Source organism: Theropithecus gelada, chromosome 8 (assembly GCF_003255815.1).
Source record: "Theropithecus gelada isolate Dixy chromosome 8, Tgel_1.0, whole genome shotgun sequence".
Taxonomy (NCBI): Eukaryota; Metazoa; Chordata; class Mammalia; order Primates; family Cercopithecidae; genus Theropithecus; species Theropithecus gelada.
Window position 1 is genome coordinate 22,108,281 of NC_037676.1, and position 72,089 is coordinate 22,180,369.

The 72,089-nt window shown below is 44.9% G+C and overlaps 1 protein-coding gene and 1 pseudogene across 2 annotated transcripts; both read right to left on the reverse strand.

Moving 5' to 3' along the window:
* Nucleotides 1-12,243: 12,243 nt before the first annotated feature.
* ENTPD4 (ectonucleoside triphosphate diphosphohydrolase 4) lies at nucleotides 12,244-41,260 on the reverse strand. 2 transcript variants are annotated; one of them, XM_025393267.1, is made up of 13 exons: nucleotides 41,086-41,260; nucleotides 33,025-33,129; nucleotides 31,872-32,069; nucleotides 30,819-31,024; nucleotides 27,574-27,724; nucleotides 26,961-27,064; nucleotides 25,086-25,145; nucleotides 24,672-24,802; nucleotides 22,825-22,991; nucleotides 20,013-20,337; nucleotides 18,462-18,547; nucleotides 17,394-17,555; nucleotides 12,244-16,085 (listed from the first exon to the last, which is right to left on the reverse strand). In XM_025393267.1, the coding sequence occupies exons 2-13, from the start codon at nucleotides 33,030-33,032 to the stop codon at nucleotides 15,857-15,859; spliced, it is 1,827 nt and encodes a 608-aa protein (XP_025249052.1). In that variant the 5' UTR covers nucleotides 33,033-33,129; nucleotides 41,086-41,260; the 3' UTR covers nucleotides 12,244-15,856. The 2 variants fall into 2 exon arrangements, with proteins under 2 accessions (XP_025249052.1, XP_025249050.1); XM_025393265.1 differs by having other exon boundaries at nucleotides 24,648-24,802.
* A 25,315-nt stretch (nucleotides 41,261-66,575) lies between these two features.
* LOC112630629 lies at nucleotides 66,576-67,036 on the reverse strand (annotated as a pseudogene).
* Nucleotides 67,037-72,089: the final 5,053 nt, after the last annotated feature.

Sequence of the window (72,089 nt, forward strand, 5' to 3'; positions counted from 1 at the left end):
CTCCAGAACTGTGAGAGAATCAGTTTCTGTTGTTTTAAGCCATCCATGTTTGTGGTACCTTTTTATGGCAGCCACAGGAAATGAACAGCCCTGCCATCCCAAACCACTGACTTGAAGTGAATTCCTCTCCAGTCTGTCATTCACGCCTCACCAGCATGGGCTAAAACCTGCTTGTGTGAGAGTGAGGGACCCTGGGATCTGCCCGCCCACAGATCTTAAGCCAGCCTCTGCTCTGGCAGGGTGTAAACACCCAGAGTAGACAAACACCAGAGGAAGAGCCCTGGATGTAGACAACCAGGGGAACTACTATCCAGGGGAACGAATTGGTTCCATTACCCCATCCCCGTGGTCCCTCCAACAGTGGAGCTGCAGTGAGAGGTGGTAGAAAGCTTCACATTTTTGTCTCTTCCACTTCGTAGAGTTTACCCGGTATCTCTGGATTTCTGCTATAAAATGACTACTTTTGGCAGTGATTATGCTGCAAAGGTCACATTGTCTTTTCAGAAGGGCAGTTCAGGTTGGAACTGAACTGGGTTGGGCAGCCACTGGGTGGTGACATTGTTTCTCCACCGGCAGCAGGCGACCTCCAACTCCAATCAGGGGATGCCCAGGCCTGCCCAGACCTTGGCTGGGCTCTGAGGCAAACCTTCCAGATGGGATGACGGAGGCTGCAGTTGAGGCCTGAGTCAGGAAAGATGGAGCAGGAGATAAAGTCCTGGGCTGGAAAAGAATGAATGTCACAACTCTATCTATTTTATAGACAGTGGCTCCGAAGGGCTTTCATCACACGCATCATCTTGGAGCCCCTTGACCTCTCTGTGAGGGAGGCATGACAGGAGTTTTTACTCACATTTTATAGGATTGGAAACTGAAGTCCAGAGAAGTGACACGGCTTGCCGAAGGCCACATTCGAAGTGACAGAGGCAGGGCTTGGCTGGGCCTTCCGACTGCAGGCCACAGCCAGGGCTTTCTGAGTGCAAGCTCCTTTCATCAGACACTTACTACAAATGAGTCAGGGCGCTGGGCCATGGGGATGCAGAAATAAAGTTGACATGGGGGTCCCTGTTCCTAAAAAACTCAGAGGGCTGGGCACGGTGGCTCACTCCTGTAATCTCTGTGCTTTGAGAGGCCAAGGTGGGAGAACTGCTTGAGCCCAGGAGTTAGAGACCAGCCTGGGCAACATAGTGAGACCCTGTCTTTATAAAAACTGAAAAAATTAGCTGGGTGTGGTGGCATGCACCTGTAGTCCCAGCCACTTGAGAGGCCTAGGCGGGAGAATTGATTGAGCCGGGAGTTTGAGGCTGCAGTGAGCTATGATCGCATCACTGCACTCCAGCCTAGGTGACAGAGCAAGACTCTGCCTCTAAAGAAAAGAAAGGAAAGCTCATAGTCTTGGAGGTGGGACAGAGGGCAGGGTGACAAGTATACAAACGGACACTTCCAATGACAAATTTGGTAAAAAGATGCCATGTGAGCAGAGAGAAGGACCTGAACTCAGTCAAGCAAGACTTCCGGTTGGGGGTTGATGTGTGTTCCCCCAAAAGATATGTTGAAGTCCTAACTCTGGGAGCTCTGAATGTGACCTTGTTTGAAACTCTGAATGTGACCTTGTTGAATGTGACCTCTTTGCAAATGCAGTCAAGTTAAGATGAAGTCATCAGGGCAAGTCCCAATCCAATATGACAGGTGTCCTTATAAGAAGAGGAAAATGCCACGTGAAGACTGAGACAGAGATGAAAGTGACACAGCTGCAGGCCAAGGACCATTGAGGATTGCTGGTCACAGCCAGAAACCAGCAAGGGGCAAGGAAGGATTCTACAGGGTCTGAGAGGGAGCGTGGCCCTGCAGACTCCTCAACTTGACTTCCAGCCTGAACAACTGTGTCTGTGTTTTTCCACATTGTGGGCCCTGCCTTCGTGATGTTACTTCTGCCCACCACATTTTCCTGCACAGTCCCCTCTGAAAGCTCCACAGCCTTCCCTATTGAGCTCAAGTGTCCTCTGCTCTTAGGAAGTATATTCACCTCCTAGGGCCCTCATGACAGAGCACCACGAACTGGGTGGCCTCAACAGCAGACACTTATGCTCTCACAGTTGTGCCTCTAACACAGGGGAAGCTAGATGCCTCCGGTGTTTCAGCTCAATGCTCAGAGCTGATTGCAGTCATTCAGGTTTTACAGGTCACAGCCTCAGATTCTGGCAACATTGTCTGATTCAGCTTATGTTGTAAATGTAGCCAGTCGCATAGAAACTGCTACAATTAAAAGTACACTAGACCCAGAACTGTTTAATTAATTAATTTATTTTTGAGATGGAGTCTTGCTCTGTCAGTGCAGTGGCGTGATCTTGGCTCACTGCAAGCTCCGCCTCCTGGGTTCATGCCAGCCTTCTGCCTCAGCCTCCCGAGTAGCTGGGACTACAGGCACCTGCCACCATGCCTGGCTAATTTTTTGTATTTTCAGTAAGACGGGGTTTCACCATGTTAGCCAGGATGGTCTCGATCTCCTGACCGCATGATCCGCCTGCCTCGGCCTCCCAAAGTGCTGGGATTACAGGCGTTAGCCACCGTGCCTGGCTGCTTAATTTATTTTTAAGACTTCAACAAGTTATTCGTTCTCATGCAGCTCCTTTTCATATTTCTCATATTCGCTCCCACACACAACTTCCTGGGCCCCTATCTCTAGGTAATGAGAAAGCAGACAAACTGATTGGTTCTGTGTTTCAGCAAGCTCAAGCATCTCATGCACTTCTGCACCAAAATACTTCCACCCTTACTTGCATGTTCCATTTATCTCATAGCCAACCTAGGGCTATAATACAAGCCTGTCCTTGTCCTACTTGCCACCATGTCCCTTGAACCACACCTGTAGAAGGCTGTAACTCATGAGGTTTGGCTCCAAATGAAATCTGGCAAATGGATGTTACACACGTAGCAACCTTTGGTAAGCTTAGCTATGTTTATGTGACCATAGACACTTATATGCTGCATGCTACATGCCAAACAGGTGAGACAGCTGGTCATGTATGGTGACATTGTCTGTCATCATTTGCTCATATGGGGATACCTAAACAATTAAAAACTGACAATGGACCTGCTGATACTAGTCATGCTTTTCAAAATTTCTTACAGCTTTGGGCTATAACCCGTAAGACAGGAATTCTTTATAATCCTAGAGGACAAGGCATTATAGAGCGGGCACATCAAACATTACAATGCATGTTGAAAAAACAAAAAGGGGGTATAGGAGGCCAACTACCACCTCAATCAAAACTACATTTAGTCTTATTTACTTTAAATTTTCTGACTCCTGGTACGGAAGGTAAGACTCCAGCAGAAAGACATTGGTAAGTGTTAGAGGAAAAGAAGAAGGTTTATCCAAAAGTGTTATGGAAATTCCTGGAAGAAGGACAATGGAAAGGTCTGGTGGATTTACTAACATAGGGACGAGGGTATGCTTGTGTTTTTGCATGAGATGGACAAACCGTGTGGGTGCCCTCAAGGTGCGTGCGACCACGGAATGGGAAACTGGAGGAACTCAGGGTGGCCAACCATGGACCTGGTCCCTCTGGTATGAGCCCGTGAGTCAGCTGGAGCCTCAGTGCAAAGGTGGAGAGAAGGCCAACTGGAGTCACGACACACTTCTAAGATTACATTTGTAAAGATTATCATCACTCAATTTACAGTTTGTGTTTTTAATCCTTATGTCGTTTTGGCAGCTAAGAAGGACCAGCTCCAGGTAAACAATACCCAATTAACCTGTAAGTCTTGCCAGTTATATCGCTGCATTGATCATAGCACATTGCCAACACATAATATCTCTACTTTGATTATTTTAGGTCTCATCCCTGGGCTATGGATTCCCATTAATCTGTCCAAGTCTTGGGCTGCCACACCTGCTTTGCATTTTGTGAAACTTCTAACTCAGCTTACTCATTGTGTCCACAGAACCTTAAGCATGATCATTTTTGCTACTGTTTCCTTGGTCACGCTATTAACTTCTGTTGTGATATCTCCTGTAGCTTTTCTTTTCTTTTTTTTTTTTTTTTGAGACGGAGTCTCGTTCTGTCACCCAGGCTGGAGTGTGGTGGCCGGATCTCAGCTCACTGCAAGCTCCGCCTCCCGGGGTCACACCATTCTCCTGCCTCAGCCTCCCGAGTAGCTGGGACTACAGGCACCCGCCACCTCGCCCGGCTAGTTTGTTTTTGTATTTTTTTTTTTTTTAGTAGAGACAGGGTTTCACTGTGTTAGCCAGGATGGTCTCGATCTCCTGACCTCGTGATCCACCCGTCTCGGCCTCCCAAAGTGCTGGGATTACAGGCTTGAGCCACCGCGCCCGGCCTCCTGTAGCTTTTCATAATTCTATCCAAACAGCTCAGTACGTGGAGAACTGGACAGGCATAGCCAACCAAGCGTGGCTAATTCAGAATAAAATTAACACTGAGTTACAAACTGAAGTGGCAATATTAAAATCCACGGTTCTATGGTTAGGGGAACAAGTACAAAGCTTGCAGTTGCACAGCAATTGCGTTGTCATTTTAATCACACTCATATTTGTGTAACCAACTTGGAATATAACCAAAGTGAGTATCCATGGGGCCTTGGGGCCTTGTGAAAGCCCATTTGCAGGGAGCTTTCACATCCAACATCACCTTTGATATTGGTGAATTACAAAATTCTTGATTTAAATAGGTAAACTCAAGAATTTCTGCCTTCTTTTGAAGACTGGACCGAATTCCAGCAAGGCCTGGAGAGCCTCAACCCTTGGACCTACCTAAGGCACCACATTTACATCTTATATGTGGTTCTTGGAATAATGTTGCTTTGTCTTTGTCATCTGTTTATAGTCTGTAAAATCGGATGGACTGCCAATCAGAGAATGAGAGCTGCCCAGCCTGGTCTTACATTCTTTCAATTAATTCATAAACAGAAAGGGGGATATGCAGGTAGCCGAAGGCCCATGGGATGTGACCAACCAGCATTCCACCGGAAGCTATATGATCAAACAGCAAACTGTTTATCATGAATGCAGGATGTGAGCAAAACTCACGACTGTTCCTGCCGACAGAAGGTTTGCTGGAATCACTCCCTGGCGCCGAGGCTGTCTACTGCGACATTTAGCCTGTTGTTTGAGGAAAGCAGTCTTGCAAGCCTACTCTGGACTGAGCAGCTGACCCCTTCTTCCACCCCCACTTCTCACTATCTCTTTTGCCGAATAAATAAGGAGGGCTGTGTAAAGCTCAGGGCCCTTGTCCACTAGAGGCAAGGTACCCCCTGACCCCTGCTTCAAAATATACTCTTTTGTCTCGTCTTTTATTCCCGCGTTCGCCTTGCTTTGTTCAGTCCCCCTAGGTCCGTGCAGGTTACAGTGGAATTGGTATTCACGTGCGTATTCTAGCTCATTTCATACTACAGAAGCAGTGGCCTGCAAAGCTAAAATATTTATTATCTGGTCCTTTAGAGAAAAAAATTGCTGGCTTGGTCTGCAGTGGCATTTTTCAAATGTGAGCATGCATTATGAGTGACCTGGAGGGCTGGCAAAATGAAGAATTTGATTCAAGAGGCCTGAGACCAAGCCTGAGATACAACACTTCTGTCAGGCTTCAGTGATGTTGATGCTGCTGATGCAAGGACCACACTTTGAGAAGCAAGGACCGAGAGCAGCTCCATCTGATAGAAATATACTGGGAGCCACACAGGCAATTTAGAGTTGTGTAGTGTACACATTAAAAAGGTAGAAAGAAACAGGTGATGTTAATCCAACATTTTATTTAACTCAATATACCTAAAATACTGTCATGTCTCATGTACCCAATGTAAAGAAACAGATATTTCTTATTTCTTGTTTTATACGAAGTCTTTGCATAAAACTTTTTTTTTTTTTTTTTTGAGACAGAGTCTTACTCTGCTGCCAGGCTGGAGTGCAGTGGCACAATCTCAGCTCACTGCAACCTCCGCCTCCTGGGTTCAAGCGATTCTCCAGCCTCAGCCTCCCGAGTAGCTGGGACTACAGGCGTGCACCACCACACCTGGCTATTTTTTGTATTTTTAGTAGAGACAGGGTTTCACCATGTTGGCCAGGATAGTCTCAATCTCCTGACCTCATGATCTGCCCACCTCGGCCTCCCAAAGTGCTGGTATTACACGCATGAGCCGCCATGCCCGGCCTGAAATCCGGTGTGTATTTTATACTTAGAGCTCCTCTCAGTTTGGATTGGCCTGTTTCATGTGGCCGGAGGCCGTCATGCTGACAGTGCAGCTCTAGAGTACAGACTGGAGCCAGGCTGCCTGCGTTCAAATCCCAGCCCCGCCACTGGCTAGTTGGGTACCTTGGACAAGTTATGTGCCCTTTCCACATCTGTTTCTCCACCTGTAAAGTGAAGGTAATCAAAGCACCTCCTCGTGTCATTTTGGGGATTGACACGGTTAGGCTTTGTGTCCCCACCCAAATCTCATCTTGAATTGTAATCCCCACAATCCCTGGGAGAGACCAGGTGGGGGTAATTGAATCATGAGACTGGTTTCCTCCCGTGCTGTTCTCGTGATAGTGTTCTCACGAGATCTGATGATTTTATTAGTGTTTGGTAGTTCCTTCTGCGTTCATTCTCTCCTGCCACCTGCCAAGGTGTCTTGGTTCCCTCTTCACCTTCCGCCATGATTGTAAGTTTCCTGACACCTCCCCAGCCATGCTGATCTGTGAGTCAATTAAACCTCTTTCCTTTATCAATTACCACATCTTGGGAAGTTCTTTATAGCAGTGTGAAAACGGACTAATACAGGGGTTATGTAAGCTAACAAAGAGCTAGAACAGTGCCTGGCGTGCAATAAGCTATCATTCTGTTATGATGACGGTTCTGCACAAGCAGCACTTTCTTTCCCTCCAATAATCAAGCAGGTGGTGCCATGTTTCCTGCCCCCATCCCTGGGGCCAGACTGTAGAGTTTAGTATGCTCTCTCCTCAGTTCTCAGCCTGGTCATTCCCCCTCGCTTTAAGGATCCTGCCTTGTTCATTCATTCCACAGATATTTATTGAATGTCTACCGCGTATCAGATCCTGTGCCTGGCGATACAACATGAAAACAGACAAAAACCCCCTGCCTCCTGGATCACGTTCTAGTAGGTTAGTAGGGAGAGTCTTTTTTTTTTTTTTTTTTTTTTGAGGCAGAGTCTCGCTCTGTCACCCAGGCTGGAGTGCAGTGGCCAGATCTCGGCTCACTGCAAGCTCCGCCTCCCGGGTTCACGCCATTCTCCTGCCTCAGCCTCCCGAGTAGCTGGGACTACAGGCGCCCGCCACCTCGCCCGGCTAGTTTTTTGTAATTTTTAGTAGAGACGGGGTTTCACCGTGTTAGCCAGGATGGTCTCGATCTCCTGACCTCGTGATCCGCCCGTCTCGGCCTCCCAAAGTGCTGGGATTACAGGCTTGAGCCACCGCGCCCGGCGTGTAGGGAGAGTCTTACATGGAATGTAATGAACACAGAGTGTGCTACATCTAAGGTCATAAGCATCATGGGGGGAAAGTGAAGCAGGGTGAGGGGGATGGAAAGTCCTCAGAGGGCCCTGAGGCCAGGTGGCTGGAGTGGAGAGTCGCAGAGAAATGAGGACTGCGGTCAGAGAGGTGTGGAGTGGGAGGCCACAGTGCAGGGCTGTCTAGGCCATTATAAATACTTCGGTTCTTCCTGAGTCAAATACAGAGCGGAGTGGAGGGCTTTTGCCTAACAACTTCAAGGTCTGAATCACACCTTATCAGGCTGCCGTGCTGAAAACAGTCTGGTTTGGGTTGGGGTGGGGTAATCAATCATCCTCCCTGGTCCTGAACTGAGGGGCTCACTGGGATGTGAGGTACTCTAAAGCAAGATCAGTTTTATCTTTTGTCCTCCTTTCATAATGTGTCCCATAATGTCCATTTTAATGTATTTGAGTCAAAAATATGCACATCCTCATAGGACACAGTGTCATGTGCCCCACAATAACATAATGGCATTATGCAACAATTCTCATGTCTTGCTTTCAGTATTCAGCACTATTTTTAAAAGTCACCTGCTTGCTATCCATAGGTCTAGGTCTGTCTCTCAGGACTATAGAGTATTCCAGGGCACTCACCTGCCGCCTTTGACTTGTCCAAGACCTTGCTTGCCTCCAACAACGCAGTCACTCAAAATCATTGCAAGGGCATCCTTCCGTAAGTCCATTTATGGACCCAGGTAGAAATCTCTCCGGAGAGCCACTTGCGAGTGGCTCTCTGAATCACAGGGCGCACACGCTGCTAACTTTTAAACTGCCAGCTCCCCTTCTGGGGTATGCATTGCAGTTTGCACCACCACCAGCAATATTGAAGTCCGGGCCCCGCATCACTGCCAGCACTTGAAGTCTGGCAATTCTGAGGGGCATAAGGTAGTGGCTCTTAATTTACATTTGCATTTCTTCAGCTCTCTTAGTTTATCTCTTGCTCACCATTTGGGCTTCCCCTGCTGTGAATCACCTATTAATATCCATGGCCGGTTTTTTCTTTTGGATTTCCTTTTTCTTGTTGTTTTGCAAGAAACTTTGTACATTTTAATCCCTTTTCAATTTTAGTGACTGCAAATACCTTCTTAGTCTGCCATCTGTTAGCTTTGATGATGAACAGAAAGCCTTACTTTAGATGTAGTCAAATCCATCCTTTCCCCCTTACATTTGGTGCTTCTTGTGAGGTTTAAAAAGTGACTTTTAAGGACAACTTAGAATGAAAAACAATCTGAAGCTATGTTTAGAATAAAATAAATATGCAGGAATTATTTTCTGTAAGCAGGGCTTCAGAAAATATCAATCTTACTTTGCCTCTATTATTACTACCTAATTCTGGGCTTTCTTTTTCCTTTCTGTCAAGCCTGAACAGGTTACGAAGAAAGGAAACCACCTGAGGTAAATTTGGTTTTCCTAAGTTTTTCTAAATACAGCTTTAAAATGCAACACTCCCTTAATAAACTTTGGTGGAGGGAAGAAGTGAACGGAGGACTGAGACTCAGAGGCCTGGGTTTCATCCCGCCCTTCCCGGCACATTGCATATGGTTTTAAAACCACACAACTCCACACATCTGGAAAGAACAGCAAAGATCAAGAAAAATATATATACATATATATATATACACACACACACACATTTTTTTTTTTTTTTTTTGAGACAGTCTCGCTCTGTTGCTTAGGCTGGAGTGCAGTGGCACAATCTCGGCTCACTGCAACCTCCACCTCCCGGGCTCAAGCGATTCTCCTGCCTCAGCCTCCTGAGTAGCTGGGACTACAGGCGCCCACCACCTTGCCCAGCTAATTTTTGTATTTTTAGTAGAGACAGGGTTTCACTATGTTGGCCAGGCTGGTCTCAAACTCCTGACCTTGTGATCCGCCTGCCTTGGCCTCCTAAAGGGCAGGGATTACAGGCGTTAGCCACCATCCCCGGCCTAGAATAAAATATTTTTAAAATATTTGTTTCACAAATTTTAGAAACCTAAAGAGGTGATTTGTGAAAGAAACCAGATTTTCATTAGTTTACAAATATTTATGAAATACTATGTACTACTCGGTGTCTTCTTTATTGGGTTACAAATGTAGAAACACAGAAAGTAAACACAGGACCTGTCATGGTCCATGTTCAAGAACATTTGGGGCAGAAACAGATACACCGATGGACAACAGGGCCACGGGAGGTGGGAGAGAATTTAAACGTGTAATTTGAACTTTACAGAAAACAGCCAGGAAATTCCGGAAAACTCTCTTGTGCTGCCATGACCAGCATCAGAGAACTTTACCAGGCTGAGGAGAGCCTGCTAAATGTCTAAGTGTTTTGAGTCTAAAATCTGGGTATTAAAGCTTGGGCCAAGGGGGAGAAGCAGCAATCTTAGGAGAAGAAAATGCTAAGTCTGGTCCCTGGAGTTTAAGTCTTGTATAATCACAGGCAAGAATAAGATGATTAGGCCCGGCGTGGTGGCTCACGCCTGTAATCCCAGCACTTTGGGAGGCTGAGGCAGGTGGATCACGAGGTCAGGAGATCGAGACCATCGTGGCTAACACAGTGAAACCCGTCTCTACTAAAAATACAAAAAATTAGCCAGGCGAGGTGGCGGGCGCCTGTAGTCCCAGCTACTCAGGAGGCTGAGGCAGAATGGTGTGAACCTGGGAGGCGGAGCTTGCAGGGAGCTGAGATCACGCCACTGCACTCCAGCCTGGGCGACAGAGTGAGACTCTGTCTTAAAAAAAAAAAAAAAAAAAGAATAAGATGATTAATATTTTCAGAACTGTCCACTTCAAACTCTGATTCTCATGAAGGCAAAAAGGGTGAAAGGTGGTATTCACACTCCCAATCAGAAGCCTGAGAGAACAGCAAGAACAGCCGGCACAGGGACCTTGTAGAAATAACACAAGGAAAGACCCACACTGGGGATTCTAAAGCCGCTCCTTTGTGTTTCAATGGCCTTGCCACAGACCAGCTTTTCCCCTTCCAGTCACACAGGGGCCACTGGAATCCCAATCCCTTGACAAAACACCAGATGCCTGAGATGTTTATTTGATGACTGGATGAACAGGAGGAAAAAAACTCCTTTTCCCTCCGTCTTTGGAGTTCACATATTTAAACAAGAAGCCTGTCTTTTGTGCCTGTCACCATTGTGTTCTGTGAGGAGCTTTCAGTTCTTTACTCAGGGCAGAAATCCTTCTTAAGGCTTGGTTTTCTTGTTTGGGCCTCTTACATGAAACAGACACAGGCTGCTGACAGAAATGTTGAAGTGGTCATGAAGTCTGGAGCCCGGATGTCGTTCACCTGCCAAACAGTGTCAAGGGTGAAAGGCAAAGATCGAAGGCCAAAGTGCCCCTCGTGTCCCCTGCAGCAGGTCTCAGTCAACCTTAATGGATCTATTAATAGAAAGAGGCAGGACTGCGCAGAGGAAGGGGGACTAGCCTGGCTAAAAGCAAAATAAAACACATCAACAGACATTGTTAGGAGGAGGTGGGATCACAGGCCCAGAGGCCCACAGGCTCCCAGACTAGGCGGGGCCGGGAAGACCCACAGGATTGCTTTTCATGCTGCCACTGATGGATGCTCCAGGCAGATCCACTCTGCCAAGGTGCGCTTTGGGATTAGCCGGGCAATCCTTTGTCTTTTCATGACGTTTCCAAAAGACACTGTGACTCTGACAGAGGTGACCGGCACTTCACGAACCCTCTGTGCAAACCATTAGCGTTTCAGGATCTCAGAAAAACCAAAAAACACCACGGGCACATGCCAATTCACAGGACAAATGGAAACAGACTGAAAACACACACACACAGAACCATGGCTTTTCAGACCTGTCAATATGGTTAGTGTTGGAAACGGGCATTGACTTCTCTTCCACCAAGTGGAATAAAAATTTAGATGCCTTTTGACATCTTAGATATTTTAATGTATTTATACTCAGGCGAAAAGCCCTATAATTATTGCACTGCCTCAAAAATTATTTACGACAGTTCTATCTGAATGCTGTGTCCTGTTTTCCTAGTGGTCAACGGCTTGAGCACCCCCCTTGAGCTCACTTTGCTGGCTCTGTTCTCTCATTTTGTTTGCGCTTCCCTCTCCTCTCCAGCATGTCTCAGGCCTTTATTTTTGTTGGTCCTAACGGCTGGTCCCCTTCCCTTCCCATCTGTTTCTGTCATCTATTTTCAGGTTATGGCTCAGGCCCACCTTCCTCCTCCAGGAGAACATCTATGTATTCTCCAACGGCTGAGAAACATGCTGCGTGTCTAATTTCATCTTCCATATATGTAACGTGTAACATTAATAAAGACAGTCATACTTTTCTGGAAATAAGCCAAAGGTTCTAAGCTTAGATTGAACTGCAAAACGGTGTAACACAAAGTCAGCATTTGCTGTTACTATTAAATATATAAGCGTTGGTTCATTTTATTTCTTTTCCTTGTCTACACACAAGTAGGTCCTTAAAATGATGACCTTATAAACAATCATCTCAGTGGCAATGATTGTTGGTAAATGGCTTAACGTCGTGGGTTGGTCACTACTTATGAAATATCTGGTTTCTGAGCTGCAGAGTGTGTGGATGCCCTCTCCACAACCCCACACAATTGTGATTCACTGTATGCACACCCAACACAACACATGCAAAGCGTGTGTGTCACTCAGACAACGTATTTCACTGAATCTGGACTGAAGTTCAACTCATCGTTCTAATGAGTAAGAAGATTCAAAGATGACAAGGAAGCAAGCCCACACAGTCTACGGGCCATGGGATGATCAACTTTCATTTTATTGATTTTTCAATACGTAAGTGTGGCAATGTAAGGCTGCCACATACAGCAAGTGACATGACACCACGAGGACCTTCTGAGAGAATTATTCTTACTTTGGATGGAAGACATCACTTAAACAAAAAACATTTAAAGATGCTCCCTTGCTTTTTATAATTCCTAACTGTAAAACAATTTTAGTACAGAACAAAAAAATTCTCCTTGGTTGGTCACATCATTAATTATTGAAAGGGAAACAGTATCAAAAGAAACAAAACACTGAAATAAATAACTAAGTAATTTACTGAAAGGTAGTTTTGCTGCATTGCACACAACCGACCGCACAGAATTCTAAAACTGATTTTTTTCCTTAAAGGATGGAAAACTCATTTGCCATTTTTAGTTTCTTGCTAAGTGATACATGCTCCTCCTAAGGAAAACTACTCTGTATAGGCCTGAGTTTAAAATGGAAATATCTGTTTATCCAGAGTTAATCTAGAGTACACAGGTGTGGAAAACTGATGGTGGAAACAGGGACCTATCCAGCCTTCAGGGCAGCTGGGCAGGGGCCCCATGTCACTGGCCTCAGCCACCAGCAGTGCCTTCACTCTGCCCAGGTCAGAAAGCACTGCCTAAAGCCAGAGCTTAGGATGAACATGGGCAAAAAGCACTGGTACAATTCCATGTATTTCTCTTCTACTGTAATGTCCCCAGAGGGATTGTGAAATCTCTGAGAACATCTCCTGGAGGAGGTTTAAAAATGAGAAGCCTATGATATGGCTATGGAACATAAGCACTTATTGCTGGCATGTTTCTACCAAGATTGAACACGATGCTTTTCCTTGATAAAGCTTTGGGCAAGTTCCTAGTCCAATTTCTTCTGTTACAAGTACACAGAGTTTACTGCCTTCTTGGTCAGCTCTTGATATGAATTCTTCTCTAGAATGAAGCTCCTCCCTGGCTTGTCTCTCACCCACCCCGTATCTCTTAGAGAAAGCACCTGGCTGTCTTCACCTACGCGAGACCTTCTCTGGAATGTGATTTGCTGCGACTGCAGACATCTCCACACAGCATAATGAACTCCCTTGAGTGGTCTCTTTTTAAACAATTTTGGGGGAGGGGCAGGTCTCTTGGTTTGTTTGAAAACTCATCTTGAAAATAATCTAGACAGAAAAATGCTAAGTGAAATTCTGGTGCATAAACAAATATTTTAAGATTGAAGTTTGGTTACTTCTCTTGTCCACCTTTTTGTTCCCACAAATGGAAACTACATTCCTGATTTAAGAGGATGCTGCTGTCTGTATCCTTTTTTGAACTGCATTGTTCTCAAAAGGACCAGCAAATTTTTCTGCAAATATTTTAGTAAATATTCTAGGCTTTACAGGCCACACATAGTGTCTGTTGCATATTCTTCAATGTTTTTTTCTCAGGTAACTGTTTAAAAATGGCAAATCCACTGCTGCCTCTCAGCTGGAGCAGCGAGGTTTTCTCAGCCCTTGTTTCAGGACCCTCAGGTATGTGACTTTTATGTCCAGAGCTGGAAGGCGGGGGTCCCCTAACTCCCTGGGTGCCCATCTGCCCACTTCGCCCATTTGTGGCCCCTTCCTTTCCTTCCTTCTGTCTCTGCTGTTGACCCCTAGTGGCTCCATCGCCAGCTCCCTGCAGCTCCACCAATAATCCATGGCTCCTATAGGAGGAGTCACAGGCGGGTGGCCAAGACCAATTTATTAGGTGGCCAGGACCAACTTATTAGGTAGCCAGAAGCTCACCCACTTTCTTAGCAACTTTGACCATGAAGCACAAATACGATGCAGGCAAATCTAGACAGGCAGAGTCTCCTCCAGGAGCCCGATAACCTGGACAACTACGAGACCCTGCGGCTGTACAAGGCACTGCTGGAGATGAACCGGCTCCAGCCTCTGCCCTGTGACAAGCCTCTGCCTGGGTGCCTAGGCTGCTAGTAACATGCTTTGAAATCTAGGTGGAGGGAGCCATGCCCCCACAGCTCCTGCCTCAAGGATTAGATGCATTTTACCTTCCAGAGAGGCAGGTTAAGCCACACCTGAGGCAGTTTGAGCCACAATTGGGACAGAATTCCCTTAGTCTTCTCTTCTGACCCTTCAGCAGAACTGCCTGTAATGCTCAGTTCACGGCAATACAGGTCTTTTCTCTCCTGTTTCTCCAAGCTCGTCCAGCCTCTGCCCAGTACCTAGTTCCAAAGCCACTTCCATATTCTCAGCTATCTGTTATAGCAACAACCCCACTAATCTGCTACCAAGTACATGAATGTAACTGTTCTGGAGTTAGGGAACAGCACATACAGACACTTGCACAAAACAAACTCCACCTAAAAAAACTGTATGAGAATTCCCCAAACTTCTCAACTAAATAAATAGGTGAAAAAACACGATCTCACATATGCCAATCCAATTGTCCTTTTTAGATTTTGGCTTAAATTGTCATTTTTTTTTCCTTCACATGTGAATTTATTTTCTGTATTGGATGCAGACTCTTCCCTTCTGGATTTACAGTGGCACTGACAATGACAGCCTCAGCCAAAGCAGTGACGAAGAACACTCGGCAGGCTGTGCGTGGGGTCTCCCAGTATGATTAAAAGCTGAGATGACTTTTAATTAAGGAGGGTGGGGGAAGTGGAAACACCAATTGGAAGCTGGAAGAAACTGAGGCACATTAAGCAGAAACACTGAGAAATACCGAAGAGCAAGAAGTGGGCATGTGCTCTAGTTCCAATAAAACCGAAACTGGTGAAACTAGGATTTTTCCAATTCTTTCAAAACCAAAGTGTTCTAACGCCACTGAAATATGGAATAAGGAGAGTAATTACCTGCGGTCAGGAAAAGATAATAGTAACAAGGATTTTTCCAAATAAAATGAACCAGTAAATTCTGAAGTGTGTGTTTTTGAAGAACCAGCATTGCCTCCGCTCACTCTGGTTCCTGGAGATTTTTCACACACTCACACAAAGCTCTAGTCGATAGTTCACTATCACTTTTATAAATGGTTATCCCCTGGTGCCTATATTTCTCTGTTTTAGATATACATGGTTTAAAAAATTTAAATTTGCAAAGAACACAATACAGTAACAGACCTGAACAATAAATAAAAAATAAACATCACCCTCTTCAGGTTAGAGCTTTCAAGACAGAGAAAAAAGAGGATTATCATTTCAGGCAGTAAGTTTTTTGGTTCTATAAAAGCATCACTATTCAGTCCCCTCTCCACTGACAGAATGTGTCTTTCCACCTCCCTCCGGTATCAAAGTGCATTTGTTTAAATCTAACATTCCTTAAGGAAACCCCAGAAATCTCATTTATTTTTGGCAGATACCCTGTGCAGCAAAAATCAAGTGAATTTCCCTTTTCCCCACTCCTCAATTTAAAGCTGTACTCAAAAGGGCTAAATGCAATACTTCTAGACAGCAGGGCTTACAAACAATGAATTTTTTGTTTTTGTTTGGAGGAACAAAAAAGGGAAATAAAAAACAAAACCACAGGAAAATAAAGAGGAGAAACCCTGAGGCAAAAATGGCTTTTCCTTTCGAGTCTTTGAGTCTTCGTGGAGCTATGAGCCGGATCACAAGATCACAGGATCACAAGGTCCCCGCGGCGTTCTGGGTGGGAAGGCCCTCCTCCATCCAGAGGGCGGCGGCCGAGCCGTTCCGCAGAGTGCGCCGGTGGATGCGCCGCAGCCGCAGCAGGTACAGCAGGATGGCCAGCAGCACCACCAGGAAGCAGCCAGAGAACAGGTAGTGGTTGTAGACAAAGGAGACGCCCCGCCAGTGGGTGTGACTGGCCCGGAAGGCTTCCTGCTGGATGTCTCTGCCCATGTGAACACCAAACAACAAACAGGACAGTAAGCAAGGAAAGGGGTGGACACGGTGCACGGGGGATGGTGGGGCCCAGGCCCCAGAGCTGTACTTCAGGAACTGCAACCCTACCTCTGAAATGGAGAACAGAACAGCCCAATGCAGGGAATTTCTAAGTGTCAATGAGATAACACCTGAAAGTATACTCTGAAGTCTGTCATTATAATTTGGGTAACCAAAATCAGAGGAATTTAGAAGAGTCGTGAGGGATTTGCTGACACAAAGTAGTCAACGTGTAAACAAACTGCATGCTTGTGATCAGTAACACCCATGACTCACTATTTTTACAGTTAACCCAGTTAAAAGGGTCACTGAGAAATGCTCAATTAAATGAAGGGGGTGGGAGGAAGAGCAAATATCTCATCTATCTGGTAACTCGGGTTCATACCACAGGTCAACTGACAGCAGATCTGCAAACGTGAATGGGGAAAAATGCACATCTTTGTTATACCCAAGCGCTGACTGAATGTAGCATTTCTTTGACCAGAAATGCAGACAACAAACTATCATTAGCGTTGGCAGCACCTGCAACTTTGTTACTAATGAAAATCACAGATCTTTCACATCACATTATGGTACCACTAATGCCTAAAAATGTCACTGACGCTCATTGCCTAAACAAATTACAGAAAGTGCTAATTCTGCTGCCAGATCCTGTTATTTAATATGTTAATAAAGAAGAACACATATCACAGTATCACAAACTTGTTTTCTGTAATATTTTGATGAATATTATTTCAATATGATGGTTTCTTCTATAATCCTATGTATTTACACATGCATTTAAAAACAGTATTTGGAAAAGAGGCCTAAGTCATAATCACGCCTGTAATCCCAGCTCTCAGGGAGGCAGAGGCGGGAGGATAGCTTGAGCTCAGGAGTTCGAGACCTGCCTGGGTAATATAGCGAGACCCTGTTCTCCACAAAAAGGAAAAAAAAAAAAAAAAAAAAAAAAAAAGAAAAAAAAAAAAAGAACTCCAGAACTGACCTTTTACCAGGGTTGGGGAACAGACAGTTGAGAATAACCAAACACAGGGCAGTAGGACAGGAGGGCTGTGTATTACAGGATGGTAGGGTGGGAAAGGAGGAAGTACTTGTGGGGAGGGGGCAAGACCAAAAGCAAGCATCACTGTCCCCACAATTCTGCTGTGGCTGGCTCTAATAGCAATGCCCCAAACAGGCACAGGCCATAGCTGCCATGAGGCACTGTAACTGCAGAAAAGCATCTTTTTGATTCTTGCTACCAAATTCACAGCCCTACCTTAATGGTAGAAAGCGGGTCCTGTAGAGGATGGCTCCAAGGGTCCACTGAACCTCCTTGTCATAAACTTGCAAGGCAGTCTTTAAGCTTTTATAGTTGACAGGAAATGAGAAGCCCCTATGAAACACCTCAAACATCCAGGCCGATTTGAAGCACTGATACCTACAAACGGCAAGCACAAAGGCAAGTCAGACTGACTTGCTCTGTCAAGACAGCAGGCACACAGACAATCCTTCCCTCTCCGGGCAGCCGTGGGGCAGGGGCTTCCTCAGGCCGGCTCTCCCAAACCCACTGCGTGCGTTTCAAGGTTGATGTACTTGGTTCACATCCCTAGTCCCACAACATGGAGCAGTCCACCTGTCAAATCAGTTAGTGCATGAACCCGGTCTCGGCGTAATGTCATATGTCCCTGAGACAGATTTCTTTTCCCTCTGGCATTTCACCATTCATTCCCCGAATGAATACTGAACAGGTTCCAACCTCTTTGTACCTCAGTTGATTATAAAATGAGATGGTAGGAAGGTTCTTTTCAGCTCTGATATTCTATGACTCTAAATATTTATTAGAGGTTTACTTTTGGCCACTGTGCTAAGCAAGTAGTAAGATAGAATAATTAGTAAGATGCAGTGTCTGCACTGAAGTGACTTACGATGAAAGGAGATTTTTAAAAAGCAACAGAAAAACAAAGCAGAACATGATAAAATGCATTAACGAAGTAGGATGAATTCCTGAGACTCAGAGAAAGGGATGAAGTCTGATTGAGGGGACACAGCAAGACTGGAAAGGGACAGCCTCTGACTGGACTCTGATGTCTGGGCAGGACTTGAACAAGCAAAGGTATGAACATGGGAATTTCAGACGGAAGAGACAGTAAAAGTGACTAAAACAAAAAAGATATGGAATATGTCTGGGCACAAGTATTTGTCCCGTTTGAAAGGGGTCCAGGGTAGATGGGAAGACCAGTGAGTGAGGAGAAGCTGGATTGAGGCCAGGGTGTGGCCAGCCAGTGGGGCCAACACTGAATTATGGTTCTTAAGAGTGCCCTGGGCTTGATCTTCTAGTACTTACTTAAGCCTGTGGAGGTCAGCATGAGAGGCGTACAGTCCTCGGTCAAAGCGTTCCCGCAAAATGGACCACTTTGTTGCACAATAATCCTGAAAACAAATTTACCAAAATAAATCACTACTAAAGGCTTATTAAAATTCTCACTTTAAAAATGGTTTACCAAATTTATATTTGTAACAAGCATATCCTTCCCATTAGGAAACACACAAGCTTAACATACAATAAATGCAAGATATACGCAAACACTCAGGGAATACTTACTGATTCGCAAACACAATGCTTTGCCTTAAAATTTTGTCCAGGTATTGTTAAAGAGAGCTTTGCTGTACACAACCAACCTCTCCAAAACTGTTTAGTTTCTCCCTCCATGACTGCATGGTACAGACATACATTTTTGGAAAAGTGAAGCAGTATTTTAGCTACTTCAAACTAAATCCTGTACCTGCGGAGGACACAGTACAAGCTACTGGGAAAATCAAAACAAAAGGCTTTTGTCTTTAACAGAAGGGAAAGAGATCCCACTATTTCCTGAAGTTATTTGTTATAATATTAGTAACTTTTATTGAGCATTGTGTAAGTGCATCTTCTCAGTGTAATACTTAACTCCTCGAGGTGGCTACCATCCCGACCTCTCTTTAAAGGATGAAGACACTGCTGAGAGATGTGGGAGATGGGCCTGGGTGACAGGGAGCTCAAGGAAAAAGCACTTGGCCTTGAGAAAGGGCTCAGCATAGGCGCTTCAGGAACATGAACATGGACACAGAGGAGAAGTCGTGGAGAGCACGAGGGAAGCCAGCTGTTTGACATGATTACAGCATACAGTGCTCTGTGCTTCAAGATGGGTTTGAGGAACACTTGGGAGATAAAATATTACATTTGTGACTGATTACACTGGGGTGTATAGAGACATGAATTGGTTAGAGGGAGAAGTCCATGACTCCTAGGCTGCAGGGAGGGGGACTGGATGGTTGGTGATGCCATTAACTAAGAGAGAACAACAGGAACAGAATGGAGAGAAAATGGTGGGTTTGTCTGGAGCTATGGAATCTAGCAGGCAACTGGGCAGGGGTCAGGATTGGAGCCTCTTCTTGAGAGGCAGCAGCAAACCCTGAGCATGGATGAGACCATCCAAGAACCTGAAGGTGAGGGGCTAAGTGTGGAAGTCTGGCATCACCTAAGTTTAAGGTGTGTCAGGAAGGCAGAGAGAACACAAGAACAGGAGTGTCCTGGCAGGTCAGGGAGCGGGAAGGCTAGTAGGAGAATTGTCAGATGGCAGCAAAGCATAAAAATGACATAAAACACTGTAATTTGGAGGTAACTGATGACCAGGGTAGCTAATGGAGTGGTGGGCAGAAGTCAGCTTACAGTACATTTTTTACTTCTGCTGTGACTATTCAACCTCCCTCCAAGCAGAGAGAACAGGATTCCAACATGCTGCAGTGCAGCCTTCCACACTCCATCCTTCCCTGCCAGTGTGAAGTGAGGACACAACCCGTCACCGTCCACGCTGGTCTCTCAAAAGCATGCGGAGCAGATGGCGTCTCTCAAGGGTACCTTTGCAGCTTTAGTAAATTTAGCAGCATTGTAGTCTCCCCCCATTCGTAACACATCCTCGGTGCAGTAGTAGAATTCGGAAAAGCCATAGAATTCACTGTTCTGGAAGTGAATTGGGGGCTGGTAGACCCCATTGAGGGAAGTCTGGGTCTCGTTTGTTTTATTCATGAAAGGCTGGATAGTCTCTCGACACAGGTCAAAGTCTCCAGTCCCTCGTAGGTATATGGTTTGTCCATTTTGCTGGATTTCATCTTTAATATCTAGGGGGAGGCAGGGGTCCAGGTACGGCATATCAGGAGTCAGACCAGTCTGTTTACCCAGGAGCCTATGGCAAAACAAGAAACTTTATTGTGAGTCCTACAGAAAACTGTGTTTTCAAGAAGTGGCTGCAAACCAGTGTTTCTCAAAATACGCTCTGTGGGACATGAGACCTGCAGGACGGTGTCTGTGGAACAGAAAAGGGTTCCGAGATAATTAGTTAGGAAAATACACACTTAAGACTTTCTTGGAGAGTCAGGATACAAATTTGTCTGCAGCAGACAGGCTACCAGAGGCCAGTTAGATGACCTATCCGATTACCTGATGATCCTGGCAACTGGGCCTGACGTTCCCAGTTGCTGGGCACAAGGCAACTGTGCTGTTGCCAGCCCCATTTTTGCCACTAGTGCTTGTGATTTTACCTAATACAGATGGAAGGAACGTGACTGTGACAAGATCTGGTCCTGGGCATAGCAGGTTAGATGCTTTAGAAAACTAAGGTCAAGTTACTAGAAAATTATCAAACCAGGTGTGGGCAGGATTTTTAAAACTGGGAAAAATTAGCAAACGTCTAAAAGGATTTGGTATCAAATTGCTTTGCAAATCTCTTTAAGAACTCAGTGTTCTTTAAACAAAGACAAACTGGTATCTCAATGAGGGGTGCAGTGCAAGCCGAAGAAAGGATGGAGTCTAAAAACAGACCTTGGTTCAGAGTAAAGGATTAGCAAATGAATACAGAAGTTAAGACAGAATGTTTAAGGCCTGGCTCTATTTTTATGATTCTGTTTCAACTTATTTTTTTTCTTGATCAGCTATGGGTCCCAAATGCAGCAGACAGCAGTTTCCATTGCATGATGGGCTCTGAGAAGCCCTGTAGAAAATAAACATTAGTTTTGTTAACTGAAAGGCACTAGGTTTATTACTTGCTAATGAAATTTCTGGGAGTGAACATCTGTCATCCTATTGTGTGTGCACGCCTTAAAGCAGTAAGAAACAGAGAGGAGCTCACGAAATGTCAAGTGATGTTGGTGTTGGATACTGTGAAATCACAGGGGCCTGACAGGTATTGAACTGGTAGAGTTAAGCATGGTCAGAATTCAGTATTCATCACCAACAGTCAAGTTTTCACTTTTCACTTCACTCACAAGTTGTGCATTCCTCAGATCAGGGTTACTCATCATGCAGTTGAATGTAATAAATTAAGGTCTTTGCCATAAAAATGTTCACTTAATTAAAAAAAAGTAATCACCACTACAAATGGTAAACAGATAAATGTGTATTTCAATACTCACTTCATGATATATGAAACATTTGTAATTATTATAAAAGTCAAAGAGTAGCCAAATATATATTTCATGCTATTATTTTTAGTTTTCCTATATCTAAATTAAGAAGTATTACTAAACTATCCATTATATAAAGCTTTCTGACATTAAAACCAATGAGTAAAAATTAAGGTTTCGGAAAAAATATATTTCAAATGTTGTTTATAAAATATTTCTAGTTTAAGACTACTATAAAAATGATTATACCAAGATATGCTAAATGCCAATTAAAAATACAAATCCATGGGACTATCAATTTTATAATTAAAACTATTCAGACATAGGAAAAGGTTTTTATTGCTTTTCCTATTTACACACATGACTTTGTGGTAAATGTACTGAACAGCTCCAACTTGGTCTTTTTTCAAGTTCAGGCCTTCACAGGTTTACTAAGATTAATCAATGAAGTATACAATCTCTTAGCTCAATGAATCAGGATTTTTTCCCCTCAAAATTGTTTCATCAAAATAAACAAACAAATAAAACACAGTAATAAATGGGATAGCTTACATAACCCCAGAGTCAGATTTTTTGTATTCATCCAAATAGCTTTTCTGTTCTTACAAATTTCAAATAAATAATTGCTATATACTTACACTTATAAAGTCAATTTAAACCAATAGAGTGCTGTTTTGTTTTATATATTTTCTATACCACAATTCTACATACACTCATTTTTTAAAGCTTCATTGCTAAATTTAAAAGCCACTAACTCTGACTCTTCTAGATAATTTATTTCTCTTGACTAATTCCCTTCACGATGGTTTTTATCCACTAACTAGCTGCACAGGCTGGTTCATCCATACAGTCTCCAGAACATCACATATTTCAATCTCCTCAGCAACAACAAGACAACACACTACCTGAGGCCTCCAGGACACCAGGAGTGCTCCAGATACTGGGTTTTCCAAGGACTCTGCATCATGAGTAGCATCACTCAGGGCTCCAAACTATTCTATAGTCTGATAGTGAAATTTCTAATCCATCAGTTGAGATGCGGGTGAGAGAGAGCACGCACGCACCTCCTTCAGGGCACGTGGGACACAGGGCCGAAGGCAGGACCCTGGTGTGCTTTCATCTCTTCTCCCTGCTCAGCTAGTGGGGGAATAAAAAGCTAACAGTGCAACACACTTTTGCTAATTGAGTTCTTCCTGCTTTGCCTGGGTCTGTTTTTTAGGAGGGGAGACCTCGGTTTGCAAGTGACTGCCAAGGAGTGAAAGGTGCTTTACCTGTTCTTTTGAATGGTGTTGGCAAATATTCTGTCTTCGTATCTCTGTCGAGCAGCATTGCCACCAAACCCAAGAAACGTGGCCACATAGACTCGATACACATGCTCAGTTTGGTGAACATCACATCCCAAGTTAAATTCAGCTAACAAGTTTTTAGCTACTTCTTCCTGCAAACATAAGCATAACAAACTTTAATAGCTTAAGCTACTTTAACCTCCTACTAAAAACAAGGGTCTAAAAACAGTCTCATCTAAGAGGGACAAAAACATCTGCTTCTGCACTTCCCAAAGACCCTTCTAAGCATCCTTCATAATTCAGTATGAGAATTCTGATTCAGGAAATTTCAGATGGGCTGCAAATTTGTGATACTGTTACAACTTTTTGAAAGAGGAAGTGAGCCAAACAGTTCATACCCTCTGACATTATTTATTTATGTAATCCTATGCTGTGGAAATAAACCTAAACATGGAAATGTTTCTATATGCAAATATGTCCTTTGTCATTCTATGGCAGAAAAAACTAGATGTCATCTAAATATATACTAGCAAGGGAAGGTTAATTACAGTAATCAATAGCTTACGGAGGAACATGCTCATGCAGTGTTAAATAAAGGACAAAAATCACATAAATTAAGACGATCACAACCATATTTTTTAAAACTATGAGTAGAAAAAAAAAAGAAAAGCAATTCATTAAAAGGCTAACAAGGGCTTTTTTAGATGATGAATCCATGGGAAATTCTTAATCTTGATTTTTCAGTATTTGTTCCAAACATTATTTCTATGTATTTTTTTTACTTTATATTGAGAAGGGAAAACATGATTTTTTACAAAGAGCATAACAGTCTCTAGAGGCATGTCTGGAATGGGAGGTAGGAAACACAAATTCTAATACTTGAATTTACAAAGTATGTTTCCAAGAAGCTTAATAAAGATGTCAGTAACATTTATTGAGAACATACTAGCTGCCTGGCAGTGCACAGATACACTGGATGCATTATCTCATTTAAACCTTCTTACAACACCATGTTGTAGGTACTTTCATTCACATTTACAGATGAAGAAACCAGCTTAAAGGTACATGACTCGCATAAGGTCCCACAACTAGTGAGGAGGAGGATAATGAAGAAACCCAGGCCTGTCTAGCTCCACCGTCTCACTTTGAACCCTCCCCTCCGCGCCACACTATGCTGCCTCCCACCTTTGAGGGGAAAATGCAGGAAGCTAGGCTTTGGTGTTAATCTACAGCTGAACACAAATGGAGTAATAAAGACGTGTAGCAATTCAGAAATACATCCGGAAACTGTGCCGGGTTCTCCACACAAGGTTGCCCAGGCAGCAACTGAGAGGCCACAGAACAGGGTGGAGAACAGTTCGGGGAAACCCCCAGTTGAAAGATGTGGAAGCAGTGGATACAAACCTCAATCCTCCCCAAGGAAGCTCAAAGTCTGAACCATTAAAAAAAAAAGAATTTCCCCAAATTCTAACTTAAAAAATCAGATATTATTATGTGACATTTTATAAAATCTGTTGAGAAAAGACGTGACTGAAGAGAAAACATAAACAGAAACTCAAGCATGCGACTGTGTATATACCAAAGAAAAACTACGGTCAGAAAACAAACCAGCTGATTTCAATGAACACACACAAGCGGCTCAGCTGAGGTCTGCCTTGTTCCTCCTGTCTCCTTTCTCCTGGGTTGAGAGGCGGCACCTCAGCAAGCACAGTAAAGATGTGTTCAGACTCAGAAAACAAAACAAGAACGATGGACACATGTTAAATGAAAACCAAACCAAACAGAAGGAAATTTGTACAGATAATGACCTGCTGTGAGGACGCAAAGCTTACAGTTTTGGGGACTTCGTACGCTATCTGAGTCGACACGCCGCCCATGTCGAGAATGCCCGCTGTCCTTTTACGGACAATGGCTTCACTGCTTTCACTTCCAGGAATGTTAACTTCCACAACTGCCTCATCATCTGGAAAGAACAGAAAGTGTTCATTGGAACAGAACTAATCCAGAGAACTGGGCTCTTCTGAAGAGTCACCTTCTTTTCATGGTCTATTTCAAGCATATTCAGACAAACCCAGTCTACTCCCCCCAACTAAAATCAAGTTGAATTATGTTCAACTGCAGCTCCTCTCATTCTACTCCTACACGCTTAGACGTGTCACAAAGCTTAGCTCTTTTTTCAGCCTTTGGATTAAACAGAAAAGCACCAATTTCCAACTAGATACATTTGCTGGCAACACGACACTTACCATCTTCAATATGCTCAAATCGTCCAAGGACAAAATTAATGCCAATCCAAGCATACACACCTACAGACATTTACAGGGTGAAGAGAAGAAAAAGTTTTAAAACATTTTGTGTAACTCTTATCAGCGCAGTCTGTACAAACGTCTCATTTATTTCATTCCCTGATAACCTGTAAAATCATCTGAAATAACACCTTGCTACTGATGTTTTTATTACTCCAAATGGCTTTCCAAGAACTCTCAACTTTAATGCTTATAGTTATACCATCTACATAGGTTGAAAATACAATACGCTAGGTGCTAGTTTTCTTTAGAAACTTATGAGTTGTTTCAAAATACTGGAATTTTCACTTTTATGATGTTAAACTTGTCAAGTTTTACATCAAGGTATTGGCTGGGCATGGTGGCTCATGCCTGTAATCCCAGCACTTTGGGAGGCCGAGGCAGGTGGATCATGAGTTCAAGAGATTGAGACTATCCTGGCCAACAAGGTGAAACCCCATCTCTACTGAAAACATAAAAATTAGCTGGGCGTGGTGGCGGGCACCTGTAGTCCCAGCTACTTGGGAGGCTGAGGCAGGACAATCGCTTGAACCTGGGAGGTGGAGGTTGCGGTAAGTCAAGATCGCGCCACTGCACTCTAGCCTGGCGAAAGAGCGAAACTCCATCTCAAAAAAACAAAACAAAACAAAACAAAAAAACGAAAAAAAATTTCAAGGTATCTTCTACTTTTTCCTTTATCCCTCCATTCACTCAGCTGACAAATCTGATTCTAGTTTCACATTCCCTACACCTGGTTTTCATTGCCACCTTGATTTGAACCATTACAGATGGGGGGTAGCCAATCTAATCCATCTCTGCCCCTATTCCTGTTGCCACCTGCTCTACTCTCTGCATTGGACTCCTCTACAGAAAGAAGTCCAAATTCCTGGACTGATAATTCAAGAGCCAGCCAATCGCTAACATTCCCGCCACTCCTTCCAGAAGGCCCACCACCCACACTAAAACATTTTTGTTTCTTTGTCTACAGTGCCCTCTTTCCAACCTGTCCTGAGTCAAGTCCTTTCTTCTGCCTGGCCTGTGCTTCCTGCCCCTCCCTCAGAGCCCCACCCTTCCCATGCTCTGGCACGTTCTATTAAGAACTATCCCCTCCCTTGAGGTGCAGTTCAGATGTCACTTTCTCCAACATGGCCCTAGCTGGAAAAAAAAATGCCTCCCTCTTAAGAACGCCTGTGGTATTTTTTCCTATCTTTTTTCTGGTACCTAAAACCCTCATAGAACAGCTAATTGTATAGCTCATTTGTTTGTAAGCAGCTGAATGGCAATGTGTAAATTTCACCCCATTTTTATATTTTCTACAGTGTCTTTCACATAGGAAGTATTAATGCTGAAATGACACATGACTTTTGAAATACTTTTTGGTATACATTTCTAGCAAGCTATACCCCAAATAATTTCATTGACTTGACATTTCATTCTCAAGGAGAATTATTTCTTTGAAAATAGAACAAAGATTTGATATTTCTCAGTGTATCAAAGTTGAGAAGAAGCTCCAACAGCTTAATAATGATCAAAGTCCCAGGAAGCCACACAACTGAGGCAAGACACACAAGCCTTTTCTATCAAAGTGAGTTTACATCAAGCTATGTCCCTACATGTGGTGAAGACAAATAGTTATTTTTCAATGGCTTAATGTCTGGGCAACAAAGACTAGTCATGTAAGAAACTGGTTTAGTTATTTAAAAATTGTAATATTTCAAGTCTATTATTTCCCAAATGTTAAGATAATAGGAGTGTAACAAAGGGTACGCTCGTGAAAATGGGGAGGATTTAAAGGAATACTGTCCCAAATTTTAAACTGAAGACCAATATACCAACCTTCTTGTTTCCCAGAAATTACTTCTGCATGAGAGTCAGAAAACAGAAAGTCAAAGTGCACGGGAATATCGGTCAGAAGGTCTTCCAGAATAGCTTTCTGCTGGCTGTCAGGCAACAAAAACATTTACAAATTAAAAGATTACAGCTTGATATCTTCTGTTTAGAAAAGAAAAAACAAAACAAAACAAAAAAACAAAAACAAAAAACAAACCAGGGCTCTGGTATATCTTGTATGAAACAGTTAATTTTAAAAACAAAGAAATTCGTTGGAAAGATATTAGGAATGAATTTCCAAAATGAACAAGTTGTGTGAATTACGTGATATCTAGATGTAAAACTGCAACTGCAAGCATTCCTTAACTACATAAAATAGATGAGATTTTTAAAAATGACAACTTTACAGTTGACTATAGTCCTAAGTCAATTAAAGACTATTTGCTAGATTCTGGCTAAAGGAAGAGTTCTGATACTATTCCAGATTTGAAGAAAGAATTTTGAATGTTTTCCTTTTGACGATGACGATGATGATGGAGAGCAGGAGGAGGGGGGAGGAGAACACCCCTTCTCCCCTTCAGGAGCCCACCCTCGCCCTTGCCCTTCTGTGGAGGATCACCTTTCAGGGAGGATTCTCATTCCAGCTGTGCAGAGAATGTAGAGAGGTGTCTCTTTGTGTTTTGCCCGTGGCACATGCTCTGCAGCAAAGTTCAAAAGTGGAGAAATGTAATCACTGACTTTCTCTGGAGAGGTAGCAAATTCTGAAATGCCTAGAGAAACAGGATATTTTAGTTAAGAAGCAGATATTTTAGCTATAACATGTGATGCTTCTTCAAAGTGCTAGTTTTAGGGAAATCATGCTACACATTATACTTTCTTAGTTTTTCCTAACCCTCTAGCAACTTCTTCTGCAGACCTTACTTAAACGTTGGTGGCACTATTCAGTGCTATGTCCTTTTCTTCTTCATCAAAGCACACAGACCTGACTGAGCATCTGCTGTGTGTCACTGCCATGCGGATGGGCTCTTGCCCGCCCTCAAGAAACGTGCTCCCCATCTCGCCAGGTGAGCTCAGTACCTCCTGAGGCCGCTATCACCATCAGCATGCCACGAACTCCTAACTGTGCTACTGGCCATGCAGCGCTCATTAGCCTCCAGGTGAGCGTGGGGTAACTGTCCACCAGACACTGCCCGTGCGTGTCCTTGCAGCCACCCCCAACACATCATGGCAAAATCTGAATTCAACTTTCGCTACAAACCTGGTCTCACCACCGGTTACCTCCCTCCGAGGTTATCAGTGCTGGGCACCCAGTGGCCCAAGCCAGGGTCTTAAATGAAGTCCCTCTCCCTCATCCCAACACACAACCTGGGTTTCATAGATGCCCTCTCCTTGGTGCCTCTCACATGACTTTACTCCTCATCCCTTTGGACACACTTTCTGCCAGCCTGCCACAGCACATCCCACCCTCTGATCCTGACCATCTCCCCACCATTCCCGACCCAAATGATGCCTCTTCAGGCTTCCAATTCTTTTTGTGGTTCAGTGCCCTCCAGATAAGGCTCAACTCCAGAACAGCACATCCTGCTCTGCATAACTCACCCACCCTTATCTCTTCCCATGTTTCTTCTGTCGCCTTCAGCTACACTGAACTAACATTTCCACAGTGCACCTTACTGTGGCCTTAGGGCCTTGCTCAAACTCCACCACCAGGAAGAGTCTTCTCCATCCACCTCCCTGTCCCTTTTCACCTGGTTAACTCCTGCATAACCACTGGGCTCCAGCCTCCATAGAAGTCACCCTAACAGAACCCTGAAGACGACTCTTGTTAAATTCCATGCTTACTTCCTTTTGCTAGATGTACATTCATTACACCATATCAAAATTACCTATTTACTTGCCTGTCTCATTACAACTGAAAGCTCCTTAAGGGCACAAAATGCGTCTATTCAAACTTATACTCCCAGCACCTAACACAGTGCCTAGCAAATGGCAGGTGCCCAGCATGTATCTGATGAATGAATACATCAATGAATATTTCTAGATGTCATTTAGCCTACAATATTAAAAATGAGGGGCACTTTAGAAGTCTAAAAATTCCTTATTTCACACATTAGAAAATTAGAAACCCACAAAGATTAAGTGATTCATCAAAGGAATTAGCAAAAAATGAACTAAACTATAAGTCTTTTGACGCCACATACAATTCAATTTCAATGCAGTCAAAGTCCTAAACTAGCCAGACCCTATGAAGGAAATTTCTAGAGCTTTGCTGCAATGCTATACATGGAAATCCATGCTTGAGGACAGAGTAGTGCAATAAAAAAGTATTTTGACTTCCATTTCATACACTTTGTATAGTGCAAGACAGACCCATGTTAAGCCTGATTTTAATGAGATTTTCGTATATACTCTAAGATGATAATGTAGTTGACCCTTTGTTCTAAACAACTCCAAGGCATGGAAGTTTTCATCTTATTCCATGAGACCTGTTTAGTCACTGATGGGACCTGGTATGTGAAGCTAGATGAAATGCAAAATGCTTTATTTTTATAGTTTTCTCATAAATTTTTTATTTGATCAATATTAATTTAACTAAAAATGTTTCTAGATTAGGGATCCATAAAAATTTAAGGGGTAGAAATACATACAACTAAACTTAAAAGACACTCACTAAAAAATTACACGGAAATGTACTCTGATAAAATAATGCTGGTATATAGACATAGAGTAGGTTCTCTCTTTAACCTGAAAAGTGAGGTACAGACTTTAGATTTTCTGAGTAATATGCTGGTTCCTAGCTGCCCACACATCAAAGGATAATCAACTTGTTGAGGGCTGCCTGAAGGAGGAGGTGGGGTCTGAATTATTCCATGAAGAATGAGGACTCAAGGGGTCACCATTCTACGTGGTTGGAGACTCTTCTATGAGGATATGCATTTTTCTCACATTAAACTGAACATCCTTTTAAATTTTATTTCTGAAATGGGGATAATAAACTATAAAATTATTATTTATCGATATTCTCTAATAATTTACAAGATACATTTCCTGGATTGTTTGCATTTGATATTTTACTACTTTAATACATTAGAAAGATGAAATAAAAGTGCTGCATCTCTATTAAGATCAGTGGTCCACTGTTTGAAATCAGTGATCAACTATCAAGACATAAAAAGCTTGATTCAAGGCACTCCCAGTATCTCCCATTCTAAATGCTCCTGACAGAAGCTGCTGTCCATGGAAATGGTGATGACACAGAAAAAAGAGCACCATTGACATAAATTACCTAATAAGGAAGCCAAATCTAAACTTTTACATGTCACACTGGCTTAGAAATTATAGTATCTTTAAAAACTATACATAATTATTATTAGCTCTAAGTTCTGTGGTCACACTCACCAAACAATCTAGATGACTAGAACTATATTTGGCCAGCAATTTTTAAAAATGAAAAATATATGCCAACATATTATAGATTTTCATGAGTTATCTGAAATTACTTTGTCATTAACGATAGAGACCAATGACTACAACGATAGAGACCAATGACTACTAAATAGGAAAAAAACTCTCCATAGTTAATGCCAACCAGCAACCATCTAAGTAGATACTATGAGTAAGGCACTATTAAAATGCTACAGGAGACAAAAAGACATGTCTGTTTGGATGTTTTATCAAGGTGTTAGTCACCCTATGCAAAATGGACAGAAAAGGGAAAAGAAAGTGAAACAAGGAGACCCATCAGGTCCCGGTGTGAGATGTGACTCAGGGCTATGAGGGTGCAGAAAGAGAACGATATGAAAGACGCTGTGGAGAATGACGGGATGCACCCTGGTTACCAGGCAGATAGTCTCATTTACATACCCGGTTTTATCTTCATGACCACTGGCTTTCGGTTTTTATCCCTCATTTGCCTGATATCCAACAGATCACGTGGATTGCCATTATGCCTTGGCCAGCAATAGACAAATACTCGAGAGCCACTGCTACCACAGTCCACCACAATCCCGTAGTTCACACTGGGGTTATTGGTGTCTGTAGCTTCAATGTCGGTAACTCGTGCCAGGTACCTTAGATAGAAACACACGTACGCTTTGATTTAGACAGAGAATATCATCTTATGCCTAACAGAAAAAATGCAACGAACACCAAGTCATAATTTCTAAGCTATGTAGCAGCCTCATTATAACGTTAATACAACTGTCGAATAATTGAAGAGTCGAAAGAAAACAAGTGATAATGATAAAGATAATCTAAATCAGACACACACTTCTTTACAGAAGTTCACACAAATTCCAAAATGCAAAATTCTACTTCTAAACTGCCAACTCAAAAATCAGCTTAAAATATGTTACAGGAGACGCTTATGCATAAATAATTATTCCAGGGCCTCTTATAATATGGATTTGGTAGTTAGCAGTTAACTAGTTTCAAATGGTTTAACTGTTCATGCCATGATGTATATGGTACAGAATCTAGTTCCTACAGTTCCTTAAATTCCAACCTAAAGTCAAACGTTGTGAAGTCACGAAATGATTGTTATGGTCTGAATGTTTGTGGACCCCCAAAATTCGTATGTTGGAGACCTAATCACCAATGTGATGCTATTAGGAGGTGGGGTCCCAGGGGGGTGATTAGTTCATGAGGGCAGAAACCTCAGGGAGCCTCCTCGCCCCTTTCCATCATGTGAGGACACAGCAAGAAGACCTCCTCATCTCAGAACAAGGAATCAGGCCCTCACCACACACAAAACCTATGGCACCTTGATCGTGGATTTCCCAACCTCTAGAACAGTGAGAAACAAATTGCTGTTGTTGATAAGCCATCCAGTCTATGGAATTCTGTTTCAGCAGCCTAAAACAGGTAAGACAGAAGGTATGGCTTCTGGTCTAGAAGGCAAATGTTTTTATCCCTTACCTTTGAAATTTCTTGTCTCTGGTTAGTCGCCCATACTTATTTCGGATTATGATAACAGAAAAATATAAAAGTGAAACAGCAGCAGCCAGGACACTAATGACAATAATCTGGCGTAAATTGGTATTCAGAATTCGAGGACACCCTACTGGAGATATGCTAAAATGCCAAGAAGCAGGAAAAAGACAGGAGATGCCAATCCTGAAAGTAGAAAGAAAAAGATTTTAAAGGAATCTGCTCCAATGAAGCTTCCTTCACCTAAAGTGATCCTAAAATAAGATATTTGGCTTGAGCTACCTGAATTTCCCTATCTGTAGGTATCTGTATACTGGCATCTTGCATGTGCTACACAACAGCTACACAACCCATTATCATAAAACCATCTAAATGAGAATTGGCCCTGATGGTTATGACACTTCTGTGTTTTCCCCTTTTCTTGACAGTATCGTGTAGATTTTTTATTTTACCCTGCTTTGTTCCAAAATAAATACAGAATTAGAGACAGCTTACAAGAATAAGTTCAGTAACATAAATCTATAAATTGATCATGAAATCGGGTATGAGGATGATGAGACTAAACGGGAACGTAGTATGGAGAAAGGCATGTCGTAAGGTGGGCCTGCTGCAAATGCGACTGAGCTCATTGCCCATTACATCAGAAATACACAAATAGCTCAGGAGGAGCACATTTGCTTAACACTGAAGTCCAAGGCAAATCTCTCCCAGATGACTCGAGGAATGGCAGAAAACAGCATCTTAACAACACCCCCGTAACAAAATCAATAAATGAGTTTTCTATGTCCTGTGCTTTTAGAAATATTCCTACAAGACATTTCTGCAAATAATCAGGAACTTTTCCCCTCAGTTTATGTCAAGAATGAGAGGCTCATTCCAGAAATATGATTTGGCTTTAAAAAAGCTGCACTGCCTTTGGGATAAATTTTATTATATTACACTTAATTTCTTTATTATTCACCTTGAAGAGTGCTTCATGCATTAAAATACCTCACTGGGTCCTGGAAGAAAAAAGGTATTAAACAGAAGCACAGCACAACTTCACATTTTTCACTTGCAATTTAGATTTTTTTTTCCTCTCGAGATCTGTTTTTGTGTCACCAAGATTTCATGTTTCATGGTGATTAGGCCCATCACTCACCTCCCCATACTGAAAGGTCAGCAACAAGGCAATGCTCTGGGATTCAGTCCTTCTCACAAACAATTATAGAAATAATGCTGGGGTCCTCACGGAGTTAGAGCCCTCCTGTTCCAGGAAGTGAGACAAATCACAAAGATAGCATCATCAAAGAAAACGTCTACGTTCTTTAAGTGTGTGCTTAAATCCAGCCACATACAATCTATACATACATGATCCTTGCACTGAAGCTGTTGGAAGGGTCTATTCTGAGCAACACACTTCTAAGTTAATTTCATACTGTCCAATATAGACCTAAATCAAAAGAGATGATAATTGTCTGGTACTAGTTAGTGCTCTCTAACCAAAAGTGATCCCAAAATATCAGGATATCAAATACGCCATAAATACCTTATGGTACAAGGGAGATTTGGGGTGGAGGTAGGAGACAGGCAGAATAAATTGAATGTGAACCTGAAATGTCCATTCACTTGATAAATGTCTATTAGACTTCCCTTTTATATACAAAGTACTGTGCAAGGCACTGTGTCCCTAGTTAGTTCTCTGACTCCACCATTATCACTCCTCCTCCAGCCTCCAGGCCTCAAACTGCAGAGCAGACAGAGGCCTTCAGCCAGGGCCTCCTTCCAATCTGCTGAAGCCAAAGGACAAGCAGTCTCTATCTTTCCTCGGCCTCGCAAAGCTCCCTGAGCTCTCAAGACAGCTGTCTCGTCTGGTCTGCTTCTGAGCTCTAGAGTAACTGCTGCTCAGGATCCTTTAAGTGTTGTTCTCTGCCAACCCCGACTACTCTTAAGTTTCCAGGCTCTCTGTCTAGCCTCATTCTCTTCTAATACAATCATTACTGAGGCTTCAATGATCAGATAACTCAAATTTTTCTTTCTCCACCCCAGGCTTCTCTTCTACGCATCTTAAACAGCCTATGAGCCGTCTCTATCTGAATGTTGCACAGAAGCATGAGAAAATTCTAAAACTGCACCCCTAACAACTGCAGTCTTCACCCCTTTTTCTCCTAATCTGCTCTGCCCCTGCAGTCTCAATCTTGATCCCACAGAGCTACACAAATCAGAAACCAGACTCAAGTGTGATCCCTCTTCCTTCATCTTCCAAATGTAATTTCTTTTTTTCCTTTCTTTTTTTTTTGAGATGTTGTCTTGTTCTTGTCACCCAGGCTGGTGGAGTGCAACGGCACCATCTCAGCTCACTGCAACCTCCGCCTCCTGGGTTCAAGCGATTCTCCTGTAATCCCGAGTAGCTGGCATTACAGGTGCCTGCCACCACGCCCAGCTAATTTTTGTATTTTTGGTAGAGATGGGGTTTCGCCATGTGGGCCAGGCTGGTCTCGAACTCCTGACCCCGTGATCCGACTGCCTCAGCCTCCCAAAGTGCTGGGACTACCGGCGTGAGCCACTGCGCCTGGCCCCAAATGTAATTTCTTACCGATTCTTTTAATTTCTTTAACCTCAGCTTATCTAAAATCCCTTTCATTATCACCTTCTCCTGAGATCAGGCTCTTATCTCTTGCCTGCTCTATCAAAAGAGCAGACTAACTAGTCTTCTATCGGCAGTCTCAACCAGTGGCCCCACAATGCTGCCTCCAACACCCTCCGGCACAGATACTTTCTCGGAAATTGATAGCTCCACACTCCCACCCCTTGCTCAGAACCCTGATCAGATTACTTCTGTACTCAAAATCCACCAAAGACTGCAACCTACAAAGTCGTAGAGGATCTGACACCTGTTAAGGCTCTGACCTCATCGTCTACTCTCTCCTCCTTTAACACTGCATTGCAGTCACACTGATGTGCCGAGTGGTCTTCAAAAATGCCAGGCACTCTCTGGTCTCAGGATCTCTCAACTTGTTGCCCCCCAACTGCTAGGGAGTAATCCGTATGGCTCACTTTTTCATTCCCGTCAGGTCTTTACCCAAATGTCACCTTCTCAAGGAGGACTTTCCTGGTCACCCGATCAACAACTGTAATGCCTACCCCCTCCCCACCAACTCCCTTCCCTGCTTGATCTTTTCTCCTCAGCATTTATTTATTAAACGCTTATACAGTGCTCATTACGTGCCAGCCCTTGCTCCACACATTGCGCAAGTACTAACTTCATCCTCCTAACAACTTACAAGACAGACACTATTATCACAATACTCTATGGATGAAGCAGAGAGGCTAAGTAACTTGTCTAAGGTCACACAGCTCCTGGGAGGGGAGGTGGGATGCAAGCGTGAGAATCGACTCACCCTCGTCCTCTAACATAATGCGTGTGTTACGTTTCTCTTTTTTGTCTCTTCCTCCAGAATGGGAACTCCCCCAGGCCCAGGTTTTGGCCTGCTCAGCTGAGTGCTAGTTGCAGCTTTGCAGACCCCACGAAAGGGCCTGGCAAGAAGTTAAGTTTTAGAGTTCTGGGACCCAAAAGGGTTAAGAACCTCTATACTAGAGTGACCTTTCCAAAACAAACAGGGAATCATACCTCCCCATCCCCCAACTTTTCTCTCTCACTCCTTAGGGTATAAAAGAGATCCCTCATGATCTAGTCCGGTGCTCTCCACTGAGGTAGCCACTTGCCACATGTGGTTATTTAAAGTAATTAAAATTAAATAAAATTAGCCAATTAAAATTAAATAAAAGTAGCCACTTGCCACGTGTGGTTATTAAAAGTTATTAAAATTAAATAAAATTAAAAATTGAGTTCCTCAGTTGTACTAGCCACCTTTGAAGTGCTCAACTGCCACATACAGCTTCTGCATTAGTCAGTCCAGACATAAAACACTGACATCATCGCAGAAAGCTCTTTGCAAAGTACTGATCTGGGGCCCATCTTCTGTCTCATCCCGACAGACCCCTCCTATGTACCCTAGGCTCCAGCCACACGAAACACAAGCTACAGATCACTGAAATGCCTCTCATTCCTTGGCATTTGCAGAATGAACCTCTCCCTTGGGTCGTCAGTTGCATTACTAAGAATCAGTCCTGACACAAACCAAGCATGAGTCCTGGGTGAGTTTCCCTAATCCTCATATCCCCAGAGTGTTTGCTTATCACAGCAGTGGGATAAAGTATTACACTTGTGGTTGGCTTCCTCATTACATGACATGTCCCACTAGGGCAGGGACAGCCTCTTATTCTTCTGGTTCCCCAGTGACCAGTGCCTGCCACACAAATCATGGGTAAGTAACTCTTGCAGGTTTCACAAATGGCTGGAAATGGGAGACACAAAGATGAATTAGATACAGGCCCAGACCTTAAAGAATCTATAATGCAGTGGAGGAAATAAAACATACACACAAAGATATTAGACAGTAAAAAGTATGAATACTGCCTACCTGACAAAGGGAAAAAATCACTTTAGTTCAAGTTTTAATATGGTTTCCATATTGTACCCTGTACCCCAAATTTAGGACAAACAACGTCTGTGATTTAAAAGTGTACACAAAAAGTAAAAAGAAAAAAAAAATCAGTGATCTAGATCTTTAAATGGATTTTAATGTTTTTATAAAATAGCTACACAAGTTTAAAACTTCTATGTGCTTTAAAAAAAAAAATTCCCTCCTCGGTACGAATACACACAACTTGGGAAAAGTACTTGCAACGTGCGTGACAAAGAGTAAATAACCTTTACATATCCAAAGTTCTCATAAAGAAATAAAAGACAGACTGAATAGAAAAATAAGCAAAGACAATGTGAGATTATTGAAATGATCTCATTGAAATGGCTGATAAAATAGAACTACCAGTATTCAGATAAATAGAAATAAAAACAGCTATCAGATTGGCAGTCATGAAGGCCTGGTGATACTTGGCTAACAGGGGACGGGGAAAAGGTCGATGAGCAGTGCTGTGAGACTCTGGACAGGCACATCACTAACATTCTGGGGGTATTGGGGTGACACATACAAACATTTACGCATGCCGACCCTCTGCTCTACCCATCACACTTCCAGAAATTCATCCTTAGGAAGTCATGGGGTAAATTCACTAAAATATCTATAGGATGTTCATCATAGTATTGTGTGTAACAGCAAAACACTGTTACTAATGTCCACTGTGGGGTACATTTATGCAGTGGAATACAATGTGACTATTAAAGGTGATGATACAGATCTATTTATTGACATGAAAAAGATGTTCATGATATATTAAGTGAAAAAACGTCACCATGCTTGGGGGGGATAAAATGTTAGGAAAGAAACCAAAATGTTAACAGTGCTTAGTTATTTCTGGACAATGAGATCAGGTATCATCTTTATTTTCTTCCCTAGTCTTGCCTATATTTTTCAAAGGACATATATTAATTTTATCATCAGAAGAAATAACGATTTTTAACAAGCTACCTTTGACTGATGAAACCTTGTTTCCAGGATCAAATACTTTTCTGAACATACTGAAAAAGCCTATCTTAAAAGCCTATCAGGACACAGGAATTCCAATCCAAACACTAAAAAAAAAAATCAGTGAGAGCTGTGTGATAGCTGAACTGAGAACCAAAGAAAAGAAAGTTTTAGTTAGCAGCTTAAAGTCACAGTTAAAGGCAAACTGGTCCTTGGGGAAGAAAATCAGGACTACAAAGGTGATATGAGGAGTAACAAACCCAACTCCAAATTTCAAGGAGTTTGCAGATTGCCACAGAGAAAATACTAATACCCAGAAAATAACCAAGCTACTAATTCAAAGCAATGTTAAAGTACTCAAATTCTTGTTATAAGAGCTCAGAGAAGAGCACAGCGAAGGCTAGCTTTAGCAGAAAAAGATTTCTGGAGGTGGGAGGTCGATTCTGGATGGGGTGAGAAGAACACACTTCGAAGAGGAAGGTGACCGCGAGAAGGATCACAGTACACTTAGGAAACTTTGTGTCATCTGAGGTTTGTCTCAGGACTTCTTTTTTTTTTTTTTCTTTTGAGATATGTGATGATTTTGATCAAAAGGATAAACAGATATTTTAAGTTACAAAACTTGTGTTTAAAAGCAGAGAAAACAGGACAGCTTATAACTGCTGAAGCACTATAATTTTTACTCAGGACAAAAGTACGACAGATTATTGCCTAAAAGTTAACAATATGGTAATTTGATCTTCAAATGTAAACTCCAATTGTCCTTCTAGTTAAGAATCTTTGCACCAGGGCTCTGGGAGGCAAATTCAGTACCACCACATAAAACTGACATTTTTTTTTTTTTTTGAGACGGAGTCTCGCTCTGTCGCCCAGGCTGGAGTGCAGTGGCCAGATCTCAGCTCACTGCAAGCTCCGCCTCCCGGGTTTACGCCATTCTCCTGCCTCAGCCTCCCGAGTAGCTGGGACTACAGGCGCCCGCCACCTCGCCCGGCTAGTTTTTTTGTATTTTTTAGTAGAGACGGGGTTTCACCGTGTTACCCAGGATGGTCTCGATCTCCTGACCTCGTGATCCGCCCGTCTCGGCCTCCCAAAGTGCTGGGATTACAGGCTTGAGTCACGGCGCCCGGCCAAAACTGACATGTTTTAAAAAGGCCTAAATTGTGTTAGACCTATCACCAGAGAGATGCATTAACTCTCATAATTTCAGCTAGGGGGGCCCTGCTTGGCTGATCATTCTTTATTGGAATAAAGCCCATGGTCAGGTGTCAATGTCTTTGTCAGTCTCTCACTGACAGTTCTACAGACAATGACAAAAACAACGCAAATCAATCACAAAAGGAAATGGTTCCACTGGTGAAAAAACGCACGATGTAAGGAAACAGATGTTAGTGAACTCAAATCACAGGCAAACAAAATCACAGAGAAGTCAGCCTCTGGGAGAGCTCGGCTTCTGAATAAGCAAAGGTACCATAGGGAAAGGTACTTCAGAAAAGAATGATTTGACTATCAAAGCATTCAAGAGAACCTGGAAAAATTAAATTTGCTCTCAACCATTCCAGCAGCGTTTTGCTTTCTGAGAGTGAGAGGTTGATGTGAAGGCTGCCGGGTGGCAGGGTGGCACCATTACTCAGCTGTGACAACAGATACATGAAGACAACTTGATTTATTCTTTAAGAAGAAATGTACGTAGTTGCTATTTACGATCTGTATGTTCTTCAATATTTATCTTAACCATTTTAATTTTATTTTTCAATATAAAGTCTTAACCTCTTCCTCCCTCTCTATTCATTTGCAAAATTCTGGTTCCCATTTTAGTCTTTTTCTGGTCACTTTTCCTGCATTAACTCTGACTTTCCTCAAGTTCCAGTTCCACATTCCAAGCTCACTGAAGCCCTGTTACCGCAAACTCAATTAGTCCAAGTCTGGGGCTGAAATCTTCTGATGTAAACTAATACCACCCTCCAAATTCTCCAGGTCTAAGATGGGTATCACCAATCCCCATTGACCTGGATTACCTGGTTCTCAGCTTTGATTCCCACTTCCTGTGTTGACATATTCTATCATTCTCCAAGCCCGTCGATTCTTCCTCAGATATCCCTCATATCTAAGATGACCATAGCAGGCATCACTATCTCAAGACAGATCTCTTGGCGACTCACCCACCTTCTGCCTTCACTGTGCACACCACATTTTGCAGGCAACTCTTTGTAAAACACGGCCTTCAAAATATGACCAGCTAAGAACCTTCTGGAAGCCCAAGGATCAACAATAAGTTTCCTGTGTGGCACCTGAAACCTTTTATCCATCAACTGGTCCACCTTATCTCACCAACCTATCCTCTCATCAGTCCCAGATACCATCTCTCTGCTCTAGTGCGGCAGTTCTCTCTCTTCTCTCCCACACAAGCTGTCCCCATGCCTGCCTCAGGCACTTACTAACAGCACTTCCTCCAAGGCAGCGTGTCCTCCTCTCAACATTACACTTCTTTCAAAGCACAAGTCAACATTTTTCTTTGTCAAGATTTAACCTGTTACACATCCTGAGGTTTTCTCACAATTGGAATCGTCTCTTTATTCATGGGTATTCTATTTTAAGCAAACATGCTGAGTAAATACGTAGAGAATATAAATCCTTACATAAATGTTCATTTTTGTCTCCTTCCTAGACTACACCCTCAAGGGCCTCGGTCACACATTTCCTACTAGAGGAGAAGAATATAAGCCATAGATTCAATATGCAACAACTACAAGAGATAAATCAATGTTAAGGTAAACACAGAAATAAACGACTAAACTATACAAATTAGTATTCCATTTTATAATTCTAATATGTCAAACAGAATTAACAAATCTGATACAAAAACATCAAATATATAACACAAATAATATAACTCTTCTAGGCCTCTCTAAAGCTGGATAATTTGGTATTTTCATCACAAAAAGCAGAAGACAACAGACAGCGCAATGTGAAATTAACCTGGGCTTTGAGTCTCTAATTTAGAATTCTTCCATTACCTGTAGTTTACCTTCTAGCCTGAAAGTTCCTGAATCATAAAGGATCTCTTTGGTTTCCTTCGTGATAAACGTTCTCTGAAAACGCTCTGCACCAGGGTTCATCTAACTGGGGTCTGGAGCACCCTAAGGGTTCTGGGACATATTCTAGACCATGAGAGAATTGTCCCTTTAAAAGGGGTCCGCGCATTACTCAAGTTCAGAAACAATGCTGTGTATTATCTCTTTACTGCCCAAAGAGCTCCATTTTCCCAAGAAGAAATCTAACATGAAATCTGGCAAAAGCAAAGCAAAGCAAAGCAAAGCAAAGCAAAGCGAAAACGACAAGAAGCGCGAATGTCATTTAAAGCGGCAGACAGGGCCGGCTAGGTCCCCGGTGCAGCATCCGTGCTGCCCGGCCAAGCTCCGCCCATTCGAGGGGGGGATCCCGAGCGGTCAACCGAGGCGCGCGACCGCCAGATGTCCCCTGCCGGGGGCTGGGGGAGCGCGCCGGCCGCCACGGCTCACAGGCGCTGGTCCCGGGGCGCCCGGATGTGACCGCGCAGCAGGGGCGGCGGGAATCTGTCCGCGGGGCTAAGAGGGCGGCTGTTGGGGCCTGAGGCAGAGAGGCTCGTCCGCGGCCCGCTCGCCGAGCCGCTGGCCACCGCACTCCAACCCACCCGCCGTTGCCGGCCCCTTCGGCCGCCCGCCCTTCCCTCACTCGCGCCCGGAAGGCGGCCTTACCTGCTTGGCTGGCCGGGGACCCCGGGAGCGGGGGACCACCAACTGGCAGCATCACGGCCAGCCGGCTTCCTGGAGGCCGCGATCCCTTCCTGGAGCCGCACCCCCACCCGGCACCCGCCGGCGACGCGTCACCGCCTGCGCCAGGAGAGCGCACGCTGGTGGCGGGAGCGCGCACGCCGACGGGCGCGTTGAGCGCCGGGGGGGCGGAGCCTGATCCGGGATGATTGGAGTCCGAGCGCTGGGTTGTTTCGTGGATCCGCGTGGGCGTGCCTCCGCGCAGTGCGCGAGAAATGTGGAAGTGGTGGCACGGAGGCACCCAGTACTGTGGCGTGGTGCTCGTCTGGTTGTCAGCGAGCCGCAGCGTACTTAGGACACCGCAGTTTATCTTTCCTTAGCGCTCCTAACGGTTATGGAAAATAGCGGTTGAAAACCTAGTAAGGACTGGGCGTTGTTGCTCAACTCTTGACATTTACACCTTTGCCGGTAACTCTCCCTGTTTCACAGATGGGGAAACGGAGGCCCACACTTATTCAGTCTCTCTTGAGATCACCTAATTCGTGAGAGGTAGAGCCAGGATTTCATTCTTGCCTGTCAATGGCATATGTTAGAGCCTATGTTGGGGGAGACAGACTGCCCCATCCCTCCCCAACACACGCAATGGTTATGAGAAGAAATAAAGTGAGGACTGTTCCTGAGATTGACCCCATGACCTACACTTAGCTCAAGGCTAAGCTCTCTTAGCTCTCTGGTTTAGCAATAAACTGCTTTGAAGACACAGAACTTTGCACTTGAGAGCTGGAAGAGACCTTGGGAATCCCGGGTTCCATCCTTTCTTCCGCCTTGTATACAGGTGAATGCGCTGTGGCCCAGAGATAGGAAGTGACCAGCCAATCCAGTCACTTTAAAAGATTTTTAAAAACAAGAGTCCTAGAAACGTCTACTCAATTTCATTTATCAAGTAAAACAAGCTTAGACAGAACTCGAAGTTCTACGTCTTAACACAGAATCCTTCTTGGTCCAGCACCCGCCTAGGTCCCTTCCTCCACCCTGGATTCAGCTACTGTTAATGGAACAAACTATGAAGCCTCAGAAGATTAGACCCAAAGGGACTCTACTGTCTAGCCCCAATCACCTTCTTTTACAGTTAAGAGCCTGGAACCCAGAGAGGTTGAGTGACTTGGCCAAGACCCCCTGGAGGCAGACAGGAGAGCAGAACCAATGTTTCTGACTCTCATATGACTCGCGCATCAGTGTCTTTTTTTGACAATCTGTTGCTGTAAGAAATTACTCGTTTGGATAATTTATACACTAGAAAACCCTGTGACCCAAGGACAGCATTGAGAAGCTAACGGTGGCCACTGACATACTGTGATTTTAAGGACAGGCTCCTTCGAAATTATCTGCCTTTCAAAATCCTTACCATTGGAGACATTGTATGGGGTTATGTTAGTCTTTCTTAAGGAGGACTCTACTAAAATGCCAGACTAGGCTGGGCATGGTGGCTCACACCTATAATCCCAGCACTTTGGGAGGCCAAGGCGGGTGGACTGCCTGAGATTAGGAGTTGAAGACCAGCCTGACCAACACGGTGAAATTTCTATTAAAAATAGAAACAGTAGCCGGGCATGGTGACTTTTTTGTGCCTGTAATCACAGCTACTTGGAAGGCTGAGACAGTAGACTTGCTTGAACCCGGGAGGCGGAGGTTGCAGTGAGCTGAGATTACGCCAATGCACTCCAGCCTGGGTGACAGAGTGAGACTGTCTCAGAGAGAGAGGAAAAAAAGCCAGACTAGTATGTATTATCACGCCATCCATATTTCCTGATACTTTATATGTAATAGTTGTCTGAAAAGAGCTAGGAAAGAAAAATACAGGAAAGTATGGAAACATATAACTTGCAGTATTATATCCTAGAGCTGCAGTGACAAATTGCCCTCAACTGGGTGGCTTAAAGCAAGAGAATTTATTGTCTTCCAGTTCCAGATGGTAGAAGCCTGAAATCAAGGTGTCAGCAGGGCTGTGCTCTCTCTAAAGATCTAGGGGAGGATCCTTCTTTGCCTCTTCCTAGCCTCTGGTGGCTACTGGCCATCCTTGGCCTTCCTCAGCTTGAAGATGCATCACTTTGGTCTCTGCCTCTGTTGTCACATGGTATTATCTCTGTGTGTCTGTGTCTCTGTCTCCAAGTTTCTCTCTTCTCATAAAGACACCAGCCATATTAGATTCAAGACTCACCCTAATCCAATGTGATCTTATGATCTCATATTAACTTGATTATATTTGCAAAGACCCTGTTTCCAAATAAGGTCACATTCAGGGGTTCTGGGTGGACATGAATTTTTTGGGGGTGGTCACTATACAACTTAGTAGATGAGAGGACCATCCTGGTCTGGGTCATCAGGGAAAGCTTCTTTGAGGTAATGATGTCTGAGGTCACACCTGCACAATGAATGGGAATTTATTAGAATGCTGGGCCTATATGAAGGAATGGTATTTCAGTCAGTGGAAACAGCAAAGAAGCTCTGAAGCGGCTCTTTCTCACTTGTTAATAAGAGAAACAAAAACTGGAGGTAGGCCAGGTGCAATGGCTCACACCTGTAATTCCAACACTTTGGGAGGCTGAGGTGGGTGGATCACGAGGTCAGGAGATCGTGACTAACATCTGGCTAACACAGTGAAACCCCGTCTCTACTAAAAACACAAAAAATTAGCTGGGCATGGTGGCGGGTGCCTGTAGTCTCAGCTACTCGGGAGGCTGAGGCAGGAGAATGGCGAGAACCCGGAAGGCAGAGCTCGCAGTGAGCCGAGACCGCACCACTGCACTGTAGCCTGGGCCATAGAGCAAGACTCCATCTCAAAAAAACAAAACAAAACAAAACAAAACAAAACAAAACAAAACGAGCTAACAGGAGGGAACACTTACTAAGAACTTTATGTGCCAGGCATGGTTGTAAGAACATTAGAAAACACTGCATACTGAATGATAGTGAAACTACATCAAAATATGTGGAATGCAGTCAGAGCAGTCCTTAAAGAGAAATTTATAGCTTTAAAAGTTTATTTTAGTAAAGAAAAAAGGTTTGAAATCAATTGTCTTAAGTTTCCACCTTATGAAGTTAGAATAAGAAAGCAAATTAAAGCCGAAGTGAATAGGAGGAAAAAATAATTAAAAATAATGTGAGACATTAACCAACTTACAAGTTGGTTCTTTGAAAATATTAACAAAATTGCTAAACTCCTAGTGAGACTGAACAGGAGAGAAAAACACTAATAACAAATATCAAGAATAAAAGAGGAACATCCCTACAGATATACAGAAATTGAAAATATAATAAGAAAACATTATGAATAACTTTATGTTGATGATTTCAATAATTTACATTCAATGGAAAAAGTCTTTGAAAAATACAACTTCCCAAAACTGGCACAAGAAGAAATAGAACATTTGACTCACCCCATATCTTTAAGGTCCTAAAAAGAAAATTCCAGAGCAAGATGGTTTCACTAGTAAATGTTTATCAGTCATTTAAGAAAGGTAATACTGATTTTATATAAACTCGTTTGAAAGAACAAAGGAAGAGAGAACACTTATAAGTTCAGAATAATCCTGATACCAAGAAATAAAAAGGAAAGAAAATCACACACCTCTATTTCTTACATAGGTGCAAAAATTTTCAAGATGTCGGCAAATCAAGGTGGGGTGTAATGACTCACGCCTGTAATCCCAGCACTTTGGGAGGCCGAGGCAGGTGGATCACCTGAGGTCAGGAGTTTGAGACCAGCCTGGCCGACATGGTGAAACCCCGTCTCTACTAAAAATACAAAAATTAGCCGGGCAAGGTGGTGGGCACCTTTAATCCCAGCTACTCAGGAGGCTGAGGCAGGAGAATTGCTTGAACATGGGAGGTGGAGGTGGCAGTGAGCTGAGATTGCGCCACTGCACCCAGCCTGGGTGACAGAGCGAGACTCCATCTCAAAAAAACAAAAACAAAAACAAAAACAAAATTGGCAAATCAAATCCAGCGACATCTGAAAAGAGCAAGAAGCATTACCAGGTGGGATTTTTTTCGAGGAATGCAAAGTTGGCTCAACATTTGAGTCAATCAATGTCATTCACTACATAAACAGAATAAAGAAGAAAATTCATATGATTCATATGATCTCAGTCAATGTAAAAATAATTTGGCAAAATTCAACACCCATTCATGATTTTTTAAAGAAGCCTTTATCAACTGTAAAGGGAATGATTTTCCTCAGTTTGATGGAGCATCTACAAAAGAATACAGTTATCATGCTTGTAAAATCAAAGTAACTCATTGCATGCATGGGACTTAAAAAGTGTTAAATGAAATATTGAAAAAATATGTGGAGATATGTGACCATTTTGCAACCATGGGACAACAGTCATGCTGGTAAGAGCCAATGATAAATACAATGGAACTGAAAGATAGAATTGTTTGGGTCCATGAAGGCATCATTAAGCCGCTGAACTAGTACCGGTGACTATGTCTACCCCCTGACTTCTTATTAGGAGAGAAAAATAAGCTCTTTATTTGTTTAAATTTCTTTTCTTTGGATATTCCATTACTTGTTCTTAGGTCTTTAAAAATGTTTGTTGACTGGTTGGGTGACTTGCTCAAGGTCATAAAACTGAATGGGAGACAGGATGACTTAATGTAAAAAGTACCCAGCTGGGAGGCAGGAAACCTGAATCTTTATTCTGTTATGCTACCAATAGGCTGTGTAAGTTTGGAAACTTTAGTTTGCCTCACTGGTCCTCACCACCCATGTATAATTTTTAAAAGGAAAGGGGTTAGTGGAGATGGCTAGGCTGACCTTTAAGGTTCTTTCCAGGTCTAAAATCTATGATTTCTGAGAGGCAAAAGAGAAGACTAGAAGTAAGGTTTTCCGTTTCTCTCTTCTCCTTTCCCTCTCTGCTGTGGTCTGAATGTGCCCCCCAGTTTTCATGTGTTGAAACGTAATGGCCAATGTGATTAGTGTTAGGGGGTTCTGCCTCTCAGCATTAATTAAGTCATGAGGGTGGAGCCCTCAGGGGTAGGATTAGAGGCCTTATAAAAGGGCTTGAGGAAATGTGTTTACTCTCTTCTGCTCTTCTGCCCTGTAAGTACCTAGTACTCAATCCTTTCTGTCTTTCCATGCCTTCTATCAGACGAAGACATCTAGATGGCTCAATCTTTGAGGAACAGGTTTTTACCAGATACAAAATGTGCTTTGGACTTCCCAGCCTCCAGAACTGTGAGAAAATAAATTTCTGTCCTTTATAAATTATCCATTCTATGGTACTTTGTTATAGTGGCACAAATGAACTAAGACAGTCTCTTCTTCTCCCTCTTCTTTCCCTTCCTTCTCTTTCTTCTTCTTCTTTTTTTTTCCTTTTCTCTTTTTTCTTTCTTTCTTTCTTTTTTTTTTTTTTTGAGACAGAGTCTCACTCTGTCACCCAGGCTGGAGTGCAGTGGCGCCATCTCAGCTCACTGCAAGCTCTGCCGCCCAGGTTCACGCTATTCTCCTATCTCAGCCTCCCAAGTAGCTGAGACTACAGGCGCCTGCCACCACGCCCAGCTATTTTTTTTTTTTTTTGTATTTTTAGTTGAGACGGGGTTTCACCGTTTTAACCAGGATGGTCTTGATCTCCTGACCTCGTGATCCACCTGCCTCGGCCTTGCAAAGTGCTAGGATTACAGGCGTGAGCCACTGCACCCGGCCTCTTTCTTCTTAAGAAATAAAACATAAGGGCCAGGCACAGGGGCTCATGCCTATAATTCCAGGGCTTTGGGAGGTGAAAGTGGGAAGATTGCTCGAGCCCAGGAGTTTGAAGCTGCAGTGAGCTGTGATTGCACCACTGCACTCCATCCTGGGTGACAGAGCAAGGTCCTGTCTCCAAAGAAAACTTAAAAAAAAAAATCAAACATAAGATAGAAGACCTCTTTCCTTCTTTTGTTGAACTTCAGATTTCTTTGTAACAGTGTATATGGGAATGTTGATGAATGGATTAGGGCAGATGAACAACAATCAATATCTAAAACCCAATTATGATTTCTATCTAATTATCTTTCTAGAAAACCCTCCAACAGGGCAATTGCTTGAAATTCTGCTCTCCAAATGTTTTAATCCATCATTCCAAGGAGCCTAAATTGGCTCACCTGTCCCTCCTGGCTGTGTGTGGGTGTTGGGGGGAGGTAACCATGCTAGATGTCAGGAAACAAAGGAATCCTGTGGCCCTTGGAAATGAGGAGTCCTCTTCCCTGGCCCTGTTTGCTTTCCAATACATTCATGCACAGGCTAGTCTTGAGTGACTTGGCTAATAATAATATAGGATCTATATATTTACACAGCCTTTGTCTTCAGGAGATCATGTCACTTTACAGGCATGGTCTCCTTTATGAGCCCAGCATTCCTAAGGCCAAGGGATTTTTATTTCACGGTGTTTTGTTGTGGAGAGAAAGAGAAAGTGACTTGTTCAAAGCAACATCAAAATCCAGGGTTTCCTCTAAACTTTTCTCATCAAAGCAGAGTGATCAAACTGTACCATAAAGGAGTCACATGGGAGATGAGTAACTGAACACACACACACACACACACACACGCACGTAGGCAGCAGACATGGTTGCTTTTACTGCTGGGGACCCATCTCTCTAGTTTTGGTAACACTACCTCAAATTTCTGAAGGAATATACTTAGGTCATACTTGGTCCGTTTGGGTCAGAAATTATGACCCTAGCCTGGTTAATCAAGGTAATTTTGTCTCCTGGCACGATGATGGGCACATGAGTCAATGTTGTTCTGATCAGATGTAAGCCCCATTTTTCAATATCAGCTTCATCTGTGATAAAGATGATCTTTGGTTTGTAAACCCAGAAAATCTGAGACAGGTCTCAGTTAATTTAGAAAATTTATTTTGCCAAGGTTGAGGATGTGTGCCCGTGACACACACTCAGAAAGTCCTGATGACCATGTGCCCAAGGTGGTTGGGGTACTGCTTCGTTTTATACATTTTAGGGAGTCATGAGACATCAATTGATATATGTAAGAAGTACTTTGGTTCTGTCCAGAAAGGCAGGGACAACTCAAAGCAAGGAGGGAGCTTCCGGATCACTGGTAGGTGAGAGGAAAATGGTTGCATTCTTTTGAGTTTCTGATAAACCTTTCTAAAGGAGGCAATCAGAATATGCATCTATGTCAGTGAGCAGAGGGATGACTTTGAGTAGATTGGGAGGCAGGTTTGCTCTGAGCAGTTTCCAGTTTGAATTTTCCCTTTGGCTTAGTGATTTTGGGGCCCCAAGATATTTTCCTTTCACAGGTTTTCGTACGGTTTTTGTTTCATTTCTAAAATTATTCAAACTTAAGCAGGAAGCAGTGATTAGTTTATTGGACCCCTTAAACCTCTAAACCTCTGTTCCTTCCTCACACCAGATAACATACCATTCTTCCTCTCAGCATCCTTCCCGAATGCACCATCATCTTTAGGTTAAGGTTGAAATTCCTGAGCAAATCAGCTGCAAATCAATGGGGTGATCAGCTGTCATGGACAGGATGGCTTCAGACTAGTCTCCTTAGCATGACACCCCAAGGCCATGGTTAAGTCGCTTTCAACTTTTAAGCCTGATGTCCAGACACTTCCCCGTATATATTTTCCCTGTGTTCTAACATATTTAGTGGACTGTTTGCTTGTTTTCCGATTGTTCCCCTTCCCTTCCCTTCCCTTCCCTTCCCTTCCCTTCCCTTCCCTTCCCTTCCCTTCCCTTCCCTTCCCTTCCCTTCCCTTCCCTTCCCTCCCCTTCCCCTCCCCTCCCCTCCCCTCCCCTCCCCTCCCCTCGCCTACCATCCCCTTCCCTTCCCTTGGAGTGCAGTGGCATGATCTTGGCTCACTGCAACCTCTGCCTCCCAGGTTCAAGCGATTCTTCTGCCTCAGCCTCCTGAGTAGCTGGGACTTCAGGCACGTGCCACTATGCCTGGCTAATTTTTGTATTTTTAGTAGCGATGGGGTTTCACCATGTTGGTCAGGCTGGTCTCAAACCCCTGACCTCATGTTCCGCCCAGTGAGCAGGGCTTTTCTAAGTGCCAGCCATCTGTGACTGACTGCACAGATCCCACGTCCTAGAAGCAGCTCTGTAGCTACCCCAGGAAAGTGTAGCCCTATGGCCTTGACTGTGGAAGCCTCTGCTGTTGCCCAAGGCTGTGGGCTGGCCTGAGCAGCTGGGAGGATGGGTGGGGAGTGTGGGGCTTCAGGGCAGAGCTTGAGCCTTGATACTTGCCTGACTTTCGGTCATACAGAAACCACAGCATTACAGACTTTTCTATGTTGTTGTTACAAAGATATATAGATTTAATATATATATGTAAAAATAAATGCAAAAAAGTAAAAATTAAAGGGGCTGTAACATTTGATTTACTAGTTTATCTGAATTTATCATCTTAAACATCTTAAAACATGTGTGTGTCCTCTTAGCCTTGCCCCTCCAAATGTTTGTGGCAATCCCAGAGTGGAGAACGCAGAAGGAATGAATAAACCTCCTTGAAGGGGTGGCATGAGATGGGATTGAAGACACAAGGAGAACGATAAATGTGAAGAGGAGGAAGGATTCTTCTTTAGTTAAAAAAAATAGTGGTAAAATACACATAACATAAAATTTACCATCTTAAATTTATTTATTTATTTATTTACTTACTTACTTATTTATTTATTTTTAGAGACAGTGTCTCTGTCACCCAGGCTGGAGTGCAGTGGCACAATAGTAGCTCACTGTAACCTCAAACTCCTTGGCTCAAGTGATCCTCTTGCGTCAGCCTCCCAAAGTGCTGGGATTACAGGCATGAGCCACTGCACCCAGGCCATCTTGATCATTTTTAAGTGTACACTTCAGTAATGTTAAGTGTATTCATATTACTGTGCCACCAATCTCCAGAACTTTTTCATTTTGCACAACTGAAACTCTATACCTGTTAAACAACTCCCCATTCCTTTCTTTTCCATCCCCTGGCAACCCCCAGTCTGCTTTCTGCCTATAAATTTGACTACTCTAGACACCTCATATATGTGGAACCATACAGCATCGGTCTTTTTGTGACTGGCTTATTTCAGTTAGCATAAGGTTTTCAAGGTTCATCTGTGTTGCAGCATGTGTTGGAATGTCTCTCCTCTTTAAGACCAAATAATACTCCACTGTGTGGATATACTGCATTTTATTTATCCATTCATCTGTTGATGGACACGTGGGTAGCCTCCACCTTTGGGTATTGTAAATACTGCTGCTATGAACATGGGTATGCAAATGTGTCTTTGGGACTCTGCTTTTAATCCTTTGGATGTATACCCAGAAATTGGGGATGTCTTAGTCCATTTTGTGTTGCTCTAACAGAATACCACAAACTGGGTAATTTATAATGAAATTTAGATTTTAAAAGAAACAAATTTTTGGCCAGGCGAGGTGGCTCATACCTGTAATGTCAGCACTTTGGGAGGTTGAGGCGGGTGGATCACTTGAGGTCAGAGGTTCAAGACCAGCCTGGCCAACATGGTGAAGCCCTGTCTCTACTAAAAATATAAAAATTAGCTGGGCGTGGCAGCATACGTCTGTAGTCCCAGCTACTCAGGAGGCTGAGGCGGGAGAATCGCTGGAACCCAGGAGGTGGAGGTTGCAGTGAGCCAGATCGTACCACTGCACTCCAGCCTGGGTGACAGAGCAAGACTCTGTCTCAAAAAAAAAAAAAAAAAAAAGTATTATCTCATGGTCCCAGAGACTGGGAGGTCCAAGATCAAGGGGCTGGCAGCAGGGACATCATGTGGGCAGCAATCACAGATCACAGAGACACAGATCACAGTAGGCTGGAGACTGGTTGGAGGTGGGGCAGTGGGAGGGCAGGGTAGGCAGTTTCATGTGCTGGATTTGGAAGAACAAGTAGAAATAACCAGACACAAAGTTCCAATTGTAATGACAATACATGAAGTCCTCAATCTGGACTTCCAAGAACTGAACCATTAGTCACTTATGAGACCTTGGGCAAGTTACTACTTTTTATTTTTTTTTTTTGAGACAGAGTCTCATTCTGTCACCCAGCTGGAGTGCAGTGGCATAATCTTGGCTCACCGCGATCTCTGTCTCGCGTGTTTAAGCAATTCTCCTGCCTCAGCCTCCCAAGTAGCTGGGATTACAGGTGTGCACCACCACACTCAGCTAATGTTTGTATTTTTGGTAGAGATAGGGTTTCACCACATTGGCCAGGCTGGTCCCCAACTCCTGACCTCAAATGATCCATCCACCTTGGCCTCCCAAAGTGCTGGGATTACAGGTATGAGCCACTGTACCTGGCCACGTTATTACTTTTTTAAGCTCCCATTTTCTCAATGGTAAAATGGAGATAACATTACCCAGCTGTTTAGATTGCTGTGAGAATTAAATGAAATAATCCAACTGAAGTGCTAAGTACAAAGCTTGACATATAATAATAATTGATACAAAGTCCACTGTGAATCATTATTAAATGGCACCTCCTAATTTGATAGTGGACGGTAAGTCAAGGGAGAAGAATACATCTCTATAAATGCCCTTCCTAATCAAACTATGCTACTTGTTGGAAAATTAATGTACATTGCTAACGAGTCTCTCTTTCACTCATATCATTTGCTCTGTAGTTGTTTGGTGATCCAAATGTTCTTCATGTCTGCACCATCCTAAAGGTGTCTTCAGATTTGAATCCAGTGGTGAGGGGCTCTGCCTACCTGGGTTTCCTCTTACTTGTCCTAAAGCCCCAGACAGCTCCCATAGCTGCAGTTTCAGAAGGCACTTTAGAAATGAACAAGCTCAGCCTATAATCCCAGCACTTTGAGAAGCTGAGGCTGGTGGATCACCTGAAGTCAGGAGTTTAAGACCAGCCTGGTCAACGTGGTGAAACTCCGTCTCTACTAAAAAACACAGAAGTTAGCCAGGCGTGATGGTGGCTGCCTGTAATCCCAGCTACTTGAGAGGCTGAGATGGGAGAATCGCTTGAACCTGGGAGGCGGAGGTTGCAGGGAGCCAAGATCATGCCACTGCACTGCAGCCTGGGCGACAGAGCGAGACTCTTGTCTCAAAAACAAAACCAACAAACAAAAAAGAAATGAACAAGCCCAGAGTCTCCTTGTCCACGAAGGGAGATGGAGGCTGGTGTGTGTGACTTGCCCCACACCGAAGGCAGCATAAAAACAGTGATGAGCAAAGCAACAGGTCTGCTTTCACAATTCTCCTCTCAGCAGCTGGGGCACAGGTAGAGACAGGAGTTGCTGTCTTTCAGGGCCGTGCTTAGTCAGTCCTGTGAAAGTTTCCCAGATACGCATACACAGAGGGTGTCAGTTCAGGCTCAAAGGTGGCCTCCCAAAGCTGACCACCCTCCGGGAGTGACCTGTGTGTACAGCTGGCTTCCTGCTCCCCCGCTGGGAAGAGGCTGTTGTTGTGTTTCTAAACAATGCTTTCAGGGCTGGCTTCCTCGGTGAGGAGTCCACTGCATCGGGACTTGGATCAAGAGGTCTACGTTTTCTTCCTGCCCTGTACTTTAATATAATTATCACAACTGAAACGGTAATGTAAGAAGGTTAATCAGAATATTAACTATACTCTAACAAAACAACTTGCTTTTTTTTTTTTTTTGGTGTGTCACCTGACACCTGAATAGATCACTTTACATTTTTGCCATCGTGGCATACTTCAATTTACAAGGGCAGTGACTACATTTATTTTGGTACCCTTTCATTACTTGGTGCTTGGTGCAATACTTGATACATAGCATGTGGCCAACAAATGATTATTGAATAAATACTTTTCTTTTTTTTCGGGAGACAGTCTCGCTCTGTCGCCCAGGCTGGAGTGCTGTGTCACGATCTTGGCTCACTGCAACCTCTGCTGCCTAGGGTTCAAGCGATTCTCATGCCTTGGCCTCCTGGAGTAGCTGGGCTTACAGGCACTTGACACCTTGCCCGGCTAATTTTTGTATTTTTAAGAGAGACGGGGTTTCACCGTGTTGGCCGGACTGGTCTTGAACTCCTGGCCTCAAGTGATCTACCCGCCTTGGCCTCCCAAAGTGCTGGGATTACAGGCATGAGCCACTGCGCCTGGCCTGAATGCTATTTTTTAATACACCGTTTTCACTGAGTGTAATAGGAACAATTCCCTATGCTTCTAGAGTATAAACAATTGTAATTTTTTAATGTTTCCATACCAGCAGAGAATCGTAATTTATTAAATGTTTCATTTAGTTTGAATTTTGACTGTTTCCTTTGTTGTTTTTACTGTTGTACATAATATTATCATAAAAAGGTTCATGCACATTTTTAAGCACCTTTGGAATTAAGTGCCTTAGAATCAATTCCCAAGAATGGAATTACTGCCTTTCGGAGGTGTGGACAATTTTATGGTTCAATGTGTGTTTCTTAAGGGTTTGCCTTCTCTACAGAACATATTCATGCATCTCTCTCTAAATATGTCCTAGTGAACTATGAAAGGCCCAGAGGCCATTTCCAAAAGCCCCTAACTGAGATCTCTTTGAAGGGTCTGAAGACATTCATTGGAGGCCAGGAGCACTAGGGGCCATCTCTGTTAGGTGGAACAGAGTAGATCTTCTGGTTTCTGAGTAATAACATGGATTATTAACAGAAATGATGCCGTTCCTCTTAGGTCCTGAAACAAAATCCAAAAATGTGCTCTACTGTAATGCAAACTCTCTGAGAGGCAGCATAGCTCCAGGCAGGTCTTGCTTTGATATTAAATGAAACTGTGTGATCATAAAGCCTACGTGAGAACTCTATTAATAGCTTTTATTGCTTCTCTAACAAACTGTCACAAACTTAGTGGCTAAAAACAATGCGAGTTTATTACCCTACAGTTAGGTTGACATGGGCCTACAAGGGTCTCACCAGCCACAAGGCTGCATGCTTTTCTGGAGGCTCTAGCGGGAATCTGCTTCCTTGCCACTTCCAACTTCCAGAGACCACCCTTGCCACTTCCAAATTCCAGAGATCTTTCCTTGGTTGCTGCTTGGGCCTCTTCCTCCATCTTCGTAGTCAGCAACGATCAACTCTCTCTTCCCTAAGCCTGGAAAGTTTCTCTGATGTTAAAGGACTCATGTGATTACATTGGGCTCACCTGGGTAATCCAATCTACTCTCCCATTTCAAGGTCCTTAATCAATCTGTAAAATCCCCTTTGTTATGTAAGGTAATGCATTATAGGTTCCAAGGATTAGATCAGGGACATGCGTGGGAGTGAGAGAGGTGGAGAGAGGGATTATTTTGGCTACTACAAGACCTAAAATGGGAATATATTTCTTTAATTAAAGATATATGCATCTTAAGAATGACATAATAGACTTCGGAGACTCAGGGGGAAAGGGTAGGAAGGGGGTGAGGGATAAAAGACTACAAATTGGGCTGAGTGTAGACTACTTGGGAGATGGGTGCACCGAAATTTCAAAAATCATCACTAAAGAACTTACTCATTTTACCAAATACCACCTGTTCCCCCAAAACCTATGGAAATAAAAAATATATATATATATATGCATCCATGGAACATATAACATCATTTATCCACTTACATAACAAGTGACTACATTGGGTGAGTCAAGTATAAAAACGAGTCCAGAGAACTCTTCATCCCCTGGAGGCATTCAGAGAAAGCTCTCTGGGATACCACGCAGCCTGGCTGTCCATCGCCTGTGACCCCAGGGCCAGGCCTGCCTCCCTTCTTCAAGCTTGGCACAACTGCCTGCCATTGTGGGAAAGTGGGGCTAGGGCAGAGGCATGACCTGGCATGGCATCAGCCAGAGAGAGGGGGGTGAGAGCAGGAGCGAGGCCCTCAAGGTGGACCTGCCGAGGATGTCTCTGGTTCCTAGGCTCTGTGTGCAGAGTTTCCTTTTGCAAGGACATCTTCCTCCTTGGTGGGCTTCATCCATCTGCCTCCCCAGGCTGTTGGATTTTTCTCGCCTGGATCCCCTAGAGAGGGTGCGTGATGAATGACTCTGCCACAGTTGTAGTGTGTGTGTGTGTGTGTGTGTGTGTGTGTGTGTCTTGGAGTTGCAAGACTTGAAAGCTGAGGCTTTTGTTTTTCACTTGTGACTAACATGAATGGAAGTGTAATACAAAGAAGGATAAGGAGAGCACCTCTCCCGGAAGCCTGGAAGTTGAGGGTATGGGTGGAGAGAAGCCACTGAGCTCCGGGATATGGAACTGAGCGCAACACGGGCAGCAAGTGGCTTTCTTTTGGGATGCTATGATGTGTTCTGACCTGGGATTCAGGACCCACTGCATTTGACTCTGAATCCCAGCTCTTTGCGAATCCTGAACGCATGTTGGCACCAGATCCCCTTTGAGCCCTCCAGTGAAGCCTCGGACTTACCACTAGATGGCGTCCGAGCTCGCGCTCTCCACCGCGGCGCCGCAAGGCGGCAGGAAGCGATCCAGAGGTGCCTCAGTGGCCACGGACAGGGAGGTGACAAGAGTTCTATCCCATCAGACACAGCCACTCCCGCCCCTGGTTTTGCCTGATTCCCTAGGAGTATCCATCAAGACTAAACTAGGAAGTTTTTGCTCCTCCATTCCCTGGATCCAATCCTAGGGAAAATGTGGTCCTTTTGCTTCTGGGGACTCCCAAAATGAAACGTGCACCTTTTCCAGTAAAAACTAATTTGTTTTGTAATTTATTTTGTTTGTTTGTTTATAGGAAAAGGAGAGGCATACTAATTTGGGCTTGAGTTTTGGATCTTATTTGCTAGGCAAAGTCCTCTCCGGGCCTACATTTCTAGTTTATAAAATGAAACTAGAAATTCCTGCCTCATGAAACTGCCTGAGTAAAACGCAATAATGCTGTGTCATGTGTGTGGCACAGTTTCTGGCACTTAGTAGACGCTTTATATCTTACTTCTATTCCAGGTGGATTGGAGCTCTATTTATTCACCTTTACACGTTCTTGTCTATCACAGCGCCTGACATCCTCCATGCAGAGGAACAAACTCACAAATGGGATTTGCAAACATTGATCTTCATCAACTATTCTATTACTGAAACACTAAATTTTGTGGAGGATTCAGAAGATTATATTATGAAACTGTTGCCTACGGTGTCTAACAAAATGACCGGAGAAGACAAGATTAATGAAAACACATTTAACAGTGAACACAGAAGCTACTAAACGAAAAGTAATTAAAAATGTGTGATCGGCCATGTGTGGTGGCTCATGGTTGTAATCCCAGCACTTTGGGAGGCTGAGGCGGGCAGATCACTTGAGGTCAGGAGTTCAAGACCAGCCTGACCAACATGGTGGAACCCCGTCTCTACTAAAAATACAGAAATTAGCTGAGTGTGGTGGTGCATGCCTGTAATCCCAGCTACTCAGGAGGCTGAGGCTGGAGAATCACTTGAACCTGGAGGTGGAGGTTGCAGTGAGCCGAGATTGTACCATTGCACTCCAGCCTGGGCAACAGAGGGAGACTCTGTCTCAAAAAAATTAATTAATTAAATAAAAATGTATGATATTGGCTGTTTATAATTAAGTTTATAGCTCCTCAAACAGAGCTCAGTTTCTTGAATTCTGACATTCAAGAGGTGAGTTGACATCTGGATTATTTGTTGATTACAGGCTGTTTGTCAGATCCTAGAAATTTTATGGGAAGAAGACGACAAATTTTGCAATGGGGATATTGTTATGTCTAGAAGGCAACCCTGCGAGCAGGTAGACCTCATGAGAGCTTCAAGCTTCCAAGTATGAAATAGAGGTGCCTGGAGACAGGAAAAAGGAGCCCCAAAAGGGAAGTGAAAGGACACTGAAGACAACATTTAGCTACTGCACCATTTGGTGGATGATTTCTTCCTCATTCAGGGTGTGAATAACTCATGTAATTATAATCTGGAAGCTACCTTAAACGTGTTGCGGCTTGATCTTGAACCCAATATAGGAGATTTTATATCCTATCATTGACTAAAGACATCCAAATCACAGCTTAAACGCTTTCAGGGATGGGAATTCATTCCCTTGGAAGAAAGCCCGCTTCTTCATTAGACAGTTCTAGTTGTCATCATTCACCCCAAATTTCCTGTAGCTCCCCTTAAGGGTACTAGTTCTGTGAGTTTCATCCCTCTCCCAGAGGTCAGTGCTTCAAATAGCCAAGAGCGGCCATTACATCTTCCCTAACTTTTTCTCTCCAAACGTCCCCCTGCCTTCAAATATTTGTCAAGCAGCTCCTTGCCCCTCGTAGACCACCCTGTTTGGAGCGAAAGGAACATCAAGGGGGCATCTAGCCCCTTGGCTTCCTGGCTACATCCTGACATGGCACTAGATGGCGCTGTGACCACGGCCCCACTCGGGTACTCCAGGTACTCAGGAGTGACTTGAGGGCTCCCCTAAGAAGCCAGTGCCAACCTCATCTTGCCTCATATCCCTGTCTTCCTCAGTGACCACTAGAAGTCCAAATCCAGCCTCTGCAGTGACTCAGTGTCACCTTCACTCTCGTTCCCGACCTCTGTGTCCGTCTGATGAGGGTATCTGAGGTTATGCCTATCCAGTACACTTCACTCCTTTCTTTTTGAAAAAGGGTCTCGCTCTGTCACCCAGGTTGGAGTGCAGTGGCACAGTCACTGCAGCCTCGATCTCCCGGGCTCAAGAGAGCCTCCTGCCACAGGCATGTGCCACCACGCCTGGCTAATTAAAAAAATTGTTTTTTTGTAGAGACAGGGTCTCCCTGTGTTGCCCAGGCTGGACTTCAACTCACAGGCTCAAGTGATCCTCTGCCTTGGACTTCCAAAGTGTTGGGATTACAGGCGTGAGCCACCATGCCTGGCCCTGCCCTCCTCCTGATGTCAGCAAAGCAGTTTTCCTTTGAAGGACCACTTCCCCACTTGCCAACATGTGATTCTTGTGGGTTCTGCCCTCTGAGTGGCCACTAGAGATGCAGCCTCACTAACCACCATGGATGGCTCAGGCTGAAATTTCCCTGGTGCCATAAGGGAGGTGCACACTTTCCAGGGTTGTTGGGCCACCATCTGCTGCTGCATGGGGAGAGGCTGCCTGGGAGCGTGGCCAACACAGAGGATGGCAGAGCAGGGAGACTGAAGGAGAGCCCCTCGAGGACGTGGCTTGGGTCCCTGCGATCAGCACTGAAGCCAGCAAGCAGCCCCACTACACTTCCAGTTATATGGATAAACACATTCTCTTCTCTTTTGCTGAATCTAGCTTGAGTTGGATTTCTGACATTTGAAAATGGAGAGTCCTAATATAATCCCTAACCTGACTCGAGCTCCCATGCCTCCTCTGGGGTGGAGGGTTGTACATTTTGTTACCCTCCCTTGGAGCACTTACGGAGTGATCAGCACATTGTCTGGTATTCTTTTTTTTCTTTAAAGAGACAAGGTCTCACCCTGTTGCCCAGGGGGCCGTGTGATCACAGCTCACTGCAGTGTCGACCTCCTGGACTCAAGCAATCCTTTTGTTTTAGCCTCCTGAGGAGCTGAGACAACAAGTGTGCACCCACCATGCCTGGCTAATTTTTAAATATTTTGTAGAGACAAGGGTTTCACTATGTTGCCTAAGTTGGTCTCGAACTCCTGGCCCTAAGCGATCCTCCCACCTCAGCCTCCCAAAGTGCTGGGATGACAGGCATGAGTCACGTACCTGGCCTTGTAATCTCTCTTTCCTGCTACCTGCTTTTGTTACCTTAAATCTGGCTCCTTCCTTCAGGACACTGGTTCCCCTGTAACCCTCTCAGAAAGGTGGAGTTTTCCCCCTCACCTTCATGTACCTGAGGGCTGAGCTGCCGCCACCCGTCCTTGCTACTGTGCCTAACAGTCTACTGGCAACTGCCCCGTGCTTACTGAAGACCTCAGCTCAAGACTCATTGACTTTCTCTCTGCCCAATCCTAGCCACTGTACCCAGCTATTTCAACATCCACATGGATGATTCTTCCAATGCCCTGGTCTCCATCACTTTAGCCACCTTATACCTCATTATCACAGGTCACCACGTCACAATATCCAAAATCTCAAGTTCAAACATGCCACTTTGACCACCATCTTTTACGCTTACAGTTCACTGACTCTACCACCCACAGTGTCTTTGACCTTGAGACTGCCAATGTTATGGGGTCCTTGTATTCTTTTTTTTTTTTTTTTTTTTGAGATGGAGTCTTGCTCTGTCGCCCAGGCTGGAGTGCAGTGGCCCGATCTCGGCTCACTGCAAGCTCCGCCTCCCGGGTTCCCGCCATTCTCCTGCCTCAGCCTCCTGAGTAGCTGGGACTGCAGGTACCCGCCACTGCGCCCAGCTAATTTTTTGTATTTTTTTTTAGTGGAGACGGGGGTTTCACTTTGTTAGCTAGGATGGTCTCGATCTCCTGACCTCGTGTTCCGCCCACCTCGGCCTCCCAAAGTGCTGGGATTACAGGCGTGAGCCATCGCGCCCGGCCTGGGTCCCTGTATTCTAGATTTTATGATCCCTCATCATAATGTCACTCCCCTGAAAATACCCTGAATCCCTTTGTGTGTCTTTTCTTCCATGATACTCACCATGCCATATTTTTCCATTGATGACTTCTTTACACTGGGAGCTGTTTCTCAGATCCCTTTCTCCGAAAGGTTCAGAGTGTTAGATTTGGCCAACACTGAAAATGTGCAAGATTTGGGAGTCAAGGTGAAACAGCAGCCATTATTCTGAAGGTTGTCATTGATTAGAGGTACACACCCAGGCTGGTGTTTGTCATTGGTTAGGGGTAGACACAGGGGTGCCAGAGATCCCAGCGTGCACTCCCTCTTTTCCTCGCTGGGACTCTCTTCCCAACTGCTGGCTGTACTGACCAACAGGGACCTCAGGCCCATCTCCAGGTACTTTGATGGGAACTCACAGAGCAGCAGCACTCTTCTATGAACTTTGACACCATCCCCCTTTGCAGTCCGCTTTCAGCAACCGAATGTGGCTAGCTTCCACATAGCCTGCAGGTGCCCAGCCGTTCTCCGGTGCAGGCCTGGTTGGTGGCTTTTTTTCTGATCCTTCAGTTCCATATTTGGATTCTTACTTCCCTGGCTCCTCCTACAATTGTGTAAGTTCTACTTGCTAGAGTAAGTTCCTTATTACACAATACTCACCTTGTTCAGTCTCACTGATTTGCTTTTCTTTGAGCTTGCCCCAGAGAGACTGAATATTGCTGGAGAAAACACACAACCCTAGTGACTGATTACACTTTAATTAATAACTGCATTGTAGTCATCCAGTTTTGTCTGTGTAGACCCTTTCCTTCTTCTGCAAGTAATAACAGCACGATGTTGCTGGAGGAAGTCTCCAGACCCCACTGAACACAGTCTGGGGGCTGTTGTCCTTTGACTCAGTCTGGCCAATCAGTTGCTCTCTCCTTGGAATCAGGATGCAGAGCAATGGAACTCTTTCATCCCAACAGCTGCAATCCATGACTGCCGTCCATGAGTTCCTGCTACCGAGAACTCCGCTCCTTCAGCTTTTTCCTTGACCATATGAACTACTCTTCATTCTTCCAATAGATTTGTTGTTGAACTTAACCAGAGTCCAAGTCTGAGGCTTGCCTGCTTTATCCATTGTCATCCCAGTGCTGGACAGAATAGAGTCAAAGCTAGAGCCCTGTGACACACCACAAGAGACCTTCCCTTTGCTCAGGCTGATACTGAATAAAAGATCAATCTTCTCCAGGCTCTCCTTACCATATCATCATGGCGTGCCTTCCTAGCTTTCACAATACTCAAGACCCAGAAATGTTTCAGAATAACAAGATCTCATTGAATCACCTGGGAAAGAGCCTTGGACCCAACACATTAGCTTTCCAGTTGTTTTCTTTGATACGTCCCAGATCTGTGAACTTGCACAAGCCACTCCCATTCTGCTTTTTTTTTTTTTTTTTTTTGAGATAGAGTCTCACTCTGTCACCCAGGCTGGAGTGTGGTGGTGCAATCTCAGCTCACTGCAACCTTCGCCTCCCAGGTTCAAGTGGTTTTCCTGCCTCAGCTTCCTGAGTAGCTGGGATTACAGGCGCGTGCCACCACGCCCTGCTAATTTTTGTATTTTTAGTAGAGACAGGGTTTTGCCATGTTGGCCAGGCTGGTCTCAAACTCCTGACCTCTGGTGATTCGCCCGCCCAGACCTCCCAAAGTGCTGGGGTTACAGGTGTGAGCCACCGTGCCCGGCCTCCACTCCCATTCTCTTAAGTGCAGGATACTACGCTACCTCTGTAAAATAAGTATATAGATACACTTGAGATTAGTTGCAGGGTCCTGGGTAAGTGAATTTCTCGAGGCATACGAGTGCTCAAGATCTATAATTCTGTGACTTCCACTGAGGTCCTCATCATAAATGTGGTGACATTTTAGCATCTGCTTTAGTGTCATTTATAATACTGAAAAATTTGGGGAAAACACGAATAACCACCAATAAAGGATAAATTTGGATATACACACATAATGGGCCATTTGGTGGTAGCTAAAAATCATGTTTTAGAAGGATTCTTAATGATGTGGAGAAATAAGTTAAAATAAGAGAAAAATACAGTTTTTTATATACAAAGTGGTCCCAGAACAATGTGGGAAGAAGGGAATATATGAAAATATTAAGGTGATTATTTGGGAGTGGCAGGGTTGTTAATCTTTTTTTCCATTACATATACTTGTCTCTGTGTTTTAACATTTTTACAATGAATATGTGACATATACTGTAAGAAAAAAAACTGAAAAACATTTTGAGATACCTGATCTATATATTCTAAATTATGTGCCTTATACATGTTTATGCCCTTTAACTATATAAATTTCATTTTGGAGATTTACTATCAGACAGTAATTCAAATTATAGAGTATGCTATAATACGCAGATGTTAATGTAACAGTCTGTGTAATAGTGTAAAATTGGAAACAGCCTAATAATGCAGGAATGCTCAGAAAAGGATACACCATCTAATTAAAACCAAAAGTGGACTTTTAAAATTGTGTATATGAAGTCTGTAATAACAAGGAAAGTTTATGAAGGAATGTTAAGTGAGAAACAATAAAATTATATTCTGATGATGTCTATGACATTTGAAACAAACAAAAATAATCCATTGAAATAATCTGGAATAAAGAAAGGTGATTATTTTGGGTGGTGAGACTTCAGGTAATTATAAAATATGACTTGGCTTTTCTACGTTTGCACCAACCTAATAAATAGTTACTTGTTATTTATGTAAACATGAAAAACGTGTAATTATTATTATTATTGTTTTTCTGCAGTGAAAACATTTATTTTACAACAGTAATCTTTATTTTAGGTCAACATTCAGACATACAAGACAGAGATCACCATGCAAAACCAGCCTGGCCCTTAGATGTGTGTGCCCGAGCCAGGATCAGTCAGAGTCTGACAGCACCTACACCCCAACACGGTTGGATTCCAGGATGCCAGTGACAAAACCAGAGAATGGACAACCAGCCTCCATGCATTTGCATTTAATTTTTTTTTGAGATGGAGTCTCGCTCTGTTGCCCAGGCTGGAGTACAGTGGCCGGATCTCAGCTCACTGCAAGCTCCGCCTCCCGGGTTTACGCCATTCTCCTGCCTCAGCCTCCTGAGTAGCTGGGACTACAGGCGCCCACCACCTAGCCCGGCTAGTTTTTTGTATTTTTTAGTAGAGACGGGGTTTCACCGTGTTAGCCAGGATGGTCTCGATCTCCTGACCTCGTGATCCGCCTGCCTCGGCCTCCCAAAGTGCTGGGATTACAGGCTTGAGCCACCGCGCCCTGCCTGCATTTAATTTTTAAAAATACATATTTCAGTGTTAACTTCCTCCCCTCACCTGGCTTGAAACATTTTCCCCATTTTCCAGGGAAACAAAATCTACCAAAAGGTGCCGCCTGCAGGACCCTGGGCCCAGCCCCTTCTGGAGGGTGGAGATGTGTGGACTCCTCTGGGGCCAGGATAGGGCCCCTTTCTGGGCTGCCCTTCAGATGCAGCTTTGCCACTGATTGTATCTGTTGCCTAGAAAATCATCTTTAATATTTCAAGGGAGGAAAGGGTTTCCAGTCACCTCCTAGGTTTCACACCAGGACACATACCTGGGTCAGGTGAGCATGACACATAGCCCCCAGGATGGGCACCTGACCCTGCAGACCAGAGGCCAACGCCGTTGGGGGCCATGGCAGTGCCCTGGGCACACACACACTGCACACAGTAGGCTCAGCCGTTCCTTTTGTGCACCTGCCAGGAAAGCCTCCTGAAGGTCCCTGCCCCACTCGTCAAGAAACCAGAGGCTGTTTTAGAGCCACCTTTTATTGTACTTGTTGCTTCACTGCTGGACAGCAGCATGACATGCTTGCTGTGTCATATGTACACATATGTACACACACAGACATACCACAGCCCATACTCACAGCATGTGATGATGCGAGTCGCTGCTGGTAAGGACAGTAAAAATGTAGCTTTTGCCAATTCCACAGTATAATTCACAACCTAAATAACAGACACAGGCCAGTCCTGTGCCACACAGGTTCGCAGCTCCAAATACTGGCAAAGGGTGAGATTAGTCACTTCGTGTCCCCTCACAAGATGTCCCCACAGTAGGATGCACTGAGCCAGAGCTAAGGGAGGGTGGACAAGCCCCACGTCAAACTCTGCCCGCAGCACCCGGACCCTCCAGTGGCAGTCTGCATGCTGGTGCCCCTGTGGCACAAGGCTCACCTGGAACAGAACGCTCTGGTCTCGGCAGGGCAACGGGTGCCACCACGGGCAACATGTGGCACCTGAGAGCAGCCTCAACTGTGTGAGGCTTCAGGGCTTTTCCTGGACGGCAGCAGCCAACGTGGAGCTGAAGCTTCCTGCTGGGCACGTGCACATGCCAGTTTCTTTTTCTAATAGGTCCCCACTGGGTGCTGGCTGCATTAACTGAACATCAGAGAACTGGGAAAGTTCACAAACTCTGAGCAGTGGTATCTAAAGCAGTTTAAAAATAAAGCCAAAAGGAAGACAAATCCCAGTCACTGAGTGGAGACAAATCTACACACCAGCAGCTGCCATGAAAGGGCCCGCGGCGCTGCTCCTACGCCTCCTGCAGGTCGGAAGCAGTCAGTGCTGCCTGGACCCCCTTGTGAACCAGACAGGCCTCAAAGCACAACGACCCCAGCAGGCCCCTGGCAGCACCCAGCAGCAGTGTCCAATGGGACATTCTGTGCCCACGGCCATAGTTGCTCACAGCATTGTCCACAGCCCAAGAGTGAGGAGTTGGGGTCCCGTCACTGTCACCAGCAGTCAGGGGTGCTGGGGGCGTCCCGATCTGTTCGCACATGGATAGGGAGGCGTGTAAGCTGCCCCAGGGGACTCACCACCTCTCTTAATTAATAGGGAAACAGTCCACTCTGGAAAAAGAGAAAACCTGGGAGGTTCTCTTTCCTTGAATTAAGATAAGGCCTTAAAACCAATAGGGAGGAACACCAGAAACGGTTTTGCTTCCGGGTCAGGCAGTGGGAGGAACTCCAGGCCCCGAGTGTCTGGGCTTCCTGGGGGTCTTATAATCACAATGTGAGAATTGTCATGGCCATAATTTATTTAGGTTTTACAAATTCTGCAGGGACCGGGTTCCACAAACCTCCAGACCTGCTCCTCTTTCCCACTCTACTCCACCCTTTGCAGGGAGCTGCATGGTTCTAAAAAATGGTCCACTGGACTCTGTAACTGAAAAGTCACCTGGCAAGGGACCCATTCTGATGGGTACCAAAGGGTCTTGGAGTGTTCTAGCCACAGAGCTGTGTGCAGGCACAACAGAGGGCCCGGTGGGGCTGAGCCAGGACCCCCGACGGGCGGCTTTCTAGTTTAGGTCCAAGGTTAGAACCTGGCTCTTTGCGAGTCTGGGGAAAAATAACTCACTTCCTAAGCTACATCTACAAAAATCGCAAAGACTGAGTACAGCTGGCATCTCAGGCTGAACTTGCTGCTGTGTCGAGCGGCGTGAAGGCACCCCACCGTCTCGCTGCCTAGCATTTCAGGACAGGCCAAAGAATGAATTTCTTATTCTTTTAGGAGAGGCCTGATTTTGACAAATTCTTTCTAACTTAATATCACAGTGCATAGCTCTCCTCTCATCAAAGGTCTTCATGATCGTTTTAGGGAGAAAAACCAAAGAACAGTGGGACGAACAAAACTGCCCCAGGGCCTGGTGCTGGCAGCCAGCTCATTACCCACATGGGGATCTGCAGTAGGGGTCAGCTGGGGGCCCTCAACCAGCAACTCGCTCCTAAGCACGTCCAGATTTGTCCTCACATCCATGTCTTTTTTGGCAACTTCCTGGTGAACCTGAACCTACCCCTCTGCACAGCCTTGGGTGGGCCGCTGAGGGCAATGAGTGAGCTGGGGCCACGAGTCAGCAGGCAGGCAGGGAAAAGGAGCCTCAGGAGGCTCATCTGGTTGGTCCGAGCCACAGCCACGACACACAGCCTCTTCCTCAGCTTCACCTCCACTGAGAACTCTGCAGCTCTGCAGTGGCCACCATGGACGTTCTGCAGAAACCAGGCCCACTGGAGTCTGCAGCATGGGGCCAAAGGCAGGCCCAGTACATCAAGGGGTCAGAGCCACAGAGTGGGGGCAGATCTGAGCCCTCGGCCAGCACAGGCACATCAGGCTCGTTTCACCTGTTCCCCTACCCACAAGGTCTAGGACAGACAAGAGACTGACTTCCAATGGTCCACACATGGATTCTGCGATCTGGTTGCTGGCCTCCCAGGGATCCAACCCTCCTGAGCTAGAGGGTCCCTCTGGTCCAGTCAGTCCTTCCTCCAGGGACCTAACGAATCCGACTCTGCTTGAATAATCAATGACGGGGCAAAGGCAAGTGGGGCAGATGGGAGCTCTGGCAAACACGGGAGGAGGGGTCTTAGAAGAGCCCCTGTCTGCAGCAGCTGGGTGCTCACACATGGACAACCTACCCTCTGACTGTGCTGATCGGGCTGGTGCTACCATCTGTGGTTGTAAAGGTCCAAAAAAGGCTATGGAAAGGACAGGTGGGCTGGAAGGAATGTGGAGAATGACCCCAGGATAGGGGAGGAGGAGACTGGCCCCATCAATCCAGCTCACAGCCGGGAAAAGTGCAGGAAGACAGACAAACAACTCCAACGCGGGCGAAAGACACACCTCCAAGGACCGGAGTTGCAGAGTCCATGTGACAAGGAGACCCAGGATAGAAACACTGTGTGGAGGATGCGATGTCAACCTCGGAAGGTCGGAAGGGGCCTCCTATGCTTTCCACACCAACTTCTCCCATGGGAGAAACTCTGCCACAAGGCCCAGGAAACCACAGACCCCAAGCCAGCTGTGCCCAGCACAGACACCGAGGAATAATGGTGATGCTGGTGACACCAGGAGGACGTGGCCCCTAGCGCATCATCAGCTGTAGGACGATTGGTGTGTCTGTGGCCTCCCTCTCATCAGACTGCAGCCTCAGGGGACACTTAGAACTCTGTCTCTGTCTCCTCGCCCTCAGGCGCCTTGAGCTTACATTTCCCGCAGCACAGCAGCGGTTGAAGCAGCACCACAGAAGTAGCAGTAGCAGCACCTGAGGAGGCTGCAGAAGACAAACAGGGCCTTGGCCCACCCGCTGGACAGCAGGAGGTAGGTGTTCACGTTCTCTTCCCCAAAATGTTCGGCCAGGTAGAGCCCCAGCGAGCCGTAATTGTCATAGATGTTCCTTTTTGTGGCGTCCGTCAGGATGGCATGGGCCTTGTTGATCTCCTTAAACTTGTCTGTGGCCTCCGGGTTGTCAGGGTTCTTGTCGAGGTGATATTTCGAGGCAAGTTTCTGATAGGACTTTTTAATGTCATCTGAGGTTGCGTTTTCATCCAGCCCAAGAACATGGTACAATGATTCCCCAGAGGTAGATAGTGAGCGCTGTCTCTGGTCTGCCATGTTAGGCTAATCTGCCCGTCTGCCAACCCTCCCGCAGGCTCCATGGCTCCTGCTCCCCGCTCTGTGGCGCTGCTGGGCAGCGGCCGATGCACTCCTCAGCCTGGAGACCCCGGTGGCAGCAGCAGAAGGTGCGGGTGCAGCACCGGCAGCGGCAGCGGAGATGCGGCAATTATTTTAAAATAAAAAAAATACCTGCTCTATGGAAGGGAGATTGATGAGTTGAGAGCTTCCTGGGGTTGGGTGGAGACAGGGCTGATAAACTGCTGTCCATATTCAAGGGCCTCAAGGCCCTACCAAATTAGGGGCTCCCTGCCCCAAGTTGTCACATAAAACAAACTCCCTCCAGCCAGATGCAGCCTGGGCCCCTGAAAGCCCAGCTCAGGATGTGGGTCTCTCCTAGGGTTGCTGGAGATCTTCAGGGAGATAGGGAATGTCCTTCTCTCAGCACTTTCTTGCCCAGGCTGCCCTGGCCACAAAAGTCCCTTGTCAGGTTCATTACCACCTTCTACTCCTTTCCGGTGAGTGCTTTTATCAGCAGTTTTTTTTGATAATGATGATGGGGATGGGTGATAATAGCTTCCTGAGTTCTTACGAGAGGTGACAACGTGCTAGCAGCCCTTGCTCTTGGCACCTCCTCCACCTTGGGGTTCACTCTGGCAGTGCTGAGGAGCTCTTCAGCCTGCTGTTGCACTGTGGGAGCCCCTCTCTGGGCTGGCCGAGGCCAGAACCGGCTCCTTCTGCTTTCGGGGAGGTGTGGAGGGAGAGGTGAAGGTGGGAACCAGGGCTGCCAGGCGCTCGTGGGCCAGCTCGAGTTCTGGGTGGGCGTGGGCTTGGCAGCCCCACACTGGTAGCTACTGGCTGGCATTGCCCGCCCCAGGCAGTGAGGGGCTTAGCACCAGGGCCAGCAGCTGAGGAGGGTGTGCTAGGTCCCCCAACACTGCTGGCCAGCCTGTGCCATGCTCGAATTATCGCCAGGCCTCAGCCGCCTCCCCGCAAGGCAGGGCTCGAGACCTGCAGCCTGCTATGTCCAAGCCCCCCACCCCCAGGTGGGCTCCCACGCAGACCAAGCATCCCCAACAGGCCCCGCCCCCTGCTCCCCAGTGCCGGGTTCCATCCACTGCCCAAGGGCTGGGGAGTGCCTGCGCACGGTGCCAGGACTGACATGCAGCTGGGCCCCCAGCCCCCACTAGGGGAAGCCAGCTGGGCTCCTAAGTTGGGTGGGGACTTGGAGAACTTTTGTGTCTAGCTGGAGGATTGTATATGTGCCAATCAGCACTCTGTGTCTAGTTCAGGCTTTGTAGATGCACCAAACAGCACTCTATATCTAGCTAATCTGGTGGCGACTTGGAGAACTTTTATGTCTAGCTAGAGGATTGTAAATGCACCAATCTGTGTCTAGCTCGGGGTTTGTGTATGCACCAAACAGCACTCTATATCTAGCTAATCTGGTGGGGACTTGGAGAACTTTTATGTCTAGCTAGAGGATTGTAAATGTACCAATCAGCACTCTGTGTCTAGCTTAGGGATTGTAAACACACCAATCAGCATGCTGTCAAAAACAGACCAATCAGCTCTCTGTAAAACGGACCAATCAGCTCTTTGTAAAATGGACCAATCAGCAGAATGTGGGTGGGGCCAGATAAGGGAATAAATACAGGCTGCCGGAGCTAGCAGCGGCAACTGTCTGGTGTTGTTTTGTGCGTTGTGGTGGGAGTTGTTCTTTCGGTGTTTACAATAAATGTTGCTGCTGCTCACTTTTTGGGTCCGTGCTGCCGTCATGAGCTGTGACACTCACTGCTAAAGTCTCCAGTTTCACTCCTGAAGCTAGCGAGACCACGAACCCACCTGGAGGAGTGAACAACTCCAGACGCGCGGCCTTTAGGAGCTGTTAACATTCACCGCTGCAGTCCGTGGCTTCATTGTTGAAGTCAGCAACACTAAGAACTCACCAATTCTGGACACAGTTATGACAGGCCAATCATGTTACACAGAAGATTTCCTTAAATCTTCAGAACATTCAGTATGTTGACACCTTATGAGATGTACACAATTGTCTTCATTTTACAGAGGAGAAAGCTGAGATTTAGAGATAAATTGATTTTCTCTAGATCCCATTGGCAGTTATCAGATCTGACTGACTAGCTCTGAAGTCCTTGCTCTTAACCCTGTCATGATGTAGGCTGGATGCTCCACTTGGACTTTAGCCTGTAATGCTGTCTTCTCCTCTTGAAGGACCAGCCCACTATATAAAATGGACATGACTTTTTCACCCCCAGGTTGGAATGAAGTGGTATGATGGTGATATCGGGTCATTGCAACCTCTGTCTCCCGGGTTCAAGCAATTCTCCCTCAGCCTCCTGAGTGCTGGGATTACAGGTGTGCGCCACCATGCCTGGCTATTTTTTTTTTTTTTTGAGTGGAGTCACGCTCTTGTCACCAGGCTGGAGTGCAGTGGTGCGATCTTGGCTCACTGCAACCTCTGCCTCCTGGGCTCAAGCAGTTCTCCTGCCTCAGCTTCCCAAGTAGCTGGAACTACAGGCAAGCACCACCACGCCAAGCTGATTTTTGTATTTTTAGTAGAGACGGGGTTTCACCATGTTGGCCAGGATGGTCTCGATCTCTTAACCTCGTGATCAACCTGCCTCTGCCTCCCAAAGTGTTAGGATTACAGGCCTGAGGCACCACACTGGGCCTAATTTTTTATTTTTAGTAGAGACGGGGTTTCGCCATGTTGGCCAGGCTGGTCTCAAACCCCTGACCTCAAGTGATCTGCCTGCCTTGGCCTCTTAAAGTGCTGGGATTACCAGCATGAGCCACTGAGCCCGGCTTGGACATGACTTTCTTATCATTCTCCAGCCATCATTCTCCAGGTACCCTTCTTCCCATACCTCCCTGAGATCTGGGGCAGCAGTTTCAGTGGCGTGTGTGTGTGTGTGTGTGTGTGTGTGTGTGTGTGTACACCTCTGTATTTCATATATACACTCCAATCATAGCTTTCCATTATCCAGTGAATGGCATTTAAAGGGTGAAATTGAAGCGACGTGGACAAAAGTCATAAAGCTTCTGTGCACAAAATACATGGGATATGTTCCATGTATTTGTTGTTGTCTGTATAGGTGTCTCATGTGGGCGGAAGATGCCTGACTTTTCCCTGTATCAGCCTGCGGCACCTCAAGGAGTGCCTGGCACATCACGTAGACGCAATAAAAATTTTCTAAATTAATGAAAGAAAAAACATGAATATTTCAATGATATCAGAATCTTAAAGTTTCAGTTTCTTCATCTGTAAAATAGGTATGATTATTTTCTTTTCTGCTATACTGAAAGCTTCTTAAGGGTGGGGAATGGATTGTATTCTGGGTCCTGTCCCTAACACCAGGGGCACTGCTAGGCACATGGGATGTACTCAATCAAAGTCAACTGGCCAAAATGAATTCCCTGAAACTCCCAGGTGAGGTCTGAGAATGGAAGAAGCAAGGCCTAGAACATGCCCTGGACCGACCTTCCTCCCTCCCTCCCTCACTCCCTCCCTGCCTCCCTGTCTTTCTCTCTCTCTCTCCCTCTTCTTCTCTTTCTCTCTTTCTCTCGACAGAATCTTGCTCTGTTTCCCAGGCTGGAGTGCACTGGCGCAAGCTCTGTTCACTGCAGCCTTCACCACCTGGGTTCAAGCAATTCTCCTGCCTCAGCCTCCCGAGTAGCTGGGATTACAGGCATCCGCCACTACCCTTGGCTAATACACACACACACACACACACACACACACATATATATATATATATATTTTTTTTTTAGTAGAGATGGCGTTTCACCATGTTGGCCAGGATGATCTTGAACTCCTGACCTCAGGTGATCCACCTGCCTCAGCCTCCCAAAGTGCTGGGATTACAGGCGTGAGCCACTGGGCCTGGTGCCCAGCACATTTTTTAGAGAAGAACATTTTGGTGTTAAATTATTGAAATAAATTGTATCATCTGCCCCCTTACTGCAGAGTCTCATGTGCAAAGTCCACGGAAAAGTGGTCCCTGGAACCCACAACCAAGCCTTCTGGATCCCAATGCCAATTTCCTTACTCCTACTGGTTTCCTGTTTATTCCGTCTCCATTAAAATGTCAGATGCCTCCAGTGTGATCATTATCTCACTGCTTATTATTAGGGATAAGCAGAGGTTCACTGAGTGCAGGTATAAGGCACAGGATTGACACCTTGGAGAGGGCCTGCTTCAGGAGTTGGAAGAAACACCTGCCAAACCTCACCTGTCAGCCACAGCCACGTGGCCAGAAGCTGTTTTCTGAGCTCACCTAGGCATTAGCACCTCGGTTGTTGACCCCTGGGAGGGGATTTCTTAAAAGTACCTTTCTACCGTTTTATCCCTCTGCCCCCATAGCTTGTAAACATCCCTTCAGCTTGGTGGCCTACCGAGTTTCCACCCAGCAGAGTGGCTTGCCCCACACCAGTGGCTCGCATGGGCCTTCTTATCTCCTTGGCCCAGCTGAATCTTGGTGAGCCGGTAGCGAGTTATGGTCTGGGCATTCTGGAGGAGCCAACTTGCAGGGTAGCATCAATTGCTGGGAGGGGTCTGTGGTCTGCAAGTCAAATCTAGAGGTATGCAGCAAAGCCAGGTCAAGGCAAACACTGACTATTGCCTTGGAGTTGCCTGAAGGGGTAATCTGCGGCAGGAGGGTGTGTGAGGAAATGGGAGTAGTGGCCCCGCCCATTTCACCTTGGTGCCAGGGTGGAGTTTGCAGACTAATTACAGGTAAAGGAGCTTAAAGCTTTCTGCATTGCTTTCTTCCTCCTCGGTCGGCCTCACCTTCTCCTCCAGAACCACCAGGACCTACAGCAGTCCCACGGTGCTCCCCAGTCTCAGGGGTGGTGTCCCTGTGCTTTACTATGTCTTTCCATTATGTTTTCATTGTTTCTTTTCCTGCCCCATCTTGGTGCCCAGTAAGCCTATCCCCCCATTACAGAAATAACTACAACAGAAACAATTTAATATTGATGAGGCATGTCAGGTATGCAGTATCTTATTAAATCGTCAAATCACGTGGATTGGGTATTGTCATGCCCATTTTATGGTTGGGGAAATTGAGCCTT

Bases quoted from the DNA above. Each gene is read 5' to 3' on its own strand.
- ENTPD4 (XM_025393265.1), bottom strand. The intron at 27,725-30,818 runs GTATGTAAATGA...CTGTTTCTCTAG, and splicing joins GGTCATGAAGATAAAACCGG to GCATTTCAGAATTTGCTACC. The intron at 24,803-25,085 runs GTAAGTGTCGTG...TGTTCTTTCCAG, and splicing joins ATTTGAGCATATTGAAGATG to ATGATGAGGCAGTTGTGGAA.